Source organism: Limanda limanda, chromosome 18, assembly GCF_963576545.1.
Source record: "Limanda limanda chromosome 18, fLimLim1.1, whole genome shotgun sequence".
Taxonomy (NCBI): Eukaryota; Metazoa; Chordata; class Actinopteri; order Pleuronectiformes; family Pleuronectidae; genus Limanda; species Limanda limanda.
Genome location: NC_083653.1, coordinates 5,794,136 through 5,848,847, shown reverse-complemented (window position 1 = coordinate 5,848,847; position 54,712 = coordinate 5,794,136). Strand labels below are relative to the sequence as shown.

General features: G+C 42.7%; 5 protein-coding genes across 5 annotated transcripts; 2 read left to right on the top strand and 3 right to left on the bottom strand.

The window, feature by feature from the left end:
- The first annotated feature begins 20,219 nt into the window (after positions 1-20,219).
- On the top strand, positions 20,220-39,227 carry LOC133024843 (serine/threonine-protein phosphatase PP1-beta catalytic subunit-like). Its single transcript, XM_061092005.1, has 11 exons — positions 20,220-20,271; positions 23,191-23,199; positions 30,099-30,221; positions 31,160-31,390; positions 31,549-31,653; positions 31,837-31,908; positions 32,281-32,432; positions 33,099-33,545; positions 33,637-33,708; positions 33,927-34,097; positions 39,210-39,227. Exons 1-11 carry the CDS (start codon positions 20,220-20,222, stop codon positions 39,225-39,227), a joined length of 1,452 nt encoding a protein of 483 aa, XP_060947988.1.
- Positions 38,154-42,373, bottom strand: bpnt1 (bisphosphate nucleotidase 1). Its single transcript, XM_061091149.1, has 9 exons — positions 42,317-42,373; positions 41,566-41,684; positions 41,367-41,471; positions 41,167-41,274; positions 40,939-40,987; positions 40,164-40,255; positions 39,891-40,088; positions 39,692-39,797; positions 38,154-39,595 (listed from the first exon to the last, which is right to left on the bottom strand). Exons 2-9 carry the CDS (start codon positions 41,680-41,682, stop codon positions 39,444-39,446), a joined length of 927 nt encoding a protein of 308 aa, XP_060947132.1. The 5' UTR covers positions 41,683-41,684; positions 42,317-42,373; the 3' UTR covers positions 38,154-39,443.
- A 705-nt stretch (positions 42,374-43,078) lies between these two features.
- saysd1 (SAYSVFN motif domain containing 1) lies at positions 43,079-45,156 on the bottom strand. Its single transcript, XM_061091179.1, has 2 exons — positions 44,747-45,156; positions 43,079-43,828 (listed from the first exon to the last, which is right to left on the bottom strand). The coding sequence occupies exons 1-2, from the start codon at positions 44,957-44,959 to the stop codon at positions 43,505-43,507; spliced, it is 537 nt and encodes a 178-aa protein (XP_060947162.1). The 5' UTR covers positions 44,960-45,156; the 3' UTR covers positions 43,079-43,504.
- A 40-nt stretch (positions 45,157-45,196) lies between these two features.
- On the top strand, positions 45,197-46,929 carry grcc10 (gene rich cluster, C10 gene). Its single transcript, XM_061091180.1, has 4 exons — positions 45,197-45,274; positions 45,961-46,014; positions 46,127-46,303; positions 46,397-46,929. Exons 2-4 carry the CDS (start codon positions 45,963-45,965, stop codon positions 46,534-46,536), a joined length of 369 nt encoding a protein of 122 aa, XP_060947163.1. The 5' UTR covers positions 45,197-45,274; positions 45,961-45,962; the 3' UTR covers positions 46,537-46,929.
- Positions 46,930-47,620: 691 nt separating this feature from the next.
- Positions 47,621-52,882, bottom strand: si:ch211-195o20.7 (cytospin-A). Its single transcript, XM_061092004.1, has 8 exons — positions 52,843-52,882; positions 50,788-51,267; positions 50,316-50,389; positions 49,539-50,098; positions 48,416-48,512; positions 48,189-48,305; positions 47,838-47,897; positions 47,621-47,710 (listed from the first exon to the last, which is right to left on the bottom strand). The coding sequence occupies exons 1-8, from the start codon at positions 52,880-52,882 to the stop codon at positions 47,621-47,623; spliced, it is 1,518 nt and encodes a 505-aa protein (XP_060947987.1).
- Positions 52,883-54,712: the final 1,830 nt, after the last annotated feature.

Sequence of the window (54,712 nt, the reverse complement as noted above, 5' to 3'; positions counted from 1 at the left end):
AATCGCCAAGTCAATTATTAAGTGTATACTCGTCGATGGTGATGGAACTTCAGAACGCACTGAACTACAGTACAGTTGCAGCGCATGTGCCGTCAAATTGATGAAGTTGTGTAGAATTCACAGTGTAGAATTTACTGACATCTAGTGGTGAGGTTGAATGTTGCAGCTGAATACCCCTCACCTCACCCTCCCTTTTCAAACATAAGAGAACCTGTGGTAGCCAGTGGTGTATAAAGTATTTAAAAGCCATACTTGAGTAAAAGTACAGATATCTTACATGAAAGTGACTCCGGTAAAAGTAAAAGTCACCCGTCAGAAAATGACTTGAGTAAAAGTCTTAGAGTCGCTCATATTAAATGTACTTAACTATCAAAAGTATCTGGTGTTGAAATGTACGTAAGTATCAAAAGTAAAAGTACAAGTACCAAAATTAAAAATACAAAGTGCTTTTTATAGTAGGCCTATAGAGACACAAAACAACCCAAAATTGTTCTCTTCAGGATTTATTTCAACTGACTGAAAAATTATAACAACACTATATATATAATGTATAATTTTACAAATTTTGAACCCGAGATGCTGAGGTTAAAATAGTATTGGAAAAGTGCATCTGAACTTCTAGAGACAACAAAGAATCAATACAACAGAATAAACATGTGCCTCTTGAGTCTACCTAAGAACACTAATAGACCGAAGTATAACCACTAAAAAAGTTTGTAAATATCACTAAACATGGATCTTTCATCAGTAGCAGGAGTTATATACAATGCCCCTTATGATAACTCAGTGAAGGGAAACTAGGCACACAAAATAAGATAGTTTCTCTTTTTTTAACAGCCTGGACAGTGTTAGTACAGAGAAGAAAAAAACACTGGACACAGTCTGGTTTTGCTGCCAAATTTCAGACTGAACAAGGAAATAAATAATTGAAGACCAATGTTTTTTTTAATGCTTAATTACATCTCCAAAATACATTCAATTGAATATCTTAAGGTGCAAATTTGGTTACAGTATTTTGGTGACTTTATTTTGAAGTTTATAAATGATCAGTGTCTTGCTTGATGGCACTTCAACACTAACCTTTTGTGTCTATTAGCTGTATTTCGTAACTGCCTGTTTATCTGCCCGCCAGCTTGTCCTAGCATCTACATGTAAGCCTGTTTATTTATCATTAGACTATCTTCACCGAATGGGCCTGCGTTTGTGTTTGCATTTGTTTCCAGCAGGGTGACAATACACCTGTAGGGTCTCTTGCCTGTAGGGACGGCAAAGTGAAGACACGTGGGCGGCTGTGGCTGAGGGATAGAGTGGTCGTCCTCCAACCTGGCGGTTCGATCCCCAGTCTGACCCATCTGCAGGCCGCAGTGTCCTTGGGCAAGATGCTGAACCCTGACTTGCCCCCCCATAGAATAACAAAGTGCTGTGAATAGATGCACTGTATGAATGTGTGTGTGAATGGTTGAATGTGAAACTGTACTGTAAAGCGCTTTGAGTGGTAATCAAGACTAGAAAAGCGCTATACAAATACAAATCCATTTACCATTTACACAACCCTGCTTGAAGTTGTACACATTAGCCATTTTGTACAATACATATATAAAGACTCAACAGCTTATAAGTTGTGTTGAGTCAGCACAAAGGGCGACTAAGGATTGGAATTGGCAATATATAGATATATAATATCTTTGCAGAAATTATATTGGCATTATAGTGAGTGGAAAACTGGGCCTGATTACCCAGGGTTCCATTTGGCGAGGTCCATTAAAAAACCTGAATTGTGTGCGTGAATATGCAGTAGTCCAAGACACAGTGTTTGTTTTTGGTTGGGTTGGCTGAAAGTTGTTTTTGTGTTTGTTTATATAATTGGTTGTGTTGTTTGTTTTTCCATCTCGACTTTTCTTGAGTTTTAAATGTGTTTGTTTTGTGTACGTGAACGTGTAAGACTAAGTAGACAATGCCAACCAATGATAGTCTATTTGCCAACAGTTTTTGTTTAAACCAACTACTTCCAATATTTTTGTTAAGACAAGTTAACCACTTGCTGCTTCGAGTTATGTATTTATGTGCAGATGTTGACACAAAGCAGGAAAGGGAAGACAAATGTGAATCGAAAAAGGAATACCTTCAAAAAAATCATGTAAAGTCACCTAATAAAAGCCCTCAAAAAGCAAATTCATTTGCCTGAATAATAATCCTTACAATTTCAATAGGACCTCACGTCTGTCAGTGCCTGTCAGTGCTCGGGCCCTAATAATAAAGACTGCAGGAGAGAGAGAGAGGTGCGCCGTGCGTAAAGGTGCACGTTCCGCCAACCTCCGCTGCTCAAGTAACGAGCCAGTTTTGAGAATGTTAGAAGTAGAAAGTACAGATATTTGTGCTCAAATGTAGCGAGTGAAAATAAAAAGTCGGCAGGAAAATAAATACTCAAGTAAAGTACAGATATGTGAAAAATCTACTTAATTAAGTAACAAAGTATTTCTACTTTGTTACTTCCCACCACTGGTGGTAGCCTTCAGTTGGTATAACAACTGATGTTTAAATCAATAACAAAAGAGCAAACCAGAAATTCTAAACATTTCAAGAACGCTGCTTTCTCTCTGAGCCGCTGAACGAGCTCCTGACCTGTGACACACACACAGAGTCCTGATTATCGCACAGTACAAACTACAGATATAAATGTTTGCATGTGTCGGGCAAAAGTGAAGCTGAGAGACCATGTGTTTTCAAGTGTATTTTGATTTTGAGAGAATTCCTCTTTCTGTCCATAACAGCTGGAGCCTGTTGGGAGGAAGCAGTCGTACAACAACTTCACGTACGATCGCTCCAAGATTCACTGTCCCTCTCAGGTATGAGTGGTGATTTCAGACAAGAATACACCACATCAGTCAATAAATTACACATATTAATTTACTACCTTTCTATATGCTTATTTATTTTGTAAATTATTGTATTTACCATCAAACAGCTTGGGGATGTTTTTCAAGGGTTTTCAAAATGTCTAAATATTTGACCTTCCCAACAGGCCAGTCCCTTCGTCTTCACCAAGATAAACAGCCTTCCTGTTCCACCAGTAACCCTCCCACCTACCTCCAGTCCAAGTTCAGCCGTCCCTGCGCCGAAGTGCCCCTCCTCTCTGCCCGTGTGGGTGCCAGTGGTCTCGGGAGTCGGCAGTTTACTGGCTGGCATCATCGTCGCATACATGCTGTTCTCCTGCAGACGGAAACACAAAGTGCAGAGAGGAGTGGAAATGAAGGCCACCAACTTTTAATGCCAACTTTCTCATTGTCAACAGAAGCTCAAGTCTTAAAGCTGCATTAAGCCATTTTTATAAGATCATTTTTGAAGAGGACAGAAAGTAGGACAGTTTTTATTCTCGCTACTTCAATGCACATTATTTGGTTCTTCACCTCTTATCAGAACAATCTGTGAGTTTTTTTGTTTTGCCAGATGTTTGACTGTCAGCTTGTTTGCTTTTTTAAACATAGACAGTGAGTGAACATTCAGAAGGTTTTATTTTAGGGTGTGAAGCGCTGTGGCTCAGCACATAGGAAACAACATATAGGAAAAACATAGTAAAGGAATAAAACCTGCAAAGAGCTGTAGACAGGTTTGTAAATTCTCTGTTGAACTGGCAGTACTGTTTCAGGTACTCAAATAATGAAATGCTAGTTTGAAAAGAAATCTCTTAATTGCACAAGACTGCAAAATATGTGTCATTATTTTTGTACTGCATAGAAATTGTGAAATATTCCAAATGTAATTGATTGAAATTCCAGACTTTTGTACATTTGCCGTTATCATTTCTATTTATTGACAAAATAAAATTCTACAATAGCCAAGTCAATTATTAAGTGTATACTCGTCGATGGTGATGGAACTTCAGAAAGCACTGAACTACAGTACAGTTGCAGTACATGTGCCGTCAAATTGATGAAGTTGTGTAGAATTCACAGTGTAGAATTTACTGACATCTACACTTACTATACTTGAGTAAAAGTACAGATATCTTACATGAAAGTGACTCCGGTAAAAGTAAAAGTCACCCGTCAGAAAATGACTTGAGTAAAAGTCTTAGAGTCGCTCATATTAAATGTACTTAACTATCAAAAGTATCTGGTGTTGAAATGTACGTAAGTATCAAAAGTAAAAGTACAAGTACCAAAATTAAAAATACAAAGTGCTTTTTATAGTAGGCCTATAGAGACACAAAACAACCCAAAATTGTTCTCTTCAGGATTTATTTCAACTGACTGAAAAATTATAACAACACTATATATATAATGTATAATTTTACAAATTTTGAACCCGAGATGCTGAGGTTAAAAAAGTATTGGAAAAGTGCATCTGAACTTCTAGAGACAACAAAGAATCAATACAACAGAATAAACATGTGCCTCTTGAGTCTACCTAAGAACACTAATAGACCTAAGTATAACCACTAAAAAAGTTTGTAAATATCACTAAACATGGATCTTTCATCAGTAGCAGGAGTGATATACAATGCCCCTTATGATAACTCAGTGAAGGGAAACTAGGCACACAAAATAAGATAGTTTCTCTTTTGTTAACAGCCTGGACAGTGTTAGTACAGAGAAGAAAAAAACACTGGACACAGTCTGGTTTTGCTGCCAAATTTCAGACTGAACAAGGAAATAAATAATTGAAGACCAATGTTTTTTTGAATGCTTAATTACATCTCCAAAATACATCCAATTGAATATCTTAAGGTGCAAATTTGGTTACAGTATTTTGGTGACTTTATTTTGAAGTTTATAAATGATCAGTGTCTTGCTTGACGGCACTTCAACACTAACCTTTTGTGTCTATTAGCTGTATTTCGTAACTGCCTGTTTATCTGCCCGGCAGCTTGTCCTAGCATCTACATGTAAGCCTGTTTATTTATCATTAGACTATCTTCACCGAATGGGCCTGCGTTTGTGTTTGCATTTGTTTCCAGCAGGGTGACAATACACCTGTAGGGTCTCTTGCCTGTAGGGACGGCAAAGTGAAGACACGTGGGCGGCTGTGGCTGAGGGATAGAGTGGTCGTCCTCCAACCTGGCGGTTCGATCCCCAGTCTGACCCATCTGCATGCCGCAGTGTCCTTGGGCAAGATGCTGAGCCCTGACTTGCCCCCCCATAGAATAACAAAGTGCTGTGAATAGATGCACTGTATGAATGTGTGTGTGAATGGTTGAATGTGAAACTGTACTGTAAAGCGCTTTGAGTGGTAATCAAGACTAGAAAAGCGCTATACAAATACGAATCCATTTACCATTTACACAACCCTGCTTGAAGTTGTACACATTAGCCATTTTGTACAATACATATATAAAGACTCAACAGCTTCTAAGTTGTGTTGAGTCAGCACAAAGGGCGACTAAGGATTGGAATTGGCAATATATAGATATATAATATCTTTGCAGAAATTATATTGGCATTATAGTGAGTGGAAAACTGGGCCTGATTACCCAGGGTTCCATTTGGCGAGGTCCATTAAAAAACCTGAATTGTGTGCGTGAATATGCAGTAGTCCAAGACACAGTGTTTGCTTTTGGTTGGGTTGGCTGAAAGTTGTTTTTGTGTTTGTTTATATAATTGGTTGCGTTGTTTGTTTTTCCATCTCGACTTTTCTTGAGTTTTAAATGTGTTTGTTTTGTGTACGTGAACGTGTAAGACTAAGTAGACAATGCCAACCAATGATAGTCTATTTGCCAACAGTTTTTGTTTAAACCAACTACTTCCAATATTTTCGTTAAGACAAGTTAACCACTTGCTGCTTCGAGTTATGTATTTATGTGCAGATGTTGACACAAAGCAGGAAAGGGAAGACAAATGTGAATCGAAAAAGGAATACCTTCAAAAAAATCATGTAAAGTCACCTAATAAAAGCCCTCAAAAAGCAAATTCATTTGCCTGAATAATAATCCTTACAATTTCAATAGGGCCTCACGTCTGTCAGTGCCTGTCAGTGCTTTGGCCCTAATAATAAAAACTGCAGGACTGAGAGAGAGGTGCGCCGTGTGTAAAGGTGCACGTTCCGCCAACCTCCGCTTATCAAGTAACCAGCCAGTTTTGAGAATGTTAGAAGTAGAAAGTACAGATATTTGTGCTCAAATGTAGCGAGTGAAAGTAAAAAGTCGGCAGGAAAATAAATGCTCAAGTAAAGTACAGATATGTGAAAAATCTACTTAAGTACAGTAACAAAGTATTTCTACTTTGTTACTTCCCACCACTGGTGGTAGCCTTCAGTTGGTATAACAACTGATGTTTAAATCAATAACAAAAGAGCAAACCAGAAATTCTAAACATTTCAAGAACGCTGCTTTCTCTCTGAGCCGCTGAACGAGCTCCTGACCTGTGACACACACACAGAGTCCTGATTATCGCACAGTACAAACTACAGATATAAATGTTTGCATGTGTTGGGCAAAAGTGAAGCTGAGAGACCATGTGTTTTCAAGTGTATTTTGATTTTGAGAGAATTCCTCTTTCTGTCCATAACAGCTGGAGCCTGTTGGGAGGAAGCAGTCGTACAACAACTTCACGTACGATCGCTCCAAGATTCACTGTCCCTCTCAGGTATGAGTGGTGATTTCAGACAAGAATACACCACATCAGTCAATAAATGACACATATTAATTTACTGCCTTTCTATATGCTTATTTATTTTGTAAATTATTGTATTTACCATCAAACAGCTTGGGGATGTTTTTCAAGGGTTTTCAAAATGTCTAAATATTTGACCTTCCCTACAGGCCAGTCCCTTCGTCTTCACCAAGATAAACAGCCTTCCTGTTCCACCAGTAACCCTCCCACCTACCTCCAGTCCAAGTTCAGCCGTCCCTGCGCCGAAGTGCCCCTCCTCTCTGCCCGTGTGGGTGCCAGTGGTCTCGGGAGTCGGCAGTTTACTGGCTGGCATCCTCGTCGCCTACATGCTGTTCTCCTGCAGACAGAAACACAAAGTGCAGAGAGGAGTGGAAATGAGGGCCACCAACTTTTAATGCCAACTTTCTCATTGTCAACAGAAGCTCAAGCCTTAAAGCTGCATTAAGCCATTTTTATAAGATCATTTTTGAAGAGGACAGAAAGTAGGACAGTTTTTATTCTTGCTACTTTAATGCACATTATTTGGTTCTTCACCTCTTATCAGAACTATCTGTGAGTTTTTTGTATTGCCAGATGTTTGACTCTCAGCTTGTTTGCTTTTTTAAACATAGACAGTGAGTGAACATTCAGAAGGTTTTATTTTAGGGTGTGAAGCGCTGTGGCTCAGCACATAGGAAACAACATATAGGAAAAACATAGTAAAGGAATAAAACCTGCAAAGAGCTGTAGACAGGTTTGTAAATTCTCTGTTGAACTGGCAGTACTGTTTCAGGTACTCAAATAATGAAATGCTAGTTTGAAAAGAAATCTCTTAATTGCACAAGACTGCAAAATATGTGTCATTATTTTTGTACTGCATAGAAATTGTGAAATATTCCAAATGTAATTGATTGAAATTCCAGACTTTTGTACATTTGCCGTTATCATTTCTATTTATTGACAAAATAAAATTCTACAATAGCCAAGTCAATTATTAAGTGTATACTCGTCGATGGTGATGGAACTTCAGAAAGCACTGAACTACAGTACAGTTGCAGCGCATGTGCCGTCAAATTGATGAAGTTGTGTAGAATTCACAGTGTAGAATTTACTGACATCTACACTTACTATACTTGAGTAAAAGTACAGATATTTTACATGAAAGTGACTCCGGTAAAAGTAAAAGTCACCCGTCAGAAAATGACTTGAGTAAAAGTCTTAGAGTCGCTCATATTAAATGTACTTAACTATCAAAAGTATCTGGTGTTGAAATGTACGTAAGTATCAAAAGTAAAAGTACAAGTACCAAAATTAAAAATACAAAGTGCTTTTTATAGTAGGCCTATAGAGACACAAAACAACCCAAAATTGTTCTCTTCAGGATTTATTTCAACTGACTGAAAAATTATAACAACACTATATATATAATGTATAATTTTACAAATTTTGAACCCGAGATGCTGAGGTTAAAAAAGTATTGGAAAAGTGCATCTGAACTTCTAGAGACAACAAAGAATCAATACAACAGAATAAACATGTGCCTCTTGAGTCTACCTAAGAACACTAATAGACGGAAGTATAACCACTAAAAAAGTTTGTAAATATCACTAAACATGGATCTTTCATCAGTAGCAGGAGTGATATACAATGCCCCTTATGATAACTCAGTGAAGGGAAACTAGGCACACAAAATAAGATAGTTTCTCTTTTGTTAACAGCCTGGACAGTGTTAGTACAGAGAAGAAAAAAACACTGGACACAGTCTGGTTTTGCTGCCAAATTTCAGACTGAACAAGGAAATAAATAATTGAAGACCAATGTTTTTTTTAATGCTTAATTACATCTCCAAAATACATCCAATTGAATATCTTAAGGTGCAAATTTGGTTACAGTATTTTGGTGACTTTATTTTGAAGTTTATAAATGATCAGTGTCTTGCTTGATGGCACTTCAACACTAACCTTTTGTGTCTATTAGCTGTATTTCGTAACTGCCTGTTTATCTGCCCGCCAGCTTGTCCTAGCATCTACATGTAAGCCTGTTTATTTATCATTAGACTATCTTCACCGAATGGGCCTGCGTTTGTGTTTGCATTTGTTTCCAGCAGGGTGACAATACACCTGTAGGGTCTCTTGCCTGTAGGGACGGCAAAGTGAAGACACGTGGGCGGCTGTGGCTGAGGGATAGAGTGGTCGTCCTCCAACCTGGCGGTTCGATCCCCAGTCTGACCCATCTGCAGGCCGCAGTGTCCTTGGGCAAGATGCTGAACCCTGACTTGCCCCCCCACAGAATAACAAAGTGCTGTGAATAGATGCACTGTATGAATGTGTGTGTGAATGGTTGAATGTGAAACTGTACTGTAAAGCGCTTTGAGTGGTAATCAAGACTAGAAAAGCGCTATACAAATACAAATCCATTTACCATTTACACAACCCTGCTTGAAGTTGTACACATTAGCCATTTTGTACAAAACATATATAAAGACTCAACAGCTTCTAAGTTGTGTTGAGTCAGCACAAAGGGCGACTAAGGATTGGAATTGGCAATATATAGATATATAATATTTTTGCAGAAATTATATTGGCATTATAGTGAGTGGAAAACTGGGCCTGATTACCCAGGGTTCCATTTGGCGAGGTCCATTAAAAAACCTGAATTGTGTGCGTGAATATGCAGTAGTCCAAGACACAGTGTTTGTTTTTGGTTGGGTTGGCTGAAAGTTGTTTTTGTGTTTGTTTATATAATTGGTTGTGTTGTTTGTTTTTCCATCTCGACTTTTCTTGAGTTTTAAATGTGTTTGTTTTGTGTACGTGAACGTGTAAGACTAAGTAGACAATGCCAACCAATGATAGTCTATTTGCCAACAGTTTTTGTTTAAACCAACTACTTCCAATATTTTCGTTAAGACAAGTTAACCACTTGCTGCTTCGAGTTATGTATTTATGTGCAGATGTTGACACAAAGCAGGAAAGGGAAGACAAATGTGAATCGAAAAAGGAATACCTTCAAAAAAATCATGTAAAGTCACCTAATAAAAGCCCTCAAAAAGCAAATTCATTTGCCTGAATAATAATCCTTACAATTTCAATAGGGCCTCACGTCTGTCAGTGCCTGTCAGTGCTCGGGCCCTAATAATAAAGACTGCAGGAGCGAGAGAGAGGTGCGCCGTGCGTAAAGGTGCACGTTCCGCCAACCTCCGCTGCTCAAGTAACGAGCCAGTTTTGAGAATGTTAGAAGTAGAAAGTACAGATATTTGTGCTCAAATGTAGCGAGTGAAAATAAAAAGTCGGCAGGAAAATAAATACTCAAGTAAAGTACAGATATGTGAAAAATCTACTTAATTAAGTAACAAAGTATTTCTACTTTGTTACTTCCCACCACTGGTGGTAGCCTTCAGTTGGTATAACAACTGATGTTTAAATCAATAACAAAAGAGCAAACCAGAAATTCTAAACATTTCAAGAACGCTGCTTTCTCTCTGAGCCGCTGAACGAGCTCCTGACCTGTGACACACACACAGAGTCCTGATTATCGCACAGTACAAACTACAGATATAAATGTTTGCATGTGTCGGGCAAAAGTGAAGCTGAGAGACCATGTGTTTTCAAGTGTATTTTGATTTTGAGAGAATTCCTCTTTCTGTCCATAACAGCTGGAGCCTGTTGGGAGGAAGCAGTCGTACAACAACTTCACGTACGATCGCTCCAAGATTCACTGTCCCTCTCAGGTATGAGTGGTGATTTCAGACAAGAATACACCACATCAGTCAATAAATGACACATATTAATTTACTGCCTTTCTATATGCTTATTTATTTTGTAAATTATTGTATTTACCATCAAACAGCTTGGGGGTGTTTTTCAAGGGTTTTCAAAATGTGTAAATATTTGACCTTCCCTACAGGCCAGTCCCTTCGTCTTCACCAAGATAAACAGCCTTCCTGTTCCACCAGTAACCCTCCCACCTACCTCCAGTCCCAGTTCAGCCGTCCCTGCGCCGAAGTGCCCCTCCTCTCTGCCCGTGTGGGTGCCAGTGGTCTCGGGAGTCGGCAGTTTACTGGCTGGCATCATCGTCGCATACATGCTGTTCTCCTGCAGACGGAAACACAAAGTGCAGAGAGGAGTGGAAATGAAGGCCACCAACTTTTAATGCCAACTTTCTCATTGTCAACAGAAGCTCAAGTCTTAAAGCTGCATTAAGCCATTTTTATAAGATCATTTTTGAAGAGGACAGAAAGTAGGACAGTTTTTATTCTTGCTACTTCAATGCACATTATTTGGTTCTTCACCTCTTATCAGAACAATCTGTGAGTTTTTTTGTTTTGCCAGATGTTTGACTGTCAGCTTGTTTGCTTTTTTAAACATAGACAGTGAGTGAACATTCAGAAGGTTTTATTTTAGGGTGTGAAGCGCTGTGGCTCAGCACATAGGAAACAACATATAGGAAAAACATAGTAAAGGAATAAAACCTGCAAAGAGCTGTAGACAGGTTTGTAAATTCTCTGTTGAACTGGCAGTACTGTTTCAGGTACTCAAATAATGAAATGCTAGTTTGAAAAGAAATCTCTTAATTGCACAAGACTGCAAAATATGTGTCATTATTTTTGTACTGCATAGAAATTGTGAAATATTCCAAATGTAATTGATTGAAATTCCAGACTTTTGTACATTTGCCGTTATCATTTCTATTTATTGACAAAATAAAATTCTACAATAGCCAAGTCAATTATTAAGTGTATACTCGTCGATGGTGATGGAACTTCAGAAAGCACTGAACTACAGTACAGTTGCAGCACATGTGTCGTCAAATTGATAAAGTTGTGTAGAATTCACAGTGTAGAATTTACTGACATCTAGTGGTGAGGTTGAATGTTGCAGCTGAATACCCCTCACCTCACCCTCCCTTTTCAAACATAAGAGAACCTGTGGTAGCCAGTGGTGTATAAAGTACTTAAAAGCCATACTTGAGTAAAAGTACAGATATCTTACATGAAAGTGACTCCGGTAAAAGTAAAAGTCACCCGTCAGAAAATGACTTGAGTAAAAGTCTTAGAGTCGCTCATATTAAATGTACTTAAGTATCAAAAGTATCTGGTGTTGAAATGTACGTAAGTATCAAAAGTAAAAGTACAAGTACCAAAATTAAAAATACAAAGTGCTTTTTATAGTAGGCCTATAGAGACACAAAACAACCCAAAATTGTTCTCTTCAGGATTTATTTCAACTGACTGAAAAATTATAACAACACTATATATATAATGTATAATTTTACAAATTTTGAACCCGAGATGCTGAGGTTAAAATAGTATTGGAAAAGTGCATCTGAACTTCTAGAGACAACAAAGAATCAATACAACAGAATAAACAAGTGCCTCTTGAGTCTACCTAAGAACACTAATAGACCGAAGTATAACCACTAAAAAAGTTTGTAAATATCACTAAACATGGACCTTTCATCAGTAGCAGGAGTGATATACAATGCCCCTTATGATAACTCAGCAAAGGGAAACTAGGCACACAAAATAAGATAGTTTCTCTTTTGTTAACAGCCTGGACAGTGTTAGTACAGAGAAGAAAAAAACACTGGACACAGTCTGGTTTTGCTGCCAAATTTCAGACTGAACAAGGAAATAAATAATTGAAGACCAATGTTTTTTTGAATGCTTAATTACATCTCCAAAATACATCCAATTGAATATCTTAAGGTGCAAATTTGGTTACAGTATTTTGGTGACTTTATTTTGAAGTTTATAAATGATCAGTGTCTTGCTTGATGGCACTTCAACACTAACCTTTTGTGTCTATTAGCTGTATTTCGTAACTGCCTGTTTATCTGCCCGCCAGCTTGTCCTAGCATCTACATGTAAGCCTGTTTATTTATCATTAGACTATCTTCACTGAATCGGCCTGCGTTTGTGTTTGCATTTGTTTCCAGCAGGGTGACAATACACCTGTAGGGTCTCTTGCCTGTAGGGACGGCAAAGTGAAGACACGTGGGCGGCTGTGGCTGAGGGATAGAGTGTGAGATATAGTGAGTGGAAAACTGGACCTGACTACCCAGGGTTCCATTTGGCGAGGTCCATTAAAAAACCTAAATTGTGTGCGTGAATATGCAGTAGTCCACGACACAGTGTTTGTTTTTGGTTGGGTTGGCTGAAAGTTGTTTTTGTGTTTGTTTATATAATTGGTTGTGTTGTTTGTTTTTCCATCTCGACTTTTCTTGAGTTTTAAATGTGTTTGTTTTGTGTACGTGAACGTCTAAGACTAAGTAGACAATGCCAACCAATGATAGTCTATTTGCCAACAGTTTTTGTTTAAACCAACTACTTCCAATATTTTCGTTAAGACAAGTTAACCACTTGCTGCTTCGAGCTATGTATTTATGTGCAGATGTTGACACGGAGCAGGAAAGGGAAAACGAATGTGAATCGAAAAAGGAATACCTTCAAAAAAATCATGTAAAGTCACCTAATAAAAGCCCTCATAAAGCCAATTAATTTGCCTGAATAATAATCCTTACAAATTCAATAGGACCTCACGTCTGTCAGTGCCTGTCAGTGCTTGGGCCCTAATAATAAAAACTGCAGGACCGAGAGAGAGGTGCGCCGTGTGTAAAGGTGCACGTTCCGCCAACCTGCACGTTTTAACAGACAGTTCTCATGTGCTGAATAGTGAATATACTCTCCTGAACTCTGGAAGGAGATATAGGCTTCCCTTGTGCAGGCACAATCGATACAAACATTCCTTTGTGCCTGTATCAACCAAACTTCTCAACAGCAGGAAATGATTGCAATGTTTCTGTATATGTATACGAACATAGGCTATGTGTATATGGAAATGAATGTATTATGAGTCAAACTATGGACATACTGTATGTGAGTGAACGGATTAATGTATGCTTGAGGTTATGTGATGCTGATATGAATGTATATTTATGATTACAGTTAGAGTAGCGGTGTGGAAGCATGTGAATGCGTTCACGTCGGCTTGCTGCATGTGCAGGATTGTCCAGTGGTCTGTTTACTCCACCAGACTTTTAACTTGATGTTCTTTTTGTACTGTATGTGTTTTTATGTATGCAACATGTTCCCTGTCTTCACGACAAATTTCTCCCTGGTGGAGACCAATAAACTAACCTAACCTAACCTAACCTAACCTAACCTCCGCTGCTCAAGTAACGAGCCAGTTTTGAGAATGTAAGAAGTAGAAAGTACAGATATTTGTGCTCAAATGTAGCGAGTAAAAGTAAATAGTCGGCAGGAAAATAAATACTCAAGTAAAGTACAGATATGTGAAAAATCTACTTAAGTACAGTAACAAAGTATTTCTACTACTTTACTGTTACTTCCCACCACTAGTGGTAGCCTTCAGCTGGCATAACCTGATGATGCAGATGTGGACAAACCTGGTAAAGCCTGAGGCACAAACTGCTGTTCTCTCTCACATACTACGTGCTATGTATCAGCTGGACAAAATGTACAGTGTGTGTAAATAATACTAATTGTGCGTCTCCTCCTCCTCAATCTGTGTCCCGCCCCAAGGACCCACCCTGCATGAGGACAGAGGGAAACTCTCCTTTAAATAGCCCCAGCGATGTGTCTCCTCTACTTCTCTCTGTGAGTAGTGATGTCGAGCCAAATGGAGGCAGTGGTGGCGTTGTTGATAACTTCCTGTTTGGTTCTGACCGTGGATGTGCTCTGTGCGTCTGCTCAGTTCACAGGAACAGAGATGCCCTGCGAGGACTTCAGCCCCTCAGCCTCCGTACCCTCCTCAGGTAATATACTTAACACTTTATCTGAATTTAAACTCTCAAGTGTCTTTAGAAGCTTTTTGTTATATTTCAAGATGCTACTTTTCAGTACTTTAATCCCATTGTACAGTATTTCTAGAACGCTACATTGCTCTATTATTATAGTAGATGAGTAATATTGATTTACAGTTGTTCTGAATGTCACCTGCTGTCTTATTAATGAAGTCTGATGTTATTCTGATTGACTTTTACTGTATTTTCCCAGTTCATGAGCTCAGGCCTGCAGACATCAACGTGGTGGCTGCTGTGGGAGACTCTCTGACAGTAAGTTGTTTCCTCATTCCCTATGTTCTACATATAGAGATAGAAACATTAATAAAGCAGTCATTCCAAAACTTAAGAAGGCCCAGCCACACCTTTAATCACAACTATATGATTCACACACAGGACTAGAATCATGCATATTATTATTATTGTAGCAAATATTATTCTATATGAACGCAGGCATATGCAGTGCAAATCCAATAACATCCACATTTAAGCGTAACAATTTGCAAAGCAACCGACGCAATAAAAACATTAAGTGCAAATAGGGTATTGTTAAAAATATATTCTTACAGTTTGTATAACAGAGCACGACAAGGATATCCGGGAGAAAAAACACACATTTGAGGCATAACCAAATATACATAAGGCGTTTTACGCTCGCTATCACATGTCTTTAAACTGACATTAACAGTGGAATTCCTCGAGTCTGACACCTCGAGCAGTTTATCTCGATATACTTGATATTGAATCCCATATCGCGTGAAGTGACATTGTGTCACCTGTAACTCACCCGATGAGAGGGCTGGTGTTGTAGCAGGAGGCTCTAGGCATAATTTTGAAAGATGCTCGAGGCTTGGATAAATATTGTCCATGTTAGCAGCTTTCCTCTGCTCCATCTTGCTCGAGCCAGCACACAACAAAGTTCTCCCTCACCTATGATTCCCCGCCAATGATGCGTCCAAGTGTTAAAGTGACGGTCAGCAAATACGACACCTGCTACATAGGTCAAATTAAATAAGAACAATGTGGAATTTAAATATCATGTCTTTGTGTCATTACCTGTTATAACTTTTTTTTTTAATCAATCATAAAAGGTTTGGTGGTATTAAACGCTAATTTACAAATCTGAAACTTTTTTATCTATTTATTTTCTGATGACCTCTAGCGGCCCACCTGCAGTGGCTTTATGGCCCACCAGGGGGCTGCAGCCCACAAATGGGAATGACTGCTCTAAATAAGCAAATAAAAAAAATAGAGATAACATCCTAAAAGATGGATTATGATCTTTAACTCTAAAATGTTCTAAATATGCAATGATAGCACCCAGTGAGGTGAAAGATTGTTCTTGGGTATTTTAGAATATTTCACAGCTATTTAATGATGTATATTCATAGTCTGTGTGTAGTTATATACAAAGATTTATTTAGCACAGTTTCTGAACCCGCCATGATGCCTATTCACCACAGTTCATAAGACTTATAAAGACAGAACTTTATTTGAGTGATAAATAAGATATGACGAGACAATTATACATTAATCAGTAATCAAAATGAGTTGGGTTTCTTCCTCCATCAGACAGGGATGGGTATCGCAGCCAACAACATCCAGGAATTCATGCGTGAGTACAGGGGTTTGTCCTGGAGGTGAGTTTTTCCTGGATATAAAAAACTACAGCTTTCAAATCATTCACTGAGAAAACAAACTTAAAGACGTTTTTTTCCTCCTCAGCATCGGTGGAGATGACAACCTCACCACTGTCACCACTCTGCCCAGTGAGTCTCTCTCTCCATAACCTTAAGACCCTGTAATCAATTAAAAACAGGGGGTTCGTGGGGTCGTGGCGGCATGAGTGGCCCAAACCTTTGTGATAAAAATTTGGACACCCCTGATGAGGACAGACACCTTGTTTTGTTACCTAACTCTGTCCTTTCTCTTTTAACAGACATCTTGAAGTATTATAACGGCAACCTGACAGGCTTCTCTGTTGGTATGGGCAAAGAGCAGGCTTTTCTCAACCAGGCTGTGGCAGGATCGACAAGCGGGTGAGTCCTCCTGGAGGCAGCAGCTTCCTGATTTTGTTATTATCGTCACAAAATACGAGACTAAAATATGTGACGAAACTATTTCACCATATAATCTAAAAGAAAATGGGATTTGCATATATGAATGTGCTTTGAACTGCCTGAGTTAAGTCTTTGACAATTCATTTTAATATTTTGTTCTGTTTGCTTTTTCAGGGACATACCATCACAGGTTCGAACCCTGGTGGCGAGGATGAAGAACGACTCTGTGAGTTTAGACATGTATTAATTTATTTTTACTCCACACTCTAAAATCATGTTGTACATGTATATGTTATATCTGATTGGAGAGTGAAAACGCCTGTAACAGGTCTGCATGACTTATTATTTGAAACAAGGAACGTCCACATGTGTGTAGCTTTGACAGTTCAGACAGGAAGAGACACAGAAAAGTACAAACTGCATCCCGTGACCATGTTTCATCTGCTTTCTTGTCCAGAGAATCAATTTTGAATCTGATTGGAAAGTGATCACGTTGCTCGTGGGTGGAAACGACATCTGTTACCACTGCCGTAACTCTGTGAGTAACCTACTAACATCAGGTCGCTGTCAGAGGCGTCAACAACACCACATTAAAACGTCCTCTTCTCTTCACAGCTGCTCTATTCTGCAGAGAATTATGTTAAGAATGTCCGTGAGAGTCTGGATTATCTGCACAAACAGGTAAACAAAACAGACTTTGCAATGGACATGTGGTTTTTCTGTAGATGTTCATTGGTTGAATGTTTGTTTGCATTAACCGGGCTCCTCCCTGTCAGGTCCCTCGAGCTCTGGTGAACCTGATGGAGCCTTTGAACAATCTCAGCCTGAGAGAATTGCACATGGACCCTTCACTTAAATGTCCAACTTTCCTCTTGGAGTGAGTATCACTTCTGTCTGACTTTTGAATGACTTGTAAATTCATTCAAGTTAATAAAAGATTAAGAAAATCCACTTTAACTTCACTACTATCATTATTCTTTTCATGATATTTCATTTTTCCTAAGGAGAAATACATATTTTATTAACTAAATGTACTATTCTTGAATTCTCTAATTTTACTTAATATATAAAGGTAAACTGTATCTGACACCAAGAATCCCATGTTGTTATTAAGTATACAACAATAATCATGACTCATAATTGTATAATCTAATAAATAATAAAATTCTTACAGTGATTTAGAACCATGTTATCTCTCCTTTGCCAGACTTCAGTGTGGCTGCGTTGTTTTGCCAAAGTCCAACTCTGAAGCTCTTCAGATGTTGCAGGGAACCAGCAGAATGTATCAGGTGAGTAAACACCTTGAACGGTCAAATTACTTTCCTCTCCATCCTCCGGCTCTGACACCTTCTCTCTCTCTCTCTCTTCCTTTAAGCGTTCACTCCATGAGCTTGTGGAGTCCGGCCGCTACGACACTCGCTCAGACTTCACTGTGGTCCTCCAGCCTTTCCTCAGGGACATGATTCTGCCCAGACTGCCGGTAACTATGACAACTCAAAACAAAGCTCTCTTGAGAACCATCAGTCGCCTCCTCCATCGTCTATACAACAGAATCATCACAGCGCCGTGGCTACATAGTGCTGATATAAAAGAGTCCTTCTCATTTTATCAGTAATCCATTTTGAAGTCACTTAACTTAAAGAACTAGTACGTTTGATTTTAAATTTGTTGTTTGAGGTGTTTGGAAACCATACATCTCACTGCTCTGATCGATGAAAACACATTTACTTGTACCTTCTCTGCAGGATGGACGTCTCGATCGCTCCTTCTTCAGTCCCGACTGCTTCCACCTCAGCCAGAAGGCCCAGACTCTGTTAGCTCGCTCCCTCTGGAACAACATGGTAACTCTCAGACAGACAATCACACACTTTCAAGGTATTTTATGCTAATGTAATTTTTTATGGATGAATTTCATGTTTTGTCAGTAAGTTAGTAGCGAGATCAATGACTTTTCCAAATAACACATAAAAACACATTTCTCTCTTGCAACCAGCTACATTAAAGTTGTTCTTGCAAATGATCACAATAATAACACTTATCTTATATTAATGTACCAGTATATTAAATCTATTCTCACTGTCACCCTGACTCCTGTTTTCCTAGTTGGAACCTCTGGGCAACAAAACTTCCGAACAGGATTTTACTGCAGAGATTAACCTGAAATGTCCAACCAAGGTAAAAACATTGTGATTAAACTGAGAATTTAATATTGTTTCATGTCTCCTAGTTTCTCTTATGTCCCGACTGTGAGGACTGCAATCATAGTCTTTGATTGGATGTAGCACATTTTTATATTTTGAAGCTGCTGTGATTTAATCTAGTTTCTTCTCTGTTTTCTTCCTGCAGACTTCACCGTATATTCGCACCTTTAACAACAGCGATTACAAATACACTGGTCCCCCCCCAACACCTGGACCTATAACAGTAAGCATCCCCCGTCGGAGGAGAGGACAGAAATAACGGATTTGAGAAATGATTTAGTACAAAGTTTGATTACTATAAAGTGGAATAAAGCTACATTTTCTCTGAATGTGAAACGAAAATGAAATAATGATTGGTTGATATGTTTATTGATTGAAAATAAATCCACTAATTTATCATTTTAAAGTCATTTATCAAGGAAAAATTGCAATAATTTCTTGTTCCAGGTTTTAATAAAATGTCATTCTATGGACACGTCCATTTTTCTGTCCCTAGTCTTTACAGTTTGAATTAAAACGTTTTCTTTTTTGGGTCACATTACATAAAATGTGTCACGTTTGACATGATAATATTCTTCTATCTTAATTTTCTATTTCTATCTATTATATTTTGCAATGGAGGGTACATAAATAATGAATTGCATCAGCGCTTGTTTAAAACCGGCTGCAAATGAATAAACATTCAACTCCACTCCAACATTATCAAAATAAAGATCCGTAGAGAAGGGCTTCTCTACGGATCAGGTTCTGTCCAAACAGAAGGGCTTCAACATGGCTACACCTGGAGCTAAGACCTCGTAAGTGCACACGTGTTTTTGAGTAAAACCTCCGAACCCACCCGTTGTTATTTTTCACCTCCTCCTGCTTGGATTTGTTTGGTACAGAGAGATTCCAGCACAAGTGCAGGATCTCATCAAGGCCATGAGAAAGGAGTTTTGTACATTTGCCGTGATCATTTCTATTTATTGACAAAAAAATTCTACAATAACCAAGTTAATCGTTGTGAAGTTGTGTAGAATTCACAGTGTAGAATTTAGTGGTGGCGTTGCATATTGCAGCTGAATACCCCTCACCTCACGATAGCCTTCAGTTGACATAAAAACTCACAAATGTTTGAGTTTGTCCAGTTTGGGCTACTGTAAAAAAACAACATGGCGGCCTCTTTAGAGAGAGGACCCGCTGCTGATGTAAATATAAAGTATTTAAACATAAAGGGCCCATTCTAGAGAAAATAAAACAACAATTCATACAATTTAGGTGAAACACACTCGAGAAAACATCACTAGGGCTATTGTATATTACATTTCTGCCATTAATCCTCTGCACCTGAACCTTACACACTAAACCTTTGATCTCCAAGTTTTTTCTACTTGCCTTAATTCTCAATTACCACGTCTTTTTTCTATTCGCACGTTTTTTATTAATCTGCATTGCGCTGAGCTCTCTGCCATGGTAATTTCAGTAAAAAACACAAATACCCTGAAATTGTACCTGCACCTTGCATCCTGCTGCCTGAACCTGCGAGTCAATCCCCAGGGCTGATTTCGCCCAACTACCTACATAAGAGAAACATGGCAGAAGGCGAGTTGAACGTAGACGGCCTCATCACCCGGCTACAAGAAGGTAAGAGAGCGAAGTTAGGCATTTCCGCTGCAATAAGAAACTCCCGCTGGCGTGTGACGTGTAACTTTGTTTAAGTTAAACAAAACATTTCGTAAGTTATGACCATAACTATGGATCTATGAGACCGACCGATGACCGTCACCACGGTCTTAACACGAATGATGTCCTCATCTCCCTATCCTCGAGACCAAATATCAACAATGTCACGTGAGTGACCTTAAGGGAGCTGGGCTCACCGCCCATAAAGCTCCCCGGTGAGCGCGGCCGCCTCCTCCTTGTCTGAACGCCTCAGCCCATTCTGAGTGACAAAAGAGGGTGACGGTCATCGGTCGGTCTCATAGATCCATAGTTATGGTCATAACTTACGATCTATTTCGACCTCCCTCAGACCGTCACCACGGTCTTAACACGGATGACTAGTATCATCAGGGTCGCGAAGAACAGAGGACTCTACTGCCTCACATCCTCGCCCAGCAGCTGAGAGCAGCACTGCGGAAGCCAATGGTGTGGGGGAAGCCACATTGACCCTGTAGAATCTAGAGAATGTGCAGGGAGCACTCCATGTTGCTGCTGCACATATTTCTGAAAGAGGGACCCCCTTTAAAGCCGCCCAGGAAGTGGCCATACTCCTGGTGGAATGAGCTACCAAGGAATCTGGGACTGGTATGTTCTGTCCAGAATAGGCCTCAGCGATAGTATTAACGATCCAATGGGACAAACACTGTTTAGACACAGGGTGGCCGACTTTTTTTACCCCCAAAACAGACAAATAACTGAGAGTATGAGCCCCTCAGAGACTTTGTGCGTGCAATATAAGCCTTCAGTGCCCTTACTGGGCACAACATAGGCAGGCCGGCTTCCTCCTGTAGTAGAGCCGGATCAGGTTGAAAAGTGCTGATCTCGATCACCTGATTCACCGTCTGATGGTTTATGACCTTAGGCAAAAAACGAGGGGTTTGGCCAGAGAGACACACCTGAGTCACCTGCCCTCCATCTTAGACAATCGTCACTTATAGACAGAGCATGCAATTCACTCACCCTTTTGGCAGAGCATATAGCCAGGAGGAAACTGTAACATCTCCCACTGTCTCATGAAAGAAAGAGATTGCGGCAGTGTATACCTTAATGGTGCTAGGTGCCCTGTCAGAGTCCAAAAGTGACTGAAGGAAACGGAGAATCAGCTCAATAGGACAAGTGGCTGGATTTTCCTGTCTGTTGCGACACCATGTAGAAAACACACTCCATTTATGGCCATAGTTAGCCCGAGTGGAGGGAGCCCGGGCATTGTCTATGGTCCTCAGGACAGCCTCATCTAACCTTTGAGAGAGGTACTGAGAAGGGGCCAAGCCCAAAGCTGCAGGATGTCTGATCTGGGGTGCCATATCTGAGCTTCTGCCTGTGAGAGGAGGTCTGCCCTGACTGGCAGGGCCCATGGTTGACCGTGAACCAGGCGAAGGAGCGTTTGGAACCAATGCCTCCCTGGCCACCTGGGGGCTATTAACAGCACCTCGTAGTGGCCCGAGGCAACCCGGTTGAGTACCTGGGGAATCAGAGGGAATGGAGGAAAAGCGTACAACAACCCTTCCGGCCATTCTTGAGATGAGTGCATCTAGGCCTAGGGGACCTCCCTGGTCTTTCAGAGAGAACCACATCCTGCAGTGGGTTGTCTCTGCTGATGCGAATAGATCGGCCTGAGCCGTGCCAAACCGACTCCATAGGAGGGATACAACCTCTGGATGAAGCCTCCATTCTCCTGGGAGAGGACCAGTCCTGGACAGGAGGTCTGCTGCTCGATTTACAATCCCTGGGATAAAGATTGCTTTGAGTGAAGCCAGATGCTGAAAAGCCCAAAACAGAAGTTTCTGTGCCACCTGGAGGCAACGCAGGGACCTTGTGCCTCCCTGGTGATTTATAGGAAGGAAAGGAAAGGAAAGGAGAGCCTTCAGAGCAAGGTGAACCGCTCTCAACTCCAGAACATTGATGTGTTCGCCACCCCAAGGGGGTATCCACGGGCCACGCACCATTCTGCCTTCCCAGACTGCTCCCCAACCTGTGAGGGAAGCATCTGTCGTCACCACTGTCCTCCTCGATGGAATGTTCCCAAGGGGGACTCCTTGGAGCAAGAGCACCCGGTCTGCCCATGGGCATAAGGCTTGGAGACATGTGCGTGTCACACGAAGTTTCACGTGTCTGTCCAGCTTCGGGTCGAGCTTGAAGGCATTCAGCCACCTCTGAATTGGCCTGGCCCTGAGGAGGCCCAGAGGAACAACAGCTGCTGCGGCTGAAATCATCCCCAGCATCCTCTGAAAGTTGATAAATTGTAGCTGCCTGCCGAGACAGAATCGTTCCCGGAAGGCTAGAATCTTCCTCACCCTCTGAGATGTGAGGGATGCAGACATTGTAAGGGAATTCAAGCAAAGTCCCAGAAAAATCACCTGCTGCCTTGGCTCGAGGTGGCTTTTCGTCACATTTACCTTGAAACCCAAGGACCGTACATGCGACAACACCCTCTGGGTATCCTCTACAACTTGGCCAAGAGATGGAGCACAAATCAGCCAGTCGTCCAGGTAGGGAAGGATTTTTACTCCTGACAACTGGAGAGGAGACAAGGCCGCCCCAACCACTCTGGTGAACACCCTTGGTGAGAGGGAAAGGCCAAATGGCAGGACCTTGAACTGATAGGCTTGCCCCTGGAATGCAAACCGAAGAAAAGGTCTGTGGTTTGGACAGATGGGCACATGGAAGTACGCGTCTTCCAGGTCTATCGAGGTGAACCACTCTCCTCTTTCGATAGATTCTAAGATCTGACCCGTGGTCAGCATCTTGAAAGGAAGTACCTTTATGAAGGCGTTTAATCGCCTTAGGTCCAAGATGGGACGTATTCCGCCATCTTTTTTCGGCACGAGGAAATACGTGGAGTAGAAGCCAGTGAGCTGTTCGTCTGGATCTACTTTCATAATTGCATCCTTCTGCAGAAGGGTTAAAATTTCCTGTGTCAGGATTTGAGCATGGACTGGGTCCGTGACAATCGTCATGCGGATCCTGGAGTAAGGGGGGGGCCGTCGCCGAAACTGAATTCTGTACCCCTTTGATACTGTAGCAAGCACCCATGGGTCTGACACAGTTTCTTCCCAGCTGTCCAGGCATAGATGAGAATGAAATTCGGCGGGTCTCCCCCCACCCCTAGGCTGTACCGCCCCGAGGTCCTGAACCTCTGGGGGGGCGCCTCCTCTGGGGAGCATCTCTAGTCGAAAAACGGGGATAGAACCCACGTCGACTTTGTGAAGGCTGTTTGGAGTCACCAGAGGCTGTGAATCCTGTAGCCTGTCGCCTGTCATTCACCCATGGCTCCTTACGGGCCCAGGATGATGATTGGTGGGGAGGCTGGGAGCCCCTGGGTTTATACCTGGTAGTCGCAGCCCCTCTGAACGTGCGCTGTACTGACTCTCTGGTACGCCGAGACTGTTCAGCCTTATCTAACACACCCTGGGAGTCAGGATGAAAAACATGTGCTGGCACGACTGGCATATTGGTCAGTTTTTTCCTGATATTCTCGGGAAGAGTTGTCTGTGCCAACCAGATCTGCCTCCGAGATATCATGGCAGAAGACATAGCTGCACCAATGTCCCTTGTTAGCTGGGAATGAGTGACAAGGGCAGAGTCTATCAGGCTCAAGGTGTCCTGGTCCTCTGGGTTGGCTGTTCTCCTAAGAGCTGCCAATAAAATGGCGAGTGCATTGCCCGAGCGGGCTGCTTGTGTGGCTGCATTATAAGTCCGAGACACCAGTCGGTCTGACTTATCACACTCTTTCAGGGGACAGCGTGGATTGGTGGTTACCCGCTCTGGACCCAGAGATGTTAAGGCTGCCATCTCCCGCTCAACTGGAGGCATATCTCCCATACCTGTTTCAGGAGAATACTGATTCTTAGTCAGTCTCCGGCAACCTGCATTGAACTGAGGTGCCCCACTTGGGATGTTCCATGTGTAATGGGGTGTTATTATATTCCAGCTAACTTTAAGAAACCCTGCAGATGGTATCGTCTCAGGGGGATGTACCAATTGCCGACAATGAGGAGGGGGGGATATGTATTTCTAGTGCTTTCTTATTTTCATTTTATAGCAAATGATTAGGCTAAATCAGTACTTACAAAAGGAGTAATGTTTTATGTACCTTTTATTTTCATGTGTATATGTTGTATATAAGTATTCTGGTCTGTGAACCCCCCTGTCGCGCTGTGGTACGTGCCGCTCAGGAACCTGTCTCTCTGTCTGCATCTGGAGCTGAAAGAGACAGGTACGGTTATGGAGTGTTCCACTTCTAAGTGTCATTGTTACGTTTAATGCATGCTACTGTGACAGCTTTCTTAAAGAGCAATATAAGATGGCTGAAACGTGTTAAGTGCAGAGTTTGAAGAGTTATTTCAGAAGTTAGGTCTGCAGAGTTTTCCCTTTGAAGTGCGCCGATTCGCGCCGCTGCAACCCGCGGCATTATGGGAAACGTAGTCTTCTAGTGGGATTTGTACAGAACGAATGTGAAGTGCATTGGTTCTTTTTAAATGTTGTTTGTGAACCCACATGAAGGCATTGTGTATACTCTGTAATGGGTTAGCCATGTAAGGCAGGGAATATTTATGTTTATTTTGTCCTTTTGGTTATATAATTATTTCATGCATCCTTCACAGGGGGGGGGGGGCGGCTGAGGCTGTGAAAACATACAGAAAAGTCACGTTGATGAAAAAACTTAACGAGAACAAACTGTTACATCTAAGTAATTCATACATATTTACACATGCACTAGATCTGCTCCAGCACTCGATGCTGTATTCGTATTTTAGCAACTTTCTCGCTATCCCAAAGAGTGGCGGACATGCTTTCAGATGTAGGGTTAGCTTCGTAGTTAGCATGGCGGCTCCGTTTAGCTCTCACCTTAACTCAGGGACTGCGCGCCCGTCTTCTCCGCCTCGACTCGTCCACACCGGGCCCGCGGCTCTGCCTCCACACGCACTCATCTTCTCCTCCAGGGAACAGCGTAGTGTCGACTTCAGCAAGTTATTTACCCTGAAGACAGAGTCACTCAAACGGGACAAGCTAAACACGACCCGCTTCCTGTCTGCGGGACACTCGACGCTGCTGCACTGTGTTTACGAGGCTGTGATTGGACGAGTCCATCAGCTGATGACGCGAGCGGGTGACGTAGGATGAGTATGTGACTGAGGCCAGGTTTATTTTTTGTGGTGTTTAGTACATTTACACACATGATTCACGCTGTTCTGTGTTCGTAACCTTATAGTTGAATGCACTTATTGTAAGTCGCTTTGGATAAAAGTGTTGACTGTTTTAATGGAATACTGAGAAAGTTTAATAACAACAATTAGACAATTGAAGTTCACAGGGTTCGTACGGTCATGGAAAACCTGGAAAAGTCATGGAATTTTAAAATGTGTTTTTCCAGGCCTGGAAAAGTCATGGAAAAAAATGATTTCCCAAAAGTTTTGGAAAAGTCATGGAAATTTGTTATATTCTTATTTTCATGTCGTTCGTTTTAGGGATGGGCATAAATACTCGACTATTGATTAATTGATCATTAAGAATTTCATTGATGACATGTTTTCATCGATAAACTATTGCATGTTCGCTATGTGGCAGGAGGTCGGAATATCCGAGTTGCCCTGAACGCAGCACAGCGTGTCTGTTAGCAGCTGGAGGAAGCAGCCCGGAGCTAAGCCTCTGCTGCTCGGCTTCATGTCCGCACACGGACCCTCAGTCCACGCGGAGGGTAACCCGGACAGACCCGGGTCTGGGTGAGGGGTTCCGGGAGTGAGGGCGTTACAACGACCGGACTGAGAGGTCGAGAGCCGTCAGATCGAGCTAGCTCTCAGCGGCTAGCTGCTCTCTCAGCGTGGCTTAGGAGGACAGCAGCGCTTATTTACAAGTGTAACATTGAACGGATCCTGTTTAACTGCCACAAGAGTTGTTAATCTTGTAATAAAGATCTCAATGAGGAAACACGCTGTTTTTTCTATTTTCACTGCATTTTAATATAGGCTATAAATAGTGAATTTTAATATAAAAATATGAATGATTAATCAAAAAATCGATCGTTAATTCTTCCGACGATCGATTAAGACAATTTAATCGAATGCCCATCCCTAGTTCATTTACGCTGAGTTTTAAATAATTCATACATTTTTAAAGAAATATGCTCAAAATATAAGCAGGCATACTTTGGTTTGTGTCATTTAAGGTGTGCTGTATGCCTTGGAATTCTCATTGTTAGTTTGAATACTACATTTTGTCACTTTTTCGCGTATACACCGAGATTTCACGCAATGTTCGGTCATGGAAATTTGGTTTAAAGTCATGGAAAAGTCATGGAAAAGTCATGGAAATCCATTGGTCAAAATGTGTATGAACCCTGAGTTCAAATTATGAAGGAATTTAAGCTCTATATTGTGTCTTCTTTATATTTAAAATAATAATCAAACTGAGTGGAGATGTATGTTGTAGCCAAACAGCCGGCTGCTGTGTTTTGTCACTGTGCAGTCCATGGGGGATTAAATATTACACTGAAAAAATAAATCATTAAATCAATGAATGTTTCATAGCAATTTTGAAAGTAGTGGTGAAAAGGTACCATTTATAATTCATGGAACAGCTTAGTTTGCCATTGACATGTGAATTTAATGCCAGTATTTTGGGAGGACAGATATTTTTATGGAAAGCCAGTAGAAGTTTGGAGCTTACAGGACACAGATGATCATACCCAGCACCATTTCTTTGCTGGTAGAGACGGGTTAACAAATCCTCTGTGCATTTAACCAGCACAATTGAAAAAGTGACTGTAATCATGCCACTCTGTACAGTTGTTGAGATTTAGGATTGTTTTGGATGACAATAAAAATTTGAAATAAAGTGCATTGTTTCATTTCTTTTGACTGCATTGACCTTTGTTCGTGGTATACAATATAATTCATTATAGCACACTTACTTACTTAAGAACAATTTAAAATTTCAGGTTTAATATTTATTTTAAGCCTGGTTTACTCAGCCAGATAGTTTGTTGGTGCCTCTTACACATTGGTGTTATCTGCTCTCAGGGAAACTGATTTGCATTTGTGAAGCTCAGAGCATTGTCATTTGCATGTGAAAGCGTCCTCTAGGCGTTGGAGCAGGGGGGTCAAATCTCAACAGCTCACAGGCTTGACAACTGCAGGAACCCTGAGCGTTTCCTTTGCTGCCTGCAGATACGTGTGAAAGTCGTTAACCGAAGGATGTGCCAACACTTCTCTGCGACACAGATTGACACAAACGCTTCTTTTCATGCAGTGACAGGTACAGTAACTGATTGCTGGGTCTGAGTGATGCCGGCCCAAATCCCATCCACTGGAGCAGGAGCCTCAGTTGGAACATTGAGCCCCACAATTTTTGCCGCACTTGAAACCTTTGAGATGACGTCCATGGGTGAAGGCTCACTGTCACCCATGTTGCTGAGGTTGGACGCCCCCTCACATTGTGTGGATTTAGGCTGTTTTAGCCCAGCAGCACCCTCAGACTGCCCATCACTTTCAAAAAGGGAATTTTGAGCATAGAGAGAGAGAATGTCAGGGTGAACCACATTCTCCTCCTGATAGGAGGGTAACCTGTCCGGGGAGGAGTGCCCATGCCTCGATGCCCTAGCTGTTGTGGCCGGGTACTGGGCCTCAACTCTACCCAAACTCTCTGACAGACCACGTATGGCCGCTAGGATTTGCAGCTGAGTGTCATCATGCTGACCAGCTGGGTTCTGTGAAGGTTTTGGAGCCTGTGTCTTTCTTGAGTCCCGTCTGCGAACAGGGGTGTGCTCATGCCCACGTTTTCGGGGGGCTTTCCTTGAGGTGTGTCCCCTTTCATTTAGTTTGGCTGGTAGAGGCTGCACGGCAATAACGGCACAAATGTGAGGACATTTCTGTGTTACTTTTGTGATTTAAGAATACATATATAAACAATAGCGCCCAGCAGCTACGGATAGCTGATAAAGGGGATCTTATAAACAGGCTAATCACAGCTGGCCAATATCACATAAAACGAAGGAAGGGGTGAAATAACTAATTCACCTGAAAATGCCCACTGTATGCCTGCAATGGCAGAAAACAAGGGGGGTGGGGGGGGTGGAGAGAGAACAAAATCCCAGCCACTGCGAACAGGGCTTTAAGGGAAACAAAATAGCACCTACAAAGGGTGATAACCAATAACCAACTGTATTTTATACAGGGAACACAGGTAAACAATCCCACCTGCTGCGCACAGAGGTGAAAAGGGGAAACTACCTGGCCTCAAACACGGTTTATTTATTCATTCTTGAAAGGCAAATAAACGTGAAAAGGTTGGCTTTAAACTCACCTCCACTCACTGTGCGCGAACGCACGAGGGGGAGTTGGAGAAACCCCACTCCCTGCGGACAGCCAGTTACGGGGTGAGGAGGGGCACCCCCCGATCTAAATCAGTTTTTAGGGATAGATTATTTATTGATTAAGCTTCCCAACTTTTCTACTCACTCTTGTAAGAGAGCAAACTCTGTATGGACACAAACAGCACGAGATAAACAACACTTACCCAAAGCTGTGAACAAGAGTAGTTAGTACCAGGTGCAGCTAATTAAGCTGCCTGAAACAAAGAGCAGAGCTTAACACATGCAGTGTAACGCCGGGTTTACACCGGGCGCTGAAGCGTCGCGTAAGCGCAGCGCCCTAGGGCGCCGGCGCTGGGCTGGACACACAGGACGCTGAAGCCTCGCGTAAGCGCCGCGTAGATCCCTAGTGCGCAGGCGCCAGGCTGGTCACAACAGACACGCTTTTCTCCGCGGCGGTCATCCTGCGATTCCTCTCCGTGATCACACATACAGCTGATATTTGTCATTAACTGCAACGGCGTCCCAGCATTTGTCCTTTTTAATGTTATCTTTATACAACATGTTCCGAGGATCATACAGCTCACTGTACTTCTTCTCCACTTAAATTATTAATTTCATCCATCTTCAAGAACTTCTCCACTGTTTGCTCCGTTCAATGTCGGGTGTCGAGTGTAAATTATGTATTCTCCACTCAAGCCTGTGTGGAGAGTACGTAGACACGATCACACACACACACACACACTTTTTCGTTTGTTAAGAAGATGAGACGTCACAGGAATGCTGCGGTTGCTTAGTAACGTCAGATGTTGGCATGGCCAGACGACCTGAGCGTCACGCCCCCTTTAAAACCTCCTGTGACGTGTTAACGTTTCATTTAATTTGATTTAATTAGAGAAATCTAAAAGTAAAATGATTTAATTATTAACGTACATAAGGGATTTTTATTTTGTATAATTTTTAAACTCGTCAAATGTTGATTTAAAGACAGAAATGGATTTGAAGCTGGATTCATTAACCTGTTCAAGCTTTTCCTTAAGAAGCTAAATCTATGTTCATCAATGTTTGCGTCTATATTTACGTTATTTAATAAAAGATATTACTTGCATTTTCAGTTTTTATAGTATGCGTTATTAATATTATAAAATTCTCAATTGAATTCTCTGACATTTGTCATTTTGTTTTTGCTAACATACACGTCGCAAGAAAATAAATTGATGCCGTTACGGCTGCATGAATCTGTCCTCTTGTGTCCTTCCTGTACACGACGGGAACATGGTCTCATAATAATTGGTTTGCATTTTACCCTACGATCTGAAAAATGTACCTGGACACCTAGTCATTACTGTACGTGGAATTATATGCATCGATCTGGTATCAAATACTAACTCGTCCCTATTTAACGATCCCGTCTTTTTGCGTTTTTCTTTTGCACGAGGAGGTCTTCCAGGGAGGATCGTCCAGATGACGGAGGCTGAGGTGCGGGGGCTCTGCATCCTGTCCAGAGAGATCTTCCTCAGGCAGCCCATCCTGCTAGAAATTGAGGCTCCGATCAAAATCTGTGGTGAGAGCTTCTTCTATATTTGTTGCATTATCATCTTCATTCAATCCAGGGGCGGCTCCTGGCATAGGCGAAGTAGGCGGTTGCCTAGGGCGCAAAATGCTGAGACGGGGGCACAAGAGACTGATTTATCATGACGTGACACATGCAATATAAACCAATACATTCACATCACAACATCATCGTCTCAACCCGGGGCGAAACGGAGATAGAAGCGCCGCGAAGCGCCACGAAAGCGGTCCGCCTCCTTTCCACGCTAAATTGGGCCAAATCGGGCCGGAAAACACACTGAAAATTTATATATTTTAAATGATATAATTGATATATTATATACATGATTACATATACATCCCATACTTTAGATTTCTCCGCTGTTCTCCTGGAGTTTAATTCCCCTGATTATTGCCGCATCATGACGAAATTTCCCCATCTTCCATTATGTACTTACTCAGTTAGTCAGTTGACAGAAACACACAAGCACATACGCGTGTTAGACTGTGGTAAGAGTCGAGGATGAGTCAAAAAAGCATTCAATTATCAGGTGCACGATTCAGAAAGCGCAGCAAAGTAGAGGAGGAGAAGAAAGAACAATATAGAGGTAAGAATCACCCCGATTGTGGACATCATAAATGTTTATTTTTGTCGACATGACATGATATGCTGTCAGTACAGCTGATTTCAGACTTTTTATATTTTTTTTATATATTTTTATTATTTTTTATAGCTTACAATTTTCTCTGCCTGTGTGTGCATCTGTATACAGTCCAAAAGTTCTTGGGGATGCTTGACAATTTGCGTGTGTATGTTGGGGGGGGGCGCCATTCTGAAATCCCGCCAACATTGCCAGGACCGGCCCTGATTCAATCCCATTAGTTAAAAAACACTCATCACAGAGATCATGATGCCGATTAAACCTGTAACATCTGAACACATGATTCCAGGTAATATCCATGGACATTACTCGGGCTTGCTGAGGCTATTCGAGAGAGGCGGTTTCCCTCCCGAGGCCAACTACCTGTTCCTGGGGGACTATGTGGACCGGGGGAGACAGTCCCTGGAGACCATCTGCCTGCTGCTGGCCTACAAGATCAAATACCCAGAAAACGTCTTCCTGCTCAGGGGGAGCCACGAGTGTGCTTCCATCAATCGCATCGAAGGCTTTTATGATGAGTGTGAGTTGTCACTTGTTTGTTTGTCGTGCACTGGCTCAGCCCAAAGTCCTGTGTTTTGCATTTGGCCATGGAGAGTCCTGCTAGCACTAACATTTCTAATGGTTCTTTGTCTGATATGTTTTGTTATCTTCCACGTGTATTTGTGTTTTTCTCCTCAGGCGAACGCAGGTTCAACATAGGGATCTGGGAGACGTTCACAGACTGTTTTAATTGCCTGCCCATTGTTGCCATTATCAGTGAGAAGATCTTCTGCTGCCATGGAGGTTTGTCAAGTATTCATGTATAAAGATATATAAGTATCTAAAGGCACTGACATTAATTTGTCACGTTTTCTGCTACATCATATCTCCATGTCTCTACTTTGTCATGCTCCTTTCTTTATGTAAATTAAACATTTGATTTGCTGCAGTGTGAGTCACATTAACAGAATCCCTTGTTCTCCTCAGGTCTCTCTCCTGATCTGCAGAATATGGAACAGATTCGACTCATTATGAGACCGACTGTCGTCCCTGACACAGGTCTGTGGTTTAACGCTCTCATGACGATCGTCTTAATCTACTCATTATTTCCAGGAAAACAACAGAGTGGTTCTGTAAAGTGTAGCAGCACATTTGTATTCATTGATTGTTAGAGACTGAGAAGTGTCAGGTGAGAATTAAGCAGGACTTAATTAAACTAAATATGCTCTTCATTTTCTAAGAGATAAATTGCTATTTCTGGAACTGAGGTGACAGCTGGTAGCACAGAAAAGTGTGTAGTTGTCACCACTGGATATAAAGATGAAATGAAAATGAAAGCTTTAAGTTAAAGACCAAACAAACACTTGGTTGTATCAGTTTCTGACTTCTGGGAGTGTTACTGGTCTGACTGGTGCTTCTGACTGGTTCCAGGCTTGCTGTGCGACCTGCTGTGGTCGGACCCAGACATGGAGGGGCAGGGATGGGGGAGGAACAATCGGGGAGTTTCCTTCACCTTCGGGGCAGACGTGGTCGACGAGTTCCTCATCCGCCACGACATGGATCTCATCTGCCGATCACATGAGGTAACACTGCTACAGATACACACAGTGCTACAGATACACACACTCCTACAGATACACATTCCTACATATTCACACACTGCTACATATACACACACTGCTACATATACACACACTGCTACAGATATACACACTGCTACAGATATACACACTGCTACAGATACACACACTGCTACAGATACACACACTGCTACAGATATACACACTGCTACAGATACACACACTGCTACAGATACACACACTCCTACATATACACACACTGCTACAGATACACAGACTCCTACATATACACACTCCTACAAATACACACACTGCTACAGATACACACACTCCTTCATATACACACACTGCTACAGATACACACACTCCTACAGATACACACTCCTACATATACACACACTCCTGCAGATACACACTCCTATATATATATACACTCCTCTCACTTTTCGTACCTCTTTTAGTGTGTAAATAGTGTTTTTAGTGTATTTTTGTTGTTGTTTTTTTTACTACATTGACACTTTAAGCAAGTGCGCAGCTATGGATGTTCACATTTTAACATTCGTAGTTTGCTCCTTGCTGTTTTCGGCACTTTTTGGTGTGGCTGTGGGAAACTCACTCGACCACGGCTCCCCATTCAACCACGGCTCCATTGTTTACACCCGGGATCAGCTGTTGGGCCTGCGCCACACACCCCTTCTCTGCGTGGAGCGGCCGGAGATCCCCGAGGAGTTACGGAGGAGGAGAAGAGGATGCAGAGCGGGAGTGAAGCGCAGGGAGCGGAAAAGACGGTTTAAACCATGTTTACCGTCTGTCATCATGGGGAATGTAAGATCTCTCCCAAACAACATGGAAGAGTTGACGGCGCTGACCCGACTGCAGAGGGAATACAGGGAATGCAGCCTCATGTGCTTCACAGAGACGTGGCTGACTGAACTTTCTCCGGACTCACACGTAAATCTGGACGGCTTCCAACTCGTACGAGCGGACCGAAAAGCAACGGAGTGCGGTAAGAAGAAAGGAGGTGGGATCGCTGTGTTGGTTAACGATAGATGGTGCCACCCGGCACACACCAGCGTGAAGGAGATGCTCTGCACCAGAGATTTGGAGCTGTTAGCGGTCAGCATGCGGCCATACTATCTCCCGAGGGAGTTTTCACATGTTATTGTTGTGACTGTGTACATCCCCCCCTCGGCGGTCGCTGCTGTAGCTTCAGATCGGATCCACACAGTTATCTCGCATCTTCAAAGCCAGCACCCCCAAGCCCTCCTCCTCATCTCCGGTGACTTCAACCATGCCCCTCTGTCCTCTGCTCTTCCCACCTTCACCCAGTACGTGAACTGCCACACTAGAGACAATAAAACTTTGGACCTAATGTATGCAAACATCAAGGATGCATACACCTCATCCCCCCTCCCCCCGCTTGGTCGCTCGGATCACAACCTCGTTCACCTCGTCACGGACTACACCCCTGTGGTGAATAAACAACGACCTGTGAAGAGGACTGTTAAGGAGTGGTCCGAGGAGACCAGTGCCAGGCTCAGAGACTGCTTCGAGACTACAGACTGGGAGGCACTCTGCAGCCCCCATGGCACTGACATTGACAGCATGACCCACTGCATTACGGATTATATTAACTTCTGCGAGGAGAACACTGTGCCCTCCAAGCTGGTACGGTGTTTTCCCAACAACAAACCCTGGGTGACCCCCGAGATAAAGGCCCTGCTGAACGAGAAGAAGAGGGTCTTCAGATCGGGGGACAAAGAGGAGCTGCGCAGAGTCCAGAAGGAACTCCGGCTGATGATCAGGAAGGGGAAGGACAGCTACAGGAAGAAACTGGAGAAGCGGCTGGAGCAGAACAACGCCAGGGACGTTTGGAGAGGGCTGCAGACCATTGCAGGCCACGGAAAAGGTGTGGGAAGACAGCAACCCAGCGGGGACAAGGACTGGGCAGATGAACTGAATCTGTTCTTCAATAGATTTGATTCCCCCCCCCCTGCCCCCTCTTCACACCTCTCCTGGCCAGCCCCCCCTCCCCCTCCCCTCCTCAGCCTGCCACCTTCGACACCTGACCCCCACCAGCCAACCCCCACCCCATCTCCAGATCATCATCCCCCCTTGAGACTCTCACCACTCCTCACCCCCACACCCCCACCACAGTCATCCTCCACCCCCCTCTCTATAACAGATGATCAGGTGAGAAGCCAACTCAAGAAGATCAAGGCAAGGAAGGCCCCGGGCCCGGATGGTATCAGCCCAAGACTGCTCAAGGACTGTGCTGACCAGCTCTGTGGTGTGATCAGGCATTTGTTCAACCTAAGCTTGAGCCTGGAGAAAGTCCCAGCCCTGTGGAAGACCTCCTGTGTGGTCCCGGTGCCGAAGACGCCGCGCCCCAAGGAGCCTAACCACTTCAGGCCAGTTGCCCTGACTTCTCACCTGATGAAGACGATGGAGAGGATTATCCTGAGACACCTACGACTGCTGGTGGGCACACAGCTGGACCCCCTGCAGTTTGCTTACCAGCCTGGGATTGGGGTGGATGACTCAGTTACCTACCTGCTGCACAGATCCCTGCTACACCTGGAGGACAGCAGGAACACTGTGAGGGTCATGTTTTTTGACTTCTCAAGTGCATTCAACACCATCCAGCCTTCACTGCTCAAAGTGAAGATGGAGAACGTGGGAGTGGACCAACACCTGGCTGCATGGACAACGGATTACCTCACCAAGAGACCACAGTATGTGAGGCTCCATCACTGTGTGTCTGACGTGGTGCTCTGCAGCACAGGTGCCCCTCAGGGTACGGTGCTCTCCCCTTTCCTCTTCACCCTCTACACCTCCGACTTCACCCACAACACCACCCACTGCCACATCCAGAAGTTCTCAGATGACACAGCCATCGTTGGATGTGTTCCTGAGGGGAATGACCTGGAGTACAGGGCGGTCATCACAGACTTCGTCAGCTGGAGTGAGCTCAACCAGCTTCAGCTGAACACCAGCAAGACGAAGGAGATGATCGTGAACTTCCGGAAAAAAGCATCCAACTTAACACCAGTGAACATCCAGGGATTGGACATAGAGGTGGTGGAGAGCTACAAATTCCTGGGTGTTCACCTCAACAACAAACTGGACTGGTCTGATAACTCACATGCCCTCTATAAGAAGGGCCAGAGCCGCCTCCACCTGCTGAGGAGGCTGAGGTCCTTCGGAGTGTGCAGGGCTCTCCTCAGGACTTTTTATGACTCTGTGGTGGCTTCAGCAATCTTCTACGCTGTGGTCTGCTGGAGGGGGGGTAGCACGGACAGAGACAGGAGCAGGCTCAACAGACTGATAAGAAGAGCGAGCTCTGTCCTGGACTGTCCTCTGGACTCCATTGAGGAAGTGGGGGACAGAAGGATGTTAGCCAAGCTGGCGTCCATCATGGGCAACACCTCTCACCCCCTACATGACAATGTGGGGTCCCTGAGCAGCTCCTTCAGCAGCAGACTGTTACACCCACGGTGTAAGAAGGAGAGGTTCCGCAGGTCCTTCATCCCGGCTGCAGTCAGGCTCTACAACACCAGCACCACCTGATAATGTTGTAGTCCCTGTCTATTATTTATCTCCACTCAACCTCTCACCATAGCTGTATTTGTATTTTTATTTTTCTTATTTATTTTTTATTTTTTTACTCAGATCACTACTATGCACAATAATATTCAACACTTTACATCTATATTTATATCATGGTCACTTATAATGGTTACATTGCAATATTTATATTTTCCTTTATACTATCTTGTAGTATTATTTATATTATGGTCACTTACTTTTAATTATTTTTTCTGTATCATGGTCACTACTGTTGCAATATTACTTATAATACTTTTGTTTTCATTACAATAACACTTACATCACTCCACTTTCTCCCCAGTACCTGCTTTTGCACAGTGTCTGTTTTGCAGGTTGTTTTTTGTTTTTGTTTTCTGTATATTTTTACTCTCATTATGTGTAGTTTAGTAGTGTATATATTTTGATCTTTCTTTTTTATTGTTGCTTCGGCACTGTTATTTAAATTCTGTTTTTCTCTTTTTTGCTGTAACAAGTGAATTTCCCCGTTGTGTGGATAAATAAAGAAATCTAATCTAAAGAAATCTAATCTAATATACGCACACTCCTGCAGATACACACACTGCAGATACACACACTGCTACATATACACACACTCCTACAGATACACACACTCCTACAGATACACACTCCTACATATACACACACTGCTACAGATACACACACTCCTACATATACACACTCCTACAAATACACACACTGCTACAGATACACACACTCCTTCATATACACACACTGCTACAGATACACACACTCCTACAGATACACACTCCTACATATACACACACTCCTGCAGATACACACACTCCTGCAGATACACACACTCCTACAGATACACACACTGCTGCAGATACACACACTGCTACATATACACACACTGCTACAGATACACACACTCCTGCAGATACACACACTCCTGCAGATACACAGACTGCTACAGATACACACACTGCTGCAGATACGCACACTCCTGCAGATACGCACACTCCTGCAGATACACACACTCCTGCAGATACACACACTCCTGCAGATACACACACTCCTACATATACACACACTCCTACAGATACACATTCCTACATATTCACACACTGCTACAGATACACACACTCCTACATATACACACACTGCTACAGATACACACACTCCTACAGATACACACTCCTAGATATACACACACTGCTACAGATACACACACTCCTTCATATACACACACTGCTACAGATACACACACTCCTACAGATACACACTCCTACATATACACACACTGCTACCGATACACACACTCCTACATATACACACACTGCTACAGATACACACACTCCTACAGATACACACTCCTACATATACACACTCTCCTGCAGATACACACACTCCTACATATACACACACTCCTACAGACACACACTCCTACATATACACACACTGCTACAGATACGGACACTCCTACAGATACACAGTCCCACATATACACACACTCCTGCAGATACACACACTCCTACAGATACAAAACACTCCTACAGATACACACACTCCTACATAAACACACACTGCTACAGATACACACACTCCTACAGATACACACTCCTAAATATACACACACTGATACAGATACACACACTCCTACATAGACACACACTGCTACAGATACACACACTCCTACAGATACACCATTTGTGGTTGTTGAAAAGCAGAATTTCCATTGTTGATGTAAAGTAATGAAAAAGGCAAATGCAATAGCATTCAAATGTTTTCTTTTGTTTTTCTGATGTGAATTCAGTGTGTGTGGAAATGTGAGCATAAAACATCGCTGAGCACTTTGAGTTGTTCTTTAATTTTGTTAAGATCATCAGGTGTGTAGAAACCATAGACTGTAGATAAAGATGGACGACATGTCTCCACTTCCTCCCGTTGTACAAAAATGAAGCTAAAATATCCTGGATACAGCTGATGCCATCTCGCACTTGTGACGTCATTTGGAGCATGAGTCTGTGCCGCAGTGATCAGGGTGCGGAGCTGTGGTATCGAGGTCCCGTCGATTCACAGGTCTCAGCCGTCAATCATGACATTAAACATTCATCATTGGGATAAAAACGACCTAAAATGACTGAAACCAGCTTTGGAGAAGAAACATATTTAATTTTTTACTTTAATTTGGTCCACATCCCTATGCTAACATAGAAAAAGCAGGGTTAATGTCTTGCACTCCAGTCAGCCACCAGGGGGCAGTCGAGATGATTTGGCTTCACTTTTGTAGAGCTGTCATGTCGTCAATCTTTATAAACAGTACATTGTAGAAACTTAAAGAAAAGTGAAGAACTAATAAAAACCAGAGGTGTCAAAAGTATTCACATTCATTACTCAAGTAGAAGTATCGATACTAGGGTTTAAAAGGACTTCTGTAGACGTTGAAGTATCAACTCAGAATTTTACTCAAGTAAAAGTGTAAAAGTAGAGGTTTCAAAACTACTTAAAGTATAAAAGTTAAAGTAATGTAAGGGGCTTTTTTTTCCCCATTAAGGACAAACTCTTAAGCCGCGTCTCAGGGGCCTATAGTGCACTACACCACATCCTCCAAAAAAAACATTTTTCTAAAAGCCATTATGACTATAATGTTATATTAAAATTTTATGTTGAAAAATGTGGGATGCTGCGAGGACGGTGGTGCACGCCTCATCCGCTGCGTGCGCCACATTGTGTGTGTTTTTGAACGATGACAAACCGGAATGAAAACAAGCCAAAATGAAATAGGAGTAACAAGGCTATTTTTAAAATGTAAGGAGTAGAAAGAACAGATATTTGCGTGAAAATGTAAGGAGTAGAAGTAAAAAGTCGTCTGATAAATAAATACTCCAGTAAAGTATAGAAACCCAAAATTTCTACTTAAGTAAGGTAACAAAGTATTTGTACTTCGTTACTTGACACCTCTGATAAAAACAATACAAGACAAACTATCTCACATTGAACTCTGTTGCACTTCATCGCATTACATTACACAACGTTGTAAAGAGGTCAACACGATGTTTGGTGTCGGCACTATGCTGGTGATGTTACACTGTTTCCTTCTAGTGGTTATTTAATGAAGTACAGTGAATCCTTTTCAACTCACTGATAATCATTTGACTTGTGTATTTTAATTTAATATGAAATAATCTTGCCTTTTGCCGTGTACAGCGATTGGTCATGAGTTGAAAACAGTAACAATGTTTTGAGATTTGTACGGCTTTATTTCATGAGTGAAATAAATGGAAGTGCTGTTGAGTCGGCTCATTTCTGATTGAAGTACCATTGGTGTGTTGCTGAATTACACGTTAGCCAAAGTGTTTACTGTTGAGTCGGCTCATTTCTGATTGAACTACCATTGGTGTGTTGCTGAATTACACGTTAGCCAAAGTGTTTCATGTTTCCTCAGTCCAGCTTCAGGGCTTCTCTCACCGACTGTGGTACTCTGCTGGCGTAGTACTCGTGGTTGCGCAGTGTCGCGAGAACACCGGCGGAGTTCATGTGCTTCACATCTGCATCGTAGCAGTACGCGTTCCCGTGCATGTCGGTCAGTTTACCTGCACAAGGACAGAAGGGGATGGTGAAATATTTAGCACTTTAGCACATGTGTACTGTTTTAAAAGTTGTCTGTAAAAGGCAATGAGAGACTTCACCTCCGACTGCGTGCAGGATGGCCTCCGGAGCACAGGTGTCCCACTTCTTACATCCTGGACTCGCGAAGACATAAGCTGATGCTTTTCCCTCAACAAGCTGAATTATCTGAAGAGAGATGAATCAGGTGTTATTCACACAGTAACAGGCTTTTTGTCTCTTTCTGCTGTCTCTAAGGAGTTAATAGCCCCAAAATCTCACCTTATTTCCAGCACCACCCACTCTTACAACTTCATGCGGCTCCATGGCGTCTACGCAGTCCGTTACCACCTTGTTGCTGTGGGAACGGGTGGTGGTGACTATCCTCCTGTCACCTGGAACTTCCTGCAGCTGAAATCCAAAGGCTCCCACTCCCAGCATTCCCCACATGGTCCTCCCCAGAACGGCTCCTGCTCCGAGCTGACAGAATCTGAATTAACCAGAGTGTTGGGGTTTAAGACGCAGCTGCAGAACAGTACTAAGTTTTCACTGTACCTGATAGTTGTAGAATGGCTGGTTGATGACACCTGCTATAGCTCGGCCTCCGTATGCAATTCCAATCAGCACCGTCACGTTATCCAGGAGCCCTGGAGACAGCAGGACATTAGCTGGAGGCCACTTAACCAAAGTTTAGTTGACTCAAAGTAAACATGAGAAACTGCTCTGGCAGTTGAAGATTCAATACAGCAAGTTCATGCAGAGGTTTTCCATCGCTGCTTTCCTACGTGTCACCATTACAGAGAGCCGTGCTGTGAGAGGTCCCCGACCAGCCGTGTGGTGTCTGGACCTCAGTGTGCTGACGGAGACACCTCGACGCTGGGGTCGGCGGAGGGCGAGTTAGATACAGAAAGACAGAGACAGAGAAATGCACGGAGAAAGGAGAGGAAAAGGTGAAAGCGACAGTGAGCCCGAGAGCCAGGAAATAACACAGGGAAGAATTTTGAGGAAGAAATAAATAGATTCAAACAAGAGTTTTGGTTAAAGACTTGATTCGGTGGTTGTGTTAATTTCCAGGAAGCAGAAAGTAGAAGGGCTGAAGTAATTAGTCAATGATTAACTTGACAACAACAATGTGTGTGTTGAATTTCTTTAAGATAAGAAGCTGGTGGTGTCACTTCAGAGCTCCACGTATTTGTTCAGTCAATTCCTGGATTGCTCATAATGAAGCCTCAGCCCACTGTGCACACAAACACACACACACAAACACACACACACACACACACACACACACAAACACACACACTTTAAGAAGCATATGTGAAGAGCCTACCTTCAGTATATTCCTTTGTGCCATCCAGTGGATCGACCCACACAACAAGCTGAGACACAGAAACACACCAACACGTGCACAAAGTGAGACTCATTATATCATTATGCACCAATTTCTAACCAGTGTGAGTCACAGAAAAATAACACAACTTAATATTCTTCAGCTTTACCTAATTACCGTTTACTGAAAATATACACTTTACACTCCTGGATCTACTGGTTGTTTTACCTCCTCCTCCTTCAGCCCACTGTATTCTGCTGGGCAGCTCTTCTGGAGGATCTCCTCTGCCTGGCCCTTCTCAATGGCGTCCTCCTTCACCTCCTCAAATGGAAGATCCTGGATGAGCAGGAGATACATGTCATTGTCTGTCTTTGTCCTCAATGTCCCCCCCCCATTTAAAGCCTTAAACCAGAGTTATTTTGACGGACCTCTTCTCCAATGATGGTGAGTTTTGGGAAGCGTCTGGACAGTGAAGCACAGATGCTCTGCTGTGCCAGTCTGTCTGCCAGCGTCTGCAGGTCGTTGGCTCCCGTCTGTGGAGAGAAGCATGGAGGAATCAGAGAAGGTCCAAACGACTCGATGATGAGGCTGGCAGCTTTTATAACTTTACAAACATACGAGTCCCACCTTCTCCACAATGCCAAGGTCTCCACTGTGCATGACCTTCCTCACGATGGCCCCGGCCTTCTCAGCCACAGAGTGCGCCGACGCCATCAGACGCATGATCACAGGAGTTCCAGACATCGCTGAGGGACACAGACAGAGACAGGGACAGACACCTTTAACTGACGCATTCAAACACTTCACTGATATCTTTAGATCTACAGCTTTAAAAGTAGTTAATGATTACGTTTTTTTAATGATCAGTTTGCTTTGTGTGGAATATCAAATGTGAACTATTGAATATTCAAGTTGATGTACTTATATTAACTGGGTATTTACATTATATACTTTACTACATTTCAGTAGTTCTGTGCCTTTATTCTGTCGCTCATAGTTATTTAAAATATCGAGGTCCAAAATTACTTCTTAAACTACTTTAAATGTAATTGAATCCTCCAGGTTTTCCACTTTCTCTCTGTAAGGTTTGATAATGTTTTTGTTTTCCTGGGATCAGATTGTTAAATTTCCATTTCTCTCTTTTTTTAGTGGAACTCATTAATAATCTCTTTAGATTTGGTCTTTTTTATCAAAATCAGAAACCTTATTAAACATTTCAGCTGAAGTGAAGAAGCATTGAACCGACAGAAGTGTTAGCTTACACACAAGCTAACCTGCTAACACGCTACTGTAGTTAACTAACTGAATCACAGATGTGTTAATGATGAACAGGATGAATCAAAGATCGGATATAAAGTTATATGATGAAGAGACTTACTGATGAGGCACAGACACACACACTCACACAGAGACACACACCAACTGACAACCTGAAGCTGAGTGAACCCGGAAATACAAACTATTTCACCTCCAAAGAGCCAAAACGATTGTCAAGATGGTTCACTTCCAAACCAGAAGTACAAGTTCCACCTGGACATTCGTCAATTTCTACTTACAAATGTTCGTGTTTATATGTTTAAACATATTAAATAGTCAACTTACATCTGCAGGAATAAAGTGATGATCTCAAAAAAACAACTGGGATATTATTTAAGGTTTTAGCTAAACGTAAAAATGATAAAACGGATTTTAGAGTAGAGTGAACCATCTCGCTTTGTCTCCAAACATGTTCTCTCTGCATAAAAAAAGACGCTGCGGGTCCTAAAGCCCGTCTAGTTCGATTTGAAGAATAAAGAGACGTGGCATTAAAGGCTATAAAGTCAGCTGTCTTTATAGTTTTATTATAACATTTTTATTTCTTACTTACTTTCATAATAACTTTCATCGTTTAAATCATTAATCAAAACCCCCTTATTCAAAATTAATTTTCACACATCTTGTTGCTAAGCTATTTGGGTTATTATTATTTGTTTTCATTACTTAACATTAATCTTAATTTTTCTGGGTCTGATTCCACTTTACAATTGTTTTTCATTTCAGTTGCTTGATTTTATTTATTTGTTTTTTCCGCTATTTTCATATAATTAGTGACTAATCAAACAAAGATGTAAACCTGTATCACTCTCTAGAGACGAGACGCTGGAGTCATCAAAATACTTTATTAGACTTTGAAAGACTTAAATTACAAATAAACACCATTTACCACATATATATTAATACCAACTTGCCCTTTGTTTTCTCTTCCCATTCCCATTTTTCAACACCTGCACCATATTTTGTTTGTAAAAGGAAGTCGGAAGTCGAGGTGAAAAGATGAATCCCAGGAGAGAAAAATGTTCCCCAATATAACGCGAACCAACTTGTGAGTTAGGGTGATGATTATTGGCAGCTGTAGAATTAACACAGAGACAAAGATGGAGTTTAAAGTAAAGACATCTTGATTTTCTGCTGTACCGTACAGTCAAAGTACAGTAAAAACACATTTTATGTCACTGTAAAGTCTTTCAAAGTTAGATTTGAAAAGGAAAACACCCTGATTATTTGATATAAATGTGAAATGCGCTCTTCAGCTGCTAGCCAGATGTATGAAGCCCATCTCTCCCTCCAGCTGCTCTGCAGTGAGGGCGCCCAGCAGAGGTTGACAGTCCGGGTTGAAGACGGAGTAAGCGCTCATTTCCCCCGGCTCTCGGGGCGCTGGGGTTCGGAGTCCTTCATAGAGCCAGTAGAAGAGAGAGAGGACGAAGAAGGCCAGGCCGAACTCCAGCTCCACGAACAGGCCGAGCAACACCAGCCACAGCAGCACCTTCAGCAGAGTGAGGTTGGAGATGATCCCTTGTCTGGAGGTGAGCCATCTTCCCAGAGCGCTGTCCAGCAGCCAGTCCCTTCGCTCCTGCAGGGAAGACACGGTAAGGATTAAGATACGATACAGATACATTTATTTGTCCCAGACACATGCACAGACATGCACAAGCACACTCATGCAAGGAGGGAAATTTAACCTCTGCTTTTAACCCATCTGGTGCAGGACACACAGAGCAGTGGGCAGCCGTGTACGGCGCCCAGGGAGCAGATGTTGGGGGAGTAAGGTGCCTTGCTCAGGGGCACTAGACAGGGTAGGGAGAACCCTCTTGGATTTTTGGACAGATCAATCCAGGTTCGTCTTTTTGTTGTTTCTCCGTGGAGACGAACCAGAGACGAACCAGAGACCTTTTCTGCCCATAGCCCAAGTTTCTGCCACTAGTCCACCGCCTCATTAAAGTTCATGTTACCCAGTGGTTCCTTACGTCAGGGTCAGGAACATTTGTTAAGCTGCTCACTGCGTTTCTTAATTTCTTTTACCAATCTTTTTTTTTGTCTAATATCATTATAGAAGTTTGCTGCCAAAGTTGTGTGAATGTTTTAGTGTTTTTCCAAATCAAATCAAATACACTTTATTGTCAGCTGCAGAACAGAACATTGTGCAACAAACAAAACACACAGGGGCATGTTGCGTAAGACCCAGAATAACAATGCTGAATCAAAGTTAGTTGTATGTTGCAACTGCCCTAGAAAAACACTTAAAAAGCTAAAACACTAAAAGTATAAAAGATGGAAAAACAACAACAGGCATCAAACCCTAAAAGCCACAGTTTAAAAACGTGCCAGACAAAGAGCAAAAGGTAATTGAGATACAGGAAGAACATGTTTCCTGGAGCTTGAGGCGGTTCCTCTCACTTCATAATGTGCTGTTGACATATAAGTACCTCTGGAAATGTTTTAAATCACAAATAATAATCAATACTCATAGTTTGGTTGCTGGTGATCTTACCTCAGCTGCTCCTCTGTTGCTTTGTGTCTTCTGCTGCTCAATATTAGCAGTAGTAGTAGTAGTACTGGCCCTTGTAGTAGTAGTAGGAGTACTACTAGTAGTAGTACTAGTAGTTTCAGTCTGTCCCATGACTTGAGAAGCAGCAGTCTGGGTTTCCTCTACAGATTTGACAGCCTGACGTCGAGCCCTGAAATCAGCGAGCTTCTTCTCCATCGACTCGAAAGATTCAATCAAATCCGCGGGATTGGAACCAAACAGCTTCCGTCCACAACTCGATCCAAACTTCTGCGACTTCACATTCACTTCAGTTCAAGTTTAAAAAGCCCAGAACGCGAGCCCGTGGACAGAATCTGACACTTTGACGAGGTTTCATCGCTGCGAGCAGAGAGGTTTGTTTACCTTCTGCGTCAGCAGTTACCGGAAACTAGGAGCCCGTGTCGTAAAGCGGCTTCGTGTGTCGCAAAAGGCGTCGTTTTCTGGCAGTTGTCCGCCGCCCTGCTAGAAGCTGGTTTGTTATTTTCATCTCTGGTGAGTTAACACAACATTTAACCTCCATTATCCAATGAGCAGGGACCCGGATGTTCATGTTTGTGTGTTTAACGTGTTGTAGTTTCCTCCTGATGTGTTTTAACCTGACGTCACACAGCGTTAGTTCAGTTATCCATGAATGAACATCAACAGATTCCAGCTCAGCACAACACGGAGACTGGTTCATGTTTGGTGTAGGACTGGTTTATGTGTGGTTTAGGACTGGTTCATGTTTGATGGTGGACTGGTTCATGTGTGGTGGGGGACTGGTTAACTTGTGGTGGAGGACTGGTTCATGTTTGATGGACTGGTTTATGTTTGGTTAACTAACCTGAGACTAAAAGCACTGGTCAGATCCTTCACTAATCAGATCCTTGGATCTAGAATCATAGTATTATCAGCATAATGTACGTCAGGAATCATAAGTAAATATTCATTAAGAAATAATCATTTCATATATTATCATAGATACGATGGAATGTTAGATTTGTATAATACCTCGTCAATGTTTAACCAATTTGACAGTTACTTCATTTTCTTTCAGCTGAAAGTGTATCTTCATATATACTACACGTTATGAATACTGTCTCTATCAGTTCTGTGGAATACTTGCTATCTGCAGTACTTCGTTCTGTTCATTTTACTCATTCATGTAAAGATCTGCTTGCTCCCTCTCTCCTCTGCAGTCATGGCCTCAGCTCCAGCACAACAGCCGACCCTGACTGTTGAGCAGACCAGAGGTGAGACGAGCTTTAACGGCTACTCAGTTTCTGAATACATTGTGACCGTACACATTAAATCACCTTGCAGTTATACTATATATAGTCTACTGATGCTGTTGTTGTGTCTCAGTGGTGCTGAGTGAGGTGATCCAGGCCTTCTCGGTGCCAGACAACGCCGCTCGGATGGAGGAGGCTCGGGAGAGCGCCTGCAACGACATGGGCAAGATGCTGCAGCTGGTTCTTCCCGTGGCCACTCAGATCCAACAGGAGGTTCTCAAAGCCTACGGGTTCAACAACGAAGGAGAAGGTGAGGCAGCGTCGAACGGCCACACACACTCAGGCTCTCATCCGTTCAGGGTAGATGTCCTGATCCATCACCTTTTCTCTGCTTCTCTTTCAGGCGTCCTCAAATTTGCCCGACTGGTGAAGATGTACGAAACCCAGGACCCGGAAATTGCAGCCATGTCGGCCAAACTGAAGTCTCTGCTGCTGCCTCCTCTGTCCACACCACCTATAGGAGGCGCCATCCCAGCTTCATAGGAACTCTTTACATTCAAATGCTCAACTGCTTTTTTTTTTTCTGTGGCTTTCATTTAATGCTTTGGGTCAGTGTGACCATGCCGCAATTTCAAAATCACGTCTAGAGGTTATAGTCAATTAGTGTGTTCCAGCATAACATTAAACCCATGAATTACATGTACATTATGATTTCATTTGAAGCATCTTGTTAAATTATTGCTTTTGAAATGTTTCAGTATTTATTTGTTACTCGATGACCACTTTCTTATGTCACTGAACTTTAAAACATTTCCTTTAGTTCCATATTTGACATTCTTTTATACCATTTTTATATTCTATCAAATGTATCAGTCTTTTTTTTGTTATACAGTCGGGTCCAAACTGTATATTGATATTAAAAAGGTTTTCTGTGAATCTGTGTATGGTGTTAATAGAGAAAACAATATCTTACATTATACATAACTTTATTATTGCATGAGGTTTAGCAGCGACATCTTCATGTGTTTAATATGTTTCTAAAAATACTTAAGCGGTTACATACATTTACATATATACATTTCCTCAAAGACAACTCCTTAGATTTTAAACATCACTTCTACAGAAAATAAAATCTACTCCCACCCTCAGTTTTGTGGGTTTAGTTTTGGGAGCATGCAAACATGACATCACTGTCATGGCAGAAGAGGTTAAAGATTAAAAATAAATAAAACTTAAATGCCAGAAATTCTGGAATCATTAAAAACAATTACATTACATTAATTATAAAGTGCCTTTGGCAAATCGTGCAAAACCAGTGGATCCGACACCAAATGTGAAAGTAACTGTTGAGCAAGTGAAACGTCTGAAATTCAAATAATGTTCGTGTCCTGTGCATATTCACCAAACTGGTGCCACCACTAAGTACAGTATGTAGAAAAATAAAAGTATTCAAGGTTTAAAACACTGTTTGGATTTTCTCATGTTTCCACACGAGGGAGAACGTGTGTTGATGCATAAAATCTTACGATAAAGTCCAATATTGCTGATGCATTTAAAATCCTGGTTGGCAGAGCGCCCTCTTGTGGAGAACAGCGCTTCAGTCCAAACAGGACGAGAGGAGATGACCTCACATCTCAAACTGACGGAAGATGCTTTCGACGTAGCCCAGGACCCTCTGCCAGTCCGGCCCGCCAGCCCTCAGCATCTCCTCCACCGTCTGCCACACAGAGAGTTGTAAAAACACAGACCATGATGCTGTGAGTCCATGAATACATCTCAAAACAAACCTTACTGATCAGAAATGACAAACACATTGTGTAAAAGCCAGTGGAAGCGTCTCTCACCAGTGTGGATGTGACTCCCACATTCTCTCCCGTCCTAAAAGCGAGGTCCAGATTTACCTTCTGCAAAAACAAAGATCTAGTCAAAAGTTTCTGATTCAACTCACATTTTTACACACTTGAATTTCAGATGTGAACTCTCATCTAGAACAGCTAGACAGTAGAGCCAACACCTCAACAGGCCCCTTATCAAACCATATTTAAATCCACTAGATAACAGATTTTGAAATTGGATCTGTTTGTCTTTTCTGTCGCTTCAAAAGTTCTTTCACACTCAAACCTGTGGTAATGATCTTTCTAAGTGAATTAAACTGATATAAATCTGCATGTCCCACAAGTCACCAGCAGTTTTACCTTGTCCTCAGGGTTCAGGCTCTCATAGGGGATGTGACTCGGTAAATAAGTGTGATAAACGGCGCAGAACGCCAAACCATCCTCCCAGCTGCTGCTGAAGTTGGTGATATCAATATTCTGTTGATAGAAGAGCCTTGATTTGTTCCCTGTGTGGAATTCCTCTTGATTTTACAGAATGGGATTGATTAAAAAAAAACATTAAGAATAAGGAAATACTTCTCTCTGACCTTGTAACCTTGTGTACGACCTTGGCACCAGCGCAGCAGGGAGTTTCTCCTGGAGCCGCCGTGACGCCGCAGCAGAGCACTGAAACCATCCTGAGGTCTGAAGAAAGAAAAGATCTCAACCACCGATCAGCTGAGAGTTAATCCTAAAACTCTGTGGGTGTGTAGAGGATCGTTTTGATTTGAACGGCAATTTTCTAAACATGGTTATGAAGCACTTAACGAAGAACAGCGATACAATTACAGGGAAAAGTTTGTTTTAAACTAAATCTACATTAAGAAGAAAAGCTTTTTCATCATATGATTCAAGTTCAACCTGAGCTTGTGACTGGGTTTGAAAATGCTTTGGACTCATTAATGCTCAACATTCATCAGAATCAAATCCTCACAGAAACTTACTTCACGTAATCTGAGCTCTGATCCTCGTCCAGTTTTCCTGCAAGATGCAAACAACAGCCGCAGTCACACAAGTGAACAGAAACACAGACTGTGTGTAAAGATGGACGACGTGACTGCTACCCAAAGTGAAGCCAAAACATCTGGTGGTTGTCTGCAGTATAGGTGATAAAGGCCACCTCCTCCATGTTAGTGGATGGGACATGGACCAAACTAAAAAGTGTGAATTCTGCAGTCTGGCTCCAAAGGCGAAATATGGCCGCGTTCGTAGCTGGTTATATTTTGGCTTCATTTCTGGTTAGTGGGAAGAAGTGGAGACACGTCATCCATCTTTATGTGATGAATAAGCATCATGTTGGTTTTGTAGATATAATCTCACCCGAATAAAAACTGGACCAACTGTCCTGTCGCTGTAAAATACGATCCATCCTTCTCCCCTTAGTTGGCTGCTCCTTCTGGAAGAGACAAAAAATGATTCTACACAGGCCACAACACTTAGATCAAACCCTGTCCGCCTCAGAGTGATTTAGACATTACATGTAACATATACAATTTATATTAAGACAATATCCAATACCTTGCATAGTGGTAAAGTTGTGCTTGTATTCGAAGCCTCACTTTGACCGGAGGAGTCAACTGGGAGTGGAAGACGAGATAAACTCCTGAAAGACAAAATGTTCAGTGAGAAGTTGTCGTTGTGTGAGGGATGTGAACTTTCACGCAGACTTACAGAGATCGTTCAGACAGCATCACGATCCTCCTCGGATCTCTGGGCCCACGTCCAGCTTCTTTCTTCTTCTCCATTGCAGCTAAACTCCGGAGGTATCCCTCCACTACCCCCTTCCCCTTCGACAGCTGGTCCCCTGACCCATTTGCCTCTACGCCTCCATTTGCTTCCTTCACCTCCTGCTCAGCTTCGGTCTGGCCTGCAGCTTTTTGTTTGTCCTCTTCCTCCGTAGAGTCTTGTCTCTCTATCACTTTACCCCCATCCGCTCTGTCATTCGCCACGCATGTGTTTCTCAGAGCATCCATCTCGGCTCGCTGTTGCTGCTGCTGTAGCGTGAGTTCGTTGAGTTTGCTGCAGACATCTCTGTGCTCAACTCTCAGACTCTCCAGCTCTCCGTCTTTCTCCTGCTGTCCGCTGAGGGCAAGGGCCAGCTGCTCCTCCACGGCCCTGTGGCGCCCCTGGAGCAGACCCAGAGCCTGCTCCGACTCGCTCCGCAGCCGGTCGGCCACGGACACGGCGACCTGCAGGTCACACTGGAACTGACGCCACTCCAGCCGCTCCGCCTGTGGAGGAGAAAAGAGCGAGCGACACATGGAAAATAAACACGTTTGCTCAGTTAGTGGCCATCGGCTGTACGCTACTTTTCATGATGCATTGTGGTAAAAAAGGAGTTCACTATAAAGGGTTTAACAAAATCTCACTGAAAATTTTGATATATACAGTCTATGGACTCAACTATTCCGCTAAGTGAGTGAAATGTGACGCGTGTTTGAAACTCACCCTCAGTGTCTCCCTCAGTGTGTCCACCTCCTCCAGCAGCTCGTCTCGCTCTGTTATCAAGCGCCTGAGCAGCTCTGACACACACACACACAGAGTTATAGTAGAGTAAAGGTGAATCAATCATTACACAGGAGAGCAACACAAGTAACATAACATTGTAACATAATAATTCATACATTAATCTGTAGTTTAGGATTAGGGTGAACACAGAATCTTTCCTCGTTCAGCAGAGAAACTCCACAGAGTCTTTATTCTGCAGTGAAGCTCGGATGTGAACTAACACAGAGCAAAAACACCTTTCTTAGAATTTTAGGCACGTTACCAATAGCCAATAGTTTCTAGGAATTTTAAAGAGACACTTTGACGGCCGACAAGTGTAAAACATGTGGGAGGTGGTGGTCTTCTCCTCTCTAACAGAACAGTTTCCATAGAAGCAGGTGTAAGGATGCAGAAGAAGAAGACAGAGGCGTACCTACTGCTCCTGTGGTCACGTCGGTTTTGGGGCTGAGGCCCAGCGAGGCCCTCTGATGCTCCATCAGACTGAGCAGGACCAGGGTCATCTCTTCCTCGGCTCTCTCTGCTGCATCCTGCGGCTCCAGTCCGCTGTCTCTCTCCTGCCAGCTCTGCTCCGCGGGGGAGTCTCTGGACAGGGGCAGAGACGCCGGGGGGGCCTCGCTGGCCGCTGCCTTCCCGTGTCCGGCTGCTGCATCGCTCACGCTCGTCTCTGAGGAGGCGACGCTTTCTACGCTAATCACGGCCCAGTCTGTGGACCCAGACAGTTTCTGTGTCCACTCTGCATTTGGAGACGCGGCGACGGTGGGGATGTCGCTGCCGGCCGCCGATGGAGTCTGTGCTTTGTTGGAGGAGGCGGCTGGCGAGGATAAGGCCATGGCTGTCAGCTCGTCCTCTGAGGGCGTGGTAGGAGGCGTGTGGAAGAAATCGAGAGGAGAACCTGAGAGGGAGGAACAAGCTGTAAAACAGAGGAGGAGAAAAAGAAAGGGAGGTAAAAAAAAAGAAAAACAACAACTGACCTGAGCTTCAAAATCATCTAAGTTGAAAACATGTGCAGAGAATTAAAGCCTCTTTGTTCTTCTCCTGGATGCAGATGTAAGTGCTCAGTGTCCGCTCCCTTATTAACTGTCCTGTGCCGAATGATGCAGCAAAAACATCCTCTCCTGCCAAAGTCTTGGCTGGTGCACACTCATGCACTCACACACATGCAGACACTCACACACATGCACACACACATTTCCCTGGGAGAGATGCAGTCTGACCCTGATCTACCATCTTACAGCTGCTCTCACTGCTTCCACCAGGCGATTACATCGATCAGTGCTGCCATATTTAGATTCAAGTCATTGCACTGGTTTGGTTTTGTGATATTTAGGTTAGAGCTATGTGGTTTCTGTATGATGCAGATAATGTCTTTTACAGCACAGACTGCTCGTGCACACTTGAGCAGGCCACAGCGATCTCCACCTGCTTCCCCTCCTTGCCCTTGCGTCGTTCTGCAGGAATTCTGCAGACTCATCATTTCCCCCCGGCAGCTGCATGATGTGGTGTGTTTCAGCTAAAGCAGAGGAGCTATTCTCATCCTCCAGCCTGAGCCCCCCTCCCATCAAACTCCCGGCCCAGAGATGAAGGAGCAGCATGTTAAACAGCTGTTAAGTGAGAAATAACCGGAGCAAGCGGTCGACTGAACGTCCTCAGTTAGGAAACGAGACGTTTTAACGCCGCTCGGGGTGATTTCACACGATGGCCGAGTCAAACGACAGCTGCTCTGTGATGTTTGGAGCTGAATGATGCTGGAAGTGAAAAAACTGACAATACTGGATCCAAATTTCACCAAAATCCCAGAGATACATTTCTGACTCATCAATTTCTGTGTGCAGAGAAATGTCTCTGGCATCAGACGGTGTCGCTCACAACAATTTCATGTGGTCTAACTGGATAAATACAGAGAATCACTCAATGAGACTGTGATGATCATCTTCACAAAACGTATGCACATATAAATATACACAAAACATATTGGAGATTTTTGGGAGTGAAGCATATAGAAGCTGCAGATTTAAAGCAACACAATGTAAGAATTCCTTTGGAGGAATTACCTCTGCTGTTCACCTTAAAGTCAACAAATGATATTCTTCGGTAGTTTTCATTCTCTGTTGTATCTCTATAGCTTTTGGATATTAGTTAACGACCACAAACACTTCAGCTGATGCCCTCCCCAGTGTCCAGGATCGGTTCTGCATCCCACAACCTCAGAGGACTTATCTTCTGATCTCAGAAGTGGGATAATGAGAAACTGAAACTTAAAAACATGCGGCACCTTCCGTCTGGTAACCAGGAAGACGGTGTCTAAAAATAGTCTTCCCGGGAAAAAAAAGGACATAATTAAAGACGGAGAGAGAACTTGGGATTTGCAGTGCAGAGACCGAACCGTAAGCATCTGTTACTCAAACTATAATCTATCATTGCAAATAAAAAACAAAGCATTGTTAGTGCATGCGTGTTGCTGTGATACCTGTAGGACTGTGGCTGTCTTTGCCAGTGTGGTTACCCATGATCCAGGAGGGGCGGGTACCTGGAGCGTCCTTCTTGTGCCCTCTGTGCTCCACGAGGCCCACTGCTGTCTGGACTTGGAGGGGGGGGGGGGATAAATATGAATATTTATTGACTCACTGTTGCACTTTTTATCTGCAGAGGAAGAAGAGGGAAACATGTCAAGGAAAGAGAAAAACCTTGAGACCTTCTGCTGTGATCAATCAACCAAACTCCATTACCTAATATAGTGATTTAAGGTTTCCGTGGTTATCAATAAAAGAGCCGTGCATTAAACAGTATGAATGATCTTACTGAGACATGGGCAGTATACTCAGTCTAACTCGGCCTCCACACAACTGGTCATGATGCTCTGCACGTCACAGTTTCCCAGAGTCAGAGCCGATCATTTTGAGAGAGAATAACATGAATGGACTGACAGGAAAACTAACCCTGCAGGGAAGTTAGCTTCAGGTTGGATATTATACAGACAGAATTTCCCAAGGGACCATCAGTGAGTTCCTGTTTGAATAGGAAATAACTGCATTGCTTTTGTAGCTTCCATCTCATGTGATCTCTATAAACAGATTCCCCTTGTAAATATACTGAATCTATAGGCGAGGGACATGATTTTGGCTTCTGGAAGCATAATGTTCTCCATCTCTAGTTTGACCAAATTAAGCTTGGAACAGATTTTAGTTGCCTGCAGCTAAACAATCCGAGTGGAGAGCAAACACACTGACCTAAATATATCGTAAATTCAGATAGTGGTTGATAGAGATGAACAAAAATGTCATCTGGACCTAAAACACCAACATAAAGTATCAGTGTTTGAGTGCTTGGTCCAAATATCTGCCGTCTACAACAAAATATTGGCAGTTTGAGTCAGTGGGTCACATGACACGGACATAGAAAGAGGTGTGTCCTGTTTGACCAGGGTAAAGGTCACATGATATGGATGGAAACTATTGAAAAATATCAATAATCATATAAAATATCAGAAGCACTCAAATCCAGTAGAAATGTGGACATCCTGTTGATCTGGGGTAAAAATACAATTCAGCATCAAGACAAAAATATGATTTTTTACATATAAGTATTCACATAAAATAGATGACACACAAAAATCCCACAACAAGACATGTGTCCTGTTTGTCAATGATTTGTCACATGGGTCACATGATATGGAAACAATTAAAAACAACTCAAAAGATAATTTATTGATGGTCCCTAAACGAAAGCCCTGTGCTCCAGATCCAACATAAAACTAACTTCAACCTGTTAGTAAATTAATGCGCAACTGGGTGAACACTATGAGCCGATTTAAAGAAGAGCAACAATTAATCTGTAAAATGTTTTGAAAATTAGACAATACAGAGAATTTGTGTTGTTAACCAGCCGGTCCAGTTTAAAATGTCAGTTTTGTGAATGAAGTTCGGAGGCACTCTTTTCTAATTGTCAGGGCCAAGGGATTTATTTATTTATATGATTTTGGCTGTGACATATGTTGCATGTAACTGCACACACTTACACTGATCACACACAAACAGACACACACACAGTCATCCATCCTACCTTCTTCCACCAGCTGCTGGATGTCCTCCACCTTCCCTGCTCAGCTCTCCGCCGGGTTTCTCGACCTCCTCTCCGGGTTGCTGGCTCCTCTGTCTGCGTCCCTTCGCCCAGATTCACCGGAGGACTCGTTTCAAATCCCTGGAAATCATTTCACTCCGACGTCCCATGTTGAACACACAGCTGCAGAGAGGCAGCGAGTCCCGGGGGGGTGGGGGGGGGGGAGAATCCAACTCTGCTCCTCCTTTAAAGCCAATGCGACAAAAGCTGCAGGAGGCAGA

Excerpts from the sequence above, each read along its gene's own strand:
- LOC133024843 (XM_061092005.1), top strand. The coding sequence starts at position 20,220 with ATGGCAGAAGGCGAGTTGAACGTAGACGGCCTCATCACCCGGCTACAA. Across the intron at positions 30,222-31,159 it reads GGCTCCGATCAAAATCTGTG|GTAATATCCATGGACATTAC; the intron begins GTGAGAGCTTCT and ends ACATGATTCCAG. Across the intron at positions 31,391-31,548 it reads CGAAGGCTTTTATGATGAGT|GCGAACGCAGGTTCAACATA; the intron begins GTGAGTTGTCAC and ends TTTTCTCCTCAG.
- bpnt1 (XM_061091149.1), bottom strand. The coding sequence starts at position 41,682 with ATGTCTGGAACTCCTGTGATCATGCGTCTGATGGCGTCGGCGCACTCT. Across the intron at positions 40,988-41,166 it reads GTGGGCTGAAGGAGGAGGAG|CTTGTTGTGTGGGTCGATCC; the intron begins GTAAAACAACCA and ends TCTGTGTCTCAG. Across the intron at positions 40,256-40,938 it reads CACAAAGGAATATACTGAAG|GGCTCCTGGATAACGTGACG; the intron begins GTAGGCTCTTCA and ends TGCTGTCTCCAG.
- saysd1 (XM_061091179.1), bottom strand. The coding sequence starts at position 44,959 with ATGGAGAAGAAGCTCGCTGATTTCAGGGCTCGACGTCAGGCTGTCAAA. Across the intron at positions 43,829-44,746 it reads GCAACAGAGGAGCAGCTGAG|GAGCGAAGGGACTGGCTGCT; the intron begins GTAAGATCACCA and ends TCTTCCCTGCAG.
- grcc10 (XM_061091180.1), top strand. The coding sequence starts at position 45,963 with ATGGCCTCAGCTCCAGCACAACAGCCGACCCTGACTGTTGAGCAGACC. Across the intron at positions 46,015-46,126 it reads GACTGTTGAGCAGACCAGAG|TGGTGCTGAGTGAGGTGATC; the intron begins GTGAGACGAGCT and ends GTTGTGTCTCAG. Across the intron at positions 46,304-46,396 it reads GTTCAACAACGAAGGAGAAG|GCGTCCTCAAATTTGCCCGA; the intron begins GTGAGGCAGCGT and ends CTTCTCTTTCAG.
- si:ch211-195o20.7 (XM_061092004.1), bottom strand. The coding sequence starts at position 52,882 with ATGGGTAACCACACTGGCAAAGACAGCCACAGTCCTACAG. Across the intron at positions 50,390-50,787 it reads CGTGACCACAGGAGCAGTAG|AGCTGCTCAGGCGCTTGATA; the intron begins GTACGCCTCTGT and ends TGTGTGTGTCAG. Across the intron at positions 48,513-49,538 it reads ATGCTGTCTGAACGATCTCT|ACCTCAGGATGGTTTCAGTG; the intron begins GTAAGTCTGCGT and ends TTCTTTCTTCAG.